At 44.2% G+C, this 72,089-nt stretch overlaps 1 protein-coding gene across 2 annotated transcripts; it reads left to right on the top strand.

Moving 5' to 3' along the window:
• The first annotated feature begins 20,584 nt into the window (after positions 1-20,584).
• Positions 20,585-47,245, top strand: LOC117345635 (small integral membrane protein 10-like protein 2A). Of its 2 annotated transcripts, none has more exons than XM_033914555.1 (3): positions 20,585-20,795; positions 28,619-29,095; positions 43,339-47,245. In XM_033914555.1, exons 2-3 carry the CDS (start codon positions 28,913-28,915, stop codon positions 43,357-43,359), a joined length of 204 nt encoding a protein of 67 aa, XP_033770446.1. In that variant the 5' UTR covers positions 20,585-20,795; positions 28,619-28,912; the 3' UTR covers positions 43,360-47,245. The 2 variants fall into 2 exon arrangements, with proteins under 2 accessions (XP_033770446.1, XP_033770445.1); XM_033914554.1 differs by lacking the exon at positions 20,585-20,795 and adding an exon at positions 20,832-20,994.
• The last annotated feature ends 24,844 nt before the right edge of the window (positions 47,246-72,089 follow it).

Below are 72,089 nucleotides of genomic sequence, written 5' to 3'. Positions count from 1 at the left end.
TATCTGGAGTAGTATGGTATGATCAACTAGATCAAAGGCTGCGGAAAGATCTAGTTGGATAATTAGGATCCTGTGACCTTTACTGAGGTGTTGTCGGGCTATGTCCAGTAGTGTTGCTAGTAGAGTTTCCGTGCTGTGGTAAGATCTAAATCCTGATTGGGATGAGTGAAGTATATTGTGGTCTGCTAGGTAGTTAGAGAGGTATTGAGCCACGAGTCCTTCAATCAGCTTGACATAGAGTGGGATTGAAGCGATCGGTCTGTAGTTGGTAGGTGTGTCTACAGGGCCTTTTTGGTCTTTCAATATGGGTGTGATTATGATCTCTCCTAGATCTTGTGGGAATTGGCCTTCGATGAGAGTGCTTTGTATCCACTGCATGAGGCTGGTTTTGAATTTAGGGGAGGCATTTGTGAGTAGATACGATGGGCAGTTGTTCAATTCGCATGAGGTGTGGCTGTATTTTTTATATAGTCGGTTCAGTTCAGGCCATTGTAGAGTTGGGAAGGTGGTCCATGTTCTATCTGCTGTTATGGCTTCTTCTGTTGTGGGGGTAGTTATTAACTCGTTGAGTATGGTAGTTGAGTTATTGAAGGTAGTTCTGATTTTGATGATCTTGAGTTTGAAGTGGTCAGCTAGTTGGGAAGCTGTTGGGGTTTTGTTGCCTTGAGTGGCAAGGTATGGGTTTGTGTCTGTAAGTTTTTTTACTAAGTTGAAGAGTGTTTTTGTGTCGGGGTTGTTTGTGCCAATTAGTTTAGTGTAGTAAGTTTTGCGCTTTTCCTTAAGTTTGTTGTTATATAGTTTGATTTGGGTTCTCCAAGCGGATTTGGTTTGGTCATTTCTCTTTTTTCTCCAAGATCTTTCAAGTTGTCTGCAATGCCTTTTTAGTAGGTGGAGTTCTGAGTCGAACCACTTGTCTGATGGTCTGCAGGTTCTGTGTTTGGTTTTTTCTGGGGCTAGCTCATTCAAGGTTGTTTCGCTTAGGGAGCGCCAGTGTTTTGAGAAGTCTGAAGGGTCTATGGGGTCAAGTGCTGGGTCCACTTTGTCCCAGAATGTGGCTGGTTCAATTTTCTGTCTAGATTTGAAGGTTGTTTTTGGGGGCATAGATTTTATGTTATTTTGAGGCCAGTTGATAGTGAAGGTGTATTTATGGTGGTCTGACCATAGAGAGGGATGCCATGTACCGTTGGTGATGTGAATATTTGGGGAGTGTAGGTTGTGAGGTGTGAATGCTGCTATGTCAAGTTGGTGGCCTTTATTGTGCGTGGGTTCCGGATTGAGGACCTGGAAGGATAGAGCATCGAGGTATGAGAGTATTTCGTTTGCTTGTTTGGATGTGTGGTCTTCGAGGTGGAGATTAATGTCTCCTAGGAGCAAGTTGTATGAGGAGGATAGAGAGTTCTGGAATAAGAATTCTTCAAGATCATGTTTTGAGGTGTTCCATTTTCCTGGAGTGATGTAGCATAGTAGACAGTTCAAGGTGCCTGTGAGTGTGTTGTCGGATAGTTGGCATGCCAGAAGGTCTAAGTGAGGGGTTGATTGTTTGTGTAGCACTTTTAGGTTGAGATTGTTTTTTACTAGAATCGCTAAGCCACCCCCTCGTTTGTTTTCTCGACATACCATTTCTACTTTGTAACCTGTGGGGCAGAATTCGGTTATGCATGGGTCCGTGTTGGATGTTAACCAGGTTTCAGCTAGGAAGAGACAGTTTAGTTGTTCTTTGATTATCCAGTCTTTGATTAGATTTGCTTTTGGGTTTATTGACCTTATATTCATGTAGGCACAGGTTAGCGAGGTGTATTTTGTGTTGGAGTTAAGGTTGCGATTGAGGTAGAGGAAGTTATTTGCTGGTGCTTGTTGTCTTTGCGAGGTAGTATTATGTTTTGGTGGAGGTCGTTTTCCCCAGACCGTGGGAATGTGGTCTAGGCTGATCAGTGGGCAGGATGTTAGGGTTCTGGTGGTGTGGATTTTTCTGGGTGGATGTGGTTGTCTGAAGGTTGATGTCAGAATTGGGATGGGTGATATGTGATATCCTGTGGTTTGCCAGTTTGAAGTAAGTAGAGAGAGTATTAGGAGGGCTAGTGTGATTTTGTATGCGTGATTTTCCATTTTGTTTGTGTGGTGGATGATTCTTTGGATCTTGTAACTCTTTGGTTAGAGTTGAGGCAATGGTGTTAGAGTTTATGAGAGGGATTTTTTTGAAGAAGGTGAGAGCTTCTGATCGCTCTCCTCTCTGGTGAAGGTAATCGCCTATGTGTTTAGACTCAACTTGTGGTGGCGTTTGGTGAGTCTGGTCCCTCGCAGATTGGGGAGAGGGGCGGTGTGGGCTGGACTCTAAAACTAATGACCGCGCTGCAGGGGGTGGAATTGGGTCCCTCACTGGTCGGGGAGAGGTGCGGAGCAGGGCTCCCACGCTTCCTCTCCTCTGCTGGGCTCTGAAATTAAGAGTTCTCGCTGCGGGGGTGAAATCGGGTCCCTTGCTGGTCGGGGGGAGGGGCGGAGCAGGGCTATCTTTTCTTTTAACTGTTAAAGGAAAGTTTTATAAACTATAAAGAGTTTTACCTCATGCAAAATTGTCATTTCTTTAATAAAACATTAACTATTTTTTCTGTGGCCCTCCAAGTACCTACAAATCCAAAATGTGGCCCCGCAAAGGGTTTGAGTTTGAGACCACTGCCGTAGACTGACATGCTGAATGCTCTGTGCTGCTCCTGACGCTCATAGGAACTCTATTCTATAGAATTTAGGCGCCCATTATATGGACTTTATAGAGTCAGGGCCTTTGAGTATAAAAATGTATAGCTTAAAACCATACTCAAACTAAAAATTTCAGATGTTTTCTGGCTCAATTATGGCTGTGAATTAGATGTTTTTAAAATGTTTTTCAGCAAACTGTTTGTTTGGACTTAGATGTCATATTGAAAAAGCCCTCCACTCCATGTGAACAGAGAAGTCTTGGAGTCAGCATGCCATATTTCTTCAGATTTCTGCTACATATCACCATTACAAAAGAATGATGTTAAGAGGTATTTAAGAGCTGATTGCCATTCTCAGAGGAACAAGGATGCTAGGGAGCAGTTAACAGGGTAAGAGTGAGAATACACAGAAGGATTTATGGAGAGAAAAAGGAAAGGGGATGAGAAGGAATATAAATAAATATGGTGGACAATGGAAAATGTACAAGACAGACCTGGAACAGAGAAAAGTATAGAAAGAAGTATCAGAAATCTTTCAGAAGCTTTGTGATTAAGAAAATTGGTGGTGGGCCAATACTTACTTGCAACTGGCATAGTCTGGCAGAAATTTGCTGACTTAAAAACTCACAAATGAAGTTGGAAACCTGCTTAGTTTTTATAGATGAATTTTCTTAATACTTCCTCTGGGATCACATGCCCCCTCCTGGCTGACAGTAAGATACTGCTTGGTGTACCCAAATCTCAGGGCCAGCAAAATTCCAAATCTCCTAGTTATGGTGATATTGACTTATTTAAACAGCAGCAAAATTTCAAAATAGTAAAAGTGGGCCAATTATGAATGGAATCTTTGTGTACAGACTGGTGCAGTGCTGAATGGAACTGTGGGTAGAAAAATACCATTAATAGGCAGCAGAGATTGAAATAGTGATATGCAGTCAGGGATTATTTTTTTTTTACAGCTCTGCTCCATTAAGTCTGACACTCCATGCTGACATAAACAAATTTAACAAGGGGCTCCTGTTTGCTACCTACCCTCCCTGCATATCCTTAGGTTGGGGTAAACTGCCTGTCAATCATATGAATACCACTAAGAAGAAAACATAATTATTTCCTTATTTAGGCAAGTGAGGTGGCTAGAAAGAACCAACAATATTTGGGACAGAAATAGAATTGGAAGGTTGCATTTCAAACCCACCTATCACTTTCTCAAAAGCAGAGACAAGAGAGAGAGTGATAATACAAAATCAAGGTGCAGATAAAGGAGCCCAGTCTGTTGACACTACAGATCAGGCTAGCCAGATTCCAGCATGCAAGGCACAACTCTACCAGAAGCCAGCTGATGGTGGTAAGATATGGTCCAGGAAATGTTTTGGGAACTAAGGGGCCAAAAGAAAAAGCTACCAGGGGCAGAACACAATGAAGTAACCAGAATGCTAGATCTGAAGAGGTATAAAAGGGTTAGCTTGTCCTCCTGGAGTAGTTTTATCAGGGCAGAAAATTTAATAGCCCTCCCCTTAAGCCACCTATGTTTCATCCTCCCCCCACACACACAATTTTCCCCAAATAGCCTTGATGTCTAGTGCAGTGGTTCCCAACCCTGTCCTGGAGGAACACCAGGCCAATTGGGTTTTCAGGTTAGCCCTAATGAATATGCATGAAGCAAATTTGCATGCCTATCACTTCCATCATATGCAAATCTCTCTCATGCATATTCATTAGGGCTAGCCTGAAAACCCGATTGGCCTGGTGTTCCTCCAGGACAGGGTTGGGAATCACTGGTCTAGTGAACCTCTCAATCTCCCCCCAACCTCCCTAAAAGTAGCCCTGGTGTCTAATGGCAACCCCAAGATCCACAATCTCCCACCTTCCTGATCCTGTTAACCCCACTGCCCATTCCCCTGCTCCCCATAATTAGCCAAAGTGTCTAGTGCAGATATGGGCAACTCCGGTCCTTGAGGGCCGTAATCCAGTCAGGTTTTCCCCAATGAATATGCATTGAAAGCAGTGCATGCAAATAGATCTCATGCATATTCATTGAGGAAATCCTGAAAACCCGATTGGATTCCAGCCTTCGAGGACCAGAGTTGCCCATGTCTGGTCTAGTGGCACCCCCAACCATCTGTGACCACCCCCCTCCCACAGCATATCTTGAAGAAGAGGCAGGAGCAATAGCCACTTGTTCTTGCCTCTGTGTAATCATCTTCAAAAATGACAGCACCCGATCATGCATGGTATGTGGGATAAACCATGCAGACTCAGTCTGCAAAAAAGGGAATTTTTCCCTTATTTGGTAATTTGGGTAGAGATTAACAAATAATTACACAACGTGTAATTAATTAAATTCAAATTTGTTGTCGGAGAATGTGGTGGAATCAGTTAATTTAGCAGGGGTTTAAAAAAGGTTTGGATAAGTCCATAGGCCATTATTGAGATGGCTTGGGGAAATCCACTGCTTATTTCTAGGATAAGCAGCATAAAATTTGTTTTACTACTTGGGATCTACCCCCTCCTTTACTAATGCATAGTGTAGGTTTTAGCGCCAGCAACAGTGATAACTGCTATGACACTCATAGGGATTCTATGAGCGTCGTAGCATTTACTGTCGCTGCCGGCACTAAAACCCATGCTACGTGTTAGTAAAGGAGAGGGCTAATTAGGTACTTGGGACCTGGGTTGACTACTGTTGGAAACAGGATACAGGGCTTGATGGATCTTTGATCTGTCCCAGTATGGCAATTCTTATGTTCTTAAGCAGAAAATTCCCTTATTTGGCAGACCTACCCCATGTATGAGGGTTAATTGAAAAGTTTCCAGCCAGAGCAAGATTAGCATTGCAGTTCTATAACTGTCCAGCAGATGGTGTTGACAAACATTATTGGCTAGTCTTGTTTACCTTCCCTTTTCTAATAATTTCTAGCATCTTGTTTGCTTTTTTGGCTGCCACCACACATTAGGTAAAAGGTTTCAGCATATTGTCTACAATGACACCCAGATCTTTTTCTTGGGCATTGATCCCCAAGGTGGACCCTGGGATCCGGTAACTATGATTTGGGTTATTCTTCCCAACGTGCATCACTTTTAATTTGTCCACATTAAGGACTCCTTTTATGAAGGTGTGCTAGCATTTTTATCGCATGCATTGGATTAGCATGCACTATAGCACATGCTAGCTGAAAATCTACCACCTGCTCAAAAGGAGACGGTAGCGACTAGCACGCGGGGCAATTTAGCGTGTGCTAAGCCTCTAGCGCACCTTCATAAAAAGGAGCCCTAAATTTAATCTGCAATTTCGACGCACATCGGATGCCCATTCTTCCAATTTCCTAAGGTCTGCCTGCAATTTTTAACAGCCTGCATGTGTTTTAACAACTTTGAACAGTTTGTGTCATCTGCAAATTTAATCACCTCACTTGTTGTTCCAGTTTCCAGATCATTTATAAATAAGTTAAATAGCACTGGTTCCAGAACAGATCCCTGTGGCACTCCATTATTTTCCCTTCTCCATTAAGAAAAATGGCCACTTAATCCTACCCTCTGCTTTCTGTCCAATAACCAATTCCTAATCCACAACTGAACACTGTCTCCTATCCCATGACACTTTCATTTTCTCAGGAGTTTCTAACAAGGAACTTTGTCAAAAGTTTTCTGAAAATCTAGATACACTACATCAAGCAGCTCACCTTTATCCACGTTTATTCACGCCTTCAAAGAAGTCAAGCAAATTGTTGGGGAAAGACCACCCTTGGCTGAGCCTATGCTCTGTCCCATTAAATCATGTTTGTTTAAGTGTTTCACAATTTTATTTTTTATAAATGTTTCCACTAGAGAGTAGCTAGCAGGCATCGCTATTGCTTCTTCTTACAAGTATGCCAGGGCAGACTGGGGGATTTGAAGGATCAGGTGTCTTCTAGACGGAGTGGGAGCTTCAGATGAACAAGTGAGTTAACTCAGAGGGTTGAGTATCAGGGAATTTATTTTGGGGGTGGGGATAAGTGGAGATCCCCCACATAGTAATGTTTGGGTGGTTTTTAACGTTCCCCTTCCTTTTGGTGTATGAGCCAATCAGAACTTGCACACTAACTGGAAGGGAGAGACATTTAAGCAAAGAGCTGCACATTACTGTCCTGGTGTGTATTGCTTTTTTTGACAGCACACACTTTTTAAAAATGGCACTAATTTGCATGCCATTGGTTACTGCATCGACAAAATAAACTTTTGCGTAAAAAGACGTACTCAGCCCTTGGTGCACAGCCCTAATGCATAGCTTTCTGGAGGTCAATGCAGAAAATATGCATAGATGGTAGTGTGCAGTTAGCATGATATCTGTGCACATGATGCAGAAAAGGGTTTGGTGCAGAAGCTAACTCTTCATAAAATCTTGCATTCGACATCAGTGCACAGCATAGCCTCCTCAGTCCTCCCTCCTCCTTCAAGAAGTTCAATCCCTCCTTCTCCTGAATGCCATAGAGGAGGTTCCTCTCGATCAGAAGGGGCAGGGATTCTCCCGTTATTTTCTAGTCCCCAAAAAAACAGGAGATCTCAGACCCATATTAGATCTTCGCGATCTCAACAAATGCTTGGTCAAAGAAAAATTCAAAATGCTTTCTTTGGCCACTCTTTACCCTCTTCTCAATCAAGGCGACTGGCTATGCTCTCTCGATCTCAAAGAGGCATACCCTCACATTCTGGTCAATCTGGCCTCCAGACAGTACCTCCGCTTCATGATCAATCACTGTCATTACCAGTACAAGGTGTTACCCTTCGGTCTTGCCTCCTCTCCCAGAGTGTTCACCAAATGTCTCATTGTGGTGGCCGCTTTTCTCCGCTCTCATCATCTTCAGGTCTTCCCTTACTTGGACGACTGGTTAATCAAAGCCACTTCCTCTCAGGCAGTGCTACTAGCTACCAACCAGACCATCCTTTTTCTCCAACTTCTGGGATTCGAGATCAATCTACCAAATCGCATCTCATCCCTACTCAGAGACTTCAGTTCATAGGAGCGGTTCTGGACACAGTCCTCATGAGATCGTTCCTGCCATCCAACCGTCTTCAGACTCTTCAATATCTATGTCAGCAGGTGCTTCCACAACGCTCCATCTCTGCCAAGCAAATGATGATATTCTTGGGTCACATGGCCTCGACAGTTCATGTCACCCCCTTCGCACGTCTTCACCTGCGCACTCCTCAATGGACCCTATCTACACAGTGGTCCCAAGCGATAGATTCTTGCTCATGACACATATTTGTGACATCATCTCTTCGTCAATCTCTACAATGGTGGTTGACATTTTACAATCTCTCCAGAGGTCTTCTGTTCCATCTCCCTCCTCATCAACTAGTCATCACCACCGACGCCTCCCCTTATGCCTGGGTGGCTCACTTGAACGAGTTTCAAACTCAGGGCCTTTGGACGGCTCAGGAAAAGAAACATCACATCAATTTCCTGGAACTCCGGGCGATGTTTTATGCCCTCAAGGCTTTCCAACATCTTCTCTTTCCTCAAGTTCTACTACTTTGCACAGACAATCAAGTTGCAATGTACTACATCAACAAACAGGGTGGGACAGGCTCTCGCCTCTTGTGTCAGGAAGCCCAAAAGATTTGGTCTTGGGCGATAGATCACCAATTATTCCTGAAAGCTGTCTACATTCAGGGAGAGCAGAATTCCTTAGCAGACAATCTCAGCAGAATTCTCCAGCCCCACAAATGGACTCTCGATCCTTTGACTCTCCAGTCCATTTTCGCTCAATGAGGCACTCCTCTGATAGACCTCTTTGCAGCTCCTCACAATCATCAGCTGCCCCACTTCTGCTCCAGACTCTACTCTCCTCACCGTCTGGCAGCGGATGCATTTCTCCTGGATTGGTCCAATCTGTTCCTGTATGCTTTCCCTCCTCTGCCTCTCATGTTACGAACCTTGTTCAAGCTCAAGAGGGAACAAGCCACCATGATTCTCATCGCTCCACAGTGGCCCAGGCAACATTGGTTCTCCCTTCTACTTCAACTCAGTTCCAGGGAGCCCATTATTCTTCCACTGTTTCCTTCTCTGCTTACCCAGCTTCAGCAGACCCTTCTGCATCCCAACCTCCAGTCTCTGCACCTAACAGCTTGGTATCTCTCAGGCTGACCTCAGCTTTTTCTCTTCTGTCTCAGCCCGTTCGTTCTATTCTGGATGCTTCCAGGAAACCGGCCACTCTTCAATGCTACCAACAGAAGTGGACCCGGTTCTCTTCCTGGTGTCTTCTTCATCATCATAATCCCACTTCGCTTGCAGTGGAGACCTTGTTAGATTACCTTCTTTCTTTGTCTGACTCTGGTCTCAAGTCTACTTCCATCAGAGTCCACCTCAGTGCTATTGCTGCTTTCCATGAGCCAGTTCATGGGAAACTTCTCTCAGCTCATCCTTTGGTTTCCAGATTCATGAGGGGTCTTTTCAATGTGAAACCACCTCTTAAGCCCCCTCCTGTAGTCTGGGATCTCAATGTGGTTCTTTCCACCTTAGTGAAGCCTCCGTTTGAACCTTTGTCTACAGCTCCTTTCAAGTTTCTCACTTGGAAAGTGGTCTTATCCCAGGACAAGCAGGCAGGTATTCTCACTAGTGGGTGATGTCATCCGACAGAGCCCCGATACGGACATCTTGCAAGCATGTCTTGCTTGAAGAAACTCAGAAGTTTCGAGATGCCCGCACCGCGCATGCGCCAGTGCCTTCCCGCCCGATGTACCGGGCGCGTCTCCTCAGTTCTTTTCTTTCCGCGGAGCTGAGAAGTTCTCTTCAATTCTGCGCTGACTGAAATTTCAGTATTTTGCCTTCTTTCCCCGCGTTTTATTGTTTTACTTACTTTCTTTGAACTTTTATTTCTATTTAAAAAAAAAAAAAAAAAAGTTACAATTATTTTGTCCGGCGGTTCGGCCGGGCCGGCCTCGTGGCTGCGACCTAGCTCCTTCGACCTAGCAACGTCACTTTTCCGGCCTATGTCCCGGCCTATCACCGGTTTTAAAAAGTGCAGCAAGTGCCAGCGTGCGATTTCGTTGACGGACCCACACCGGCGCTGTCTTCAGTGTCTTGGTCCAGAACACGTTCCGAAATCGTGCCGGCCTTGTTCCACGCTCACAGCGCGCTCTTTTAAACGGCGCTGCTTACTTTGGGAGTCCATGTTTAAGATGGAGTCTTCTAAGGAGCCATCTGCTTCGACTTCGACAGATGTTTCACCGGTCTGTTCGAAGCCTGCATCTGCGACTCATGCATCGAGCATCGTGAAGCCAGCATCATTCACACCGGCTTCTGCATCGAGTTCAGCATCGGTTCCTGCTCCCGTCTCCTCGGTTCAGGTACCGCCTTCCACTGTTCCTCCCGTGGTCATAAAAGTGCCCAAAGCTACCAAGCAGAAGCACTCGACCACGAAGGAACGCGATGACCGTGCAGGAGGACCCCCTTTCGGTGCGGATCCCTCCATATCGGCATCGCTTAAATCCCTGCTCGAAGCTCAATTTGTTGAGCTCATGCGGACGATGGGACCGAGGCTTATCGCTAATATTCAGGGCGATACTACGGTCCCGGTCCCGGAGAGCGGTCCGCCCCCTCCTCCTCCTCCTCGTCGTTCGATTTCCCTGCTCGACGAGGGGGAGCGGCGGAGGGCGGCGGAACCCACTAGGCGGGCTTCCCTTTCTGACATGCCGCCTTTAGAGCCCATTACACCTCCACGTCACCAGGGTACTACATCGGCCCCTGATAATCGGAGTCCTGGGCATACTGCATCGCAGGAGGAGTTCTTTCGCACTCCATACCAGACTTGGGTGGCACTGCGTGAGTCGGCATCGTTGCCTCCCATGCGCTCCACTGCATCGAGTCCAATCCATTCCTTCGAGGCTTCAAGGGATCGATCGATGCATCGAAGATCACGTTCCCCATCCCGGCATCGGGAGGGGCATCGATCTCGACATTCTTCTAGACACTCCTCGCGTCATTCGGAGGTGTCTCCACAGAAGAAAATGCAGCGTATGGGATACTCATCCTCAGATTTATCCCAGCCAGAGGGACCGGAGTATGAAGAACCATCTACCTCATACTCTCCATGCCGCTCTCAGCTCTCCCTGGAACCGGAGGCTTCCACGTCTTCTAGTCCGTCTCGCCGGCCGGCCTTGGCGGACCAACTTTCCTTTTCATCCTTTCTCAGACAGATGGCGGATGACTTGGATGTGACCTTAGATACTGGGTCGAAGTACTCTAAGGAGTATCTGGACACCATGCATTTACCTCATCCTCCGGCGGAGACACTTCGGCTTCCCCTGCATAAGTTACTTGACCAGACTCTCATGCGGTGTTTGGAGACACCGTATTCCATACCTGCGGTACCTAGCAAGTTGGATGCTCGATACCGCATCGTGCACCACAAGGGGTTTGAGGGAGCTCAACTCTCTCATCAGTCCCTCCTAGTCGAGTCTTCCCTTAAACGTTCGCACCCCTCCCAAGTCTACGCTTCCGTGCCTCCTGGCAGGGAGGGGAGAACGATGGATAAGTTTGGTAGACGTATCTATCAAAATTCAATGATGGCGACTCGAGTGCTCAATTACAATTTTTTCTTCTCGTCCTATTTGGATTTTTTCTTGCCGGTACTCCGCAAGTTCACACCTTTCATCGATGCTGAGGCTCGGTTTGAGTTTGAGGAGGTGGTGGCGACCCTGTCCCAGTTGCGCCTCCAATTGATGCAATCCTCCTATGATGCTTTCGAGCTCTCGGCTCGTGCTGCGGCCTGCTCGGTCGCCATGCGTCGACTGGCTTGGCTTCGCACCATTGATATGGATCCGAATCTCCAAGACAGACTTGCAAATGTGCCTTGTGCGGGAGCGGATCTGTTCGATGAGTCTGTCGAGACTGTTACTAAAAAACTGTCAGACCACGAAAAATCTTTCCAGTCTATCATGAGGCCTAAGCCTAAACCACAACAGTCTCGTCCTTCTAGACCGCCTATAATCTACCAAAGGCGTTATCAACCAAGGCAGGCCCCTCCTGCGAGACAGCCTGCAAAGCGACAGCCGCCTCAGAAGACTCAGCAAAAGCCTCAGATGCCGGCTGCTCCCAAGGCTACTCAGCCTTTTTGACTCTCCTCCAGGGAGCATAACCGATCTCGTTCTGCCTACCCCATTTTTTCCCATAGGGGGTCGTCTCCATCATTTTTGTCATCGATGGGAGGCGATCACCACGGACCTCTGGGTCCTCTCCATCGTAAGAGAGGGATACTCTCTTCATTTCCAACGGGTCCCCCCGGACCATCCTCCAAGAGAGTATCCTTCCAACTCCACACAGACCGCTCTTCTTCTCCAGGAAGCTCAGGCTTTGCTCCGGCTTCGGGCCGTCGAGCCGGTACCGGTGGATCAACAAAACCAGGGGTTTTACTCCCGGTACTTCCTGGTCCCGAAGAAGACGGGCGATCTGCGTCCCATTTTGGACCTTCGGGTCCTCAACAAGTTTTTGGTCAGGGAACGGTTCCGCATGCTGACCCTTGCCTCTCTTTATCCCCTCATCGAGCAGAACGATTGGTTATGCTCTCTGGATCTCAAGGAGGCCTACACTCACATCCCGATTCATCCGGCCTCCCGCAAGTTCCTCAGATTCCGGGTGGGACATCTGCATCTGCAGTATCGAGTGCTTCCCTTCGGCCTATCTTCGTCGCCCAGAGTCTTCACGAAGTGTCTGGTAGTGGTGGCCGCTGCACTCCGGAACATGGGTCTCCAGGTGTTCCCTTACCTCGACGACTGGCTCATCAAGGCCCCGTCCGCTCCCAAGGTCATTTCGGCGACCTTGACCACCATTTGTTTTCTGCAGAGCTTGGGCTTCGAGATCAACTTTCCAAAGTCTCATCTTCAGCCCACCCAGTCTCTCCCCTTCATAGGGGCTGTCCTGGATACCATTCAACTTCGAGCATTCCTTCCTCCTCCACGCTTACATGCTCTCCTTCTACTCTGCCAGTCAGTGTCTTCTCGCCAATCCATCTCAGCGAGACACATGATGGTCCTTTTAGGCCACATGGCATCTACAGTTCATGTGACGCCTTTTGCCAGACTACATCTCAGGATCCCTCAATGGACTCTGGCATCTCAGTGGACTCAGGTGTCCGACCCGTTATCTCGTCACATTGTGGTCACTCCTGCTCTACGGCAGTCTCTTCTCTGGTGGATGACCTCTTCGAATCTATCCAGAGGTTTGCTGTTTCATTCTCCTCCCCATCAGAAAGTTCTAACGACCGATTCATCGAACTATGCATGGGGGGCCCATCTGGATGGTCTTCGCACTCAGGGGTTCTGGACCAGTGCGGAACGACTCCATCAAATCAATCTTCTGGAGCTCAGGGCCATCTTCAATGCCCTCCAAGCTTTTCAACATCTGCTTCACGACATGGTGGTCCTTATTCGCACAGACAATCAGGTCGCCATGTATTATGTCAACAAACAAGGGGGCACGGGCTCGGCCCCTCTTTGTCAGGAAGCTCTTCGAGTCTGGGATTGGGCGGTTCGCCACAACACCTTCCTCAGAGCAGTCTACATTCAGGGGAAGGACAACGTCTTGGCAGACAAATTGAGTCGTCTACTTCAGCCTCACGAATGGACGCTCCACTCCGACCCCCTTCATCAGATCTTTGCTCAGTGGGGGACACCTCAGATCGACCTCTTTGCAGCCCCCCACAACTTCAAGCTGCCTCAATTTTGCTCCAGGATCTACACTCCTCATCGCCTGGAGGCAGATGCTTTTCTGCTGGATTGGAGCAAACGTTTCCTATATGCGTTTCCTCCTTTTCCTCTCATTCAAAAGACTCTAGTCAAATTGAAATTAGACCATGCCACCATGATTCTGATTGCTCCTCGGTGGCCCAGACAACCTTGGTTCTCCCTTCTACTTCAACTCAGCAGCAGGGAGCCAGTACTTCTTCCAGTGTTTCCTTCACTACTCACTCAACATCAAGGTTCACTACTTCATCCCAATCTGCAGTCCCTCCACCTGACAGCTTGGTTCCTTTCAACATAACTCCTCACCAGTTCTCTCAAGCAGTGAGGGAGGTCTTGGAGGCTTCCAGGAAGCCTGCTACTCGACAATGCTATTCCCAAAAATGGACTAGATTCTCTTCCTGGTGTATTTCCAATGCCACGGAACCTCAGCGAGCTTCCCTATCTTCTGTATTGGATTATCTTCTACACCTGTCCCAGTCTGGCCTCAAGTCTACCTCTATACGAGTCCACCTGAGTGCTATTGCGGCTTTCCATCAGCCTCTACAAGGGAAACCTTTGTCTGCTCATCCTGTGGTTTCCAAATTTATGAAAGGGCTTTTTCATGTCAACCCTCCTCTCAAACCTCCTCCTGTGGTTTGGGATCTCAATGTTGTCCTCTCTCATCTTATGAAGCCTCCGTTTGAACCTCTCAACACGGCTCCACTCAAGTATCTCACCTGGAAGGTGGTTTTTCTAGTGGCCCTCACGTCAGCTCGTCGAGTCAGTGAGCTTCAGGCCCTAGTGGCGGATCCACCGTTCACTGTATTCCATCATGACAAGGTGGTTCTCCGTACTCATCCAAAATTCTTACCTAAAGTGGTCTCTGAATTTCACATCAACCAATCCATCGTGCTTCCGGTGTTCTTTCCAAAGCCTCATTCTCATCCTGGGGAATCTGCTTTGCACACTCTGGACTGTAAACGTGCTCTAGCTTTCTACTTGGATCGCACAAAGCCACACAGAACTGCTCCTCAACTTTTCGTCTCCTTTGATCCAAACAAGTTGGGACGACCGGTATCGAAGCGCACCATCTCCAACTGGATGGCGGCTTGTATCTCTTCCTGCTATGCCCAGGCTGGATTATCCCTTCCCTGTAAGGTCACAGCCCATAAGGTCAGAGCAATGGCAGCCTCTGTAGCCTTCCTCAGATCGACACCGATTGAGGAGATTTGTAAGGCTGCCACTTGGTCCTCGGTTCATACATTCACCTCTCATTATTGTCTGGATACTTTCTCCAGACGGGATGGACAGTTTGGCCAAACAGTGTTACAAAATTTGTTCTCTTAAGTTGCCAACTCTCCCACCATCCCATTGGGGTTAGCTTGGAGGTCACCCACTAGTGAGAATACCTGCCTGCTTGTCCTGGGATAAAGCAATGTTACTTACCGTAACAGTTGTTATCCAGGGACAGCAGGCAGCTATTCTCACGTCCCACCCACCTCCCCTGGGTTGGCTTCTCAGGCTAGCTACCTGAACTGAGGAGACGCGCCCGGTACATCGGGCGGGAAGGCACTGGCGCATGCGCGGTGCGGGCATCTCGAAACTTCTGAGTTTCTTCAAGCAAGACATGCTTGCAAGATGTCCGTATCGGGGCTCTGTCGGATGACATCACCCACTAGTGAGAATAGCTGCCTGCTGTCCCTGGATAACAACTGTTACGGTAAGTAACATTGCTTTCCTTATTGCTCTTACCTCTGCCAGGAGGGTCAGTGAGTTGCATGCACTGGTTGCTGATCCACCTTTTACAGTCTTTCATCATGACAAGGTGGTTCTGTGTACACATCCAAAGTTTCTCCCTAAGGTTGTCTCTGAATTTCATCTCAACCAATCGATTGTCCTGCCTGTATTCTTCCCGAAACCTCATTCTCATCCTGAAGAACAGGCTTTACATACTTTGGACTGTAAACGGGCTTTAGCTTACTATTTAGAGCGTACTAAGCCCCACAGATCAACTCCCCAACTCTTTCTGTCCTTTGATCCGAATAAATTGGGACATCCCGTTTCTAAACATACGTTGTCAAATTGGCTTGCAGCGTGCATTTCATTCTGTTATGCTCAGTCCGGACTGACATGGAAGGTTCTGTCACGGTCCATAGGGTTCGAGCTATGGCAGCATCTGTAGCTTTCCTCCGTTCCACTCCTATTGAGGAAATCTGCAAGGCTGCTACTTGGTCCTCAGTTCATACTTTTACATCTCATTATTGTCTGGATGCTTTCTCCAGACGGGATGGACACTTCGGCCAGTCTGTTTTGCAACATTTATTTTCCTAATGGCCAACCTTCCCTCATCCCTCTTTTTGTTAGCTTGGAGGTCACCCATCAGTCAAGAATATGCTGCCTGCTTGTCCTGGGATAAAGCACAGTTACTTACCGTAACAGGTGTTATCCAGGGACAGCAGGCAGATATTCTTGCGTCCCACCCACCTCCCCGGGTTGGCTTCTTAGCTGGCTTATCCTAACTGGGGACCGCGTGCCTCCGTCGGGCGGGAAGGCACTCGCGCGTGCGCGGTGCGGCCTGCTAGAACTTTCCAAGTTCTTAGAGTGCAATCACTCTAAAATTGTCCGTACCGGGGCTCCGTCGGTGCCGTCACCCATCAGTCAAGAATATCTGCCTGCTGTCCCTGGATAACACCTGTTACGGTAAGTAACTGTGCTTTATCTGTGCATGTGTTGGGATTTTGCCAGGTACTTGTGACCTGGATTGTCCACTGTGGAAACAGGATTTTGGGATAGACCCAGAATGCACAGAATAGCATTCCAACACATGCACAGATGCGTAATGATATACTATTCTGCTCTTATATGCACACAGCACTAGCTACCCTTAGTTAAGAATCTTGAGCGCGTGGAGGGGCATAATAAAAAAAAGAAAAAATATCTAAGTCCCCTTTTGGCCTAACCCTAAGGCCTTAAACGTTGAAAGTAGAAGCAGGGAAAATGTCTATAATCAAAAAAAAAACGTCCAAAAGGAGGTTTTTTTAAAATAATGGCCTGCCTCTACGTTCAGCTGTTTAAACGCCCAGACAACCACACTACGTCTAAACTTATACCCCATAATGAACCAAAAAAACGCCTAAGCCCTAAACGTCCAACACAAGGGCTTTTAGGCGAAGGAGGAGCCAGTCCTTTACCTAAAAGCTGGATTCTGTAACCGGTGTCTGTCAAAAACAACACCGGTTACAGAATCCATCCCCCATCGGGGCAAGAGGGAGTCCAAGCCCTCTTGTCCCGCAGCACCCCTGAACCCCCAATGAAGATCGGGGCAAGAGGGAGTCCATGCCCTCTTGCCCCGCAGCACCCCCGAACCCCCAATGAAGATCGGGGCAGGAGGGAGCCCAAGCCCTCCTGCCCCATGATCTCTAATCCCCCCCCCCCCCCCGAGTCCGATGGGACCAGGAGGGAGCCCAAGCCCTCCTGGCCTCTCGCCCCCACCCCCTACAAGATCGGACAGGAGGGAGCCCAACCCCTCCTGCCCAGGCGGACCCCCTACCCTCCACCCCCCACTACAATACAGGCAGGAGGGATCCCAGGCCCTCGACCCAACTCCCCCCCAATGACCGCTCCCCCTGAGCCCCCGATCGCCCCCCCCCGCTGACCTGCGATCCTCCCTGCTGACCCCACGACCCCCCACCCCACCCCACCCCACCCCCCATACCTGTTAAATATTGGCTCGACAGATGTGTGTCAAGCCCGCCTGTCCAGCAGGCCAGCCGGCTCCGGAATGGGGCCGGATTGGCCCAGGCAGCTGAAACCCCGCCCACAGGTGAGGCCTAAGGCACCTGGGCCAACCAGAATAGGCCCGGGAGCCTTAGGTCCCTCCTGTGGGCATGGCCTTAGGCACATGGGCCCAACCCATTTAGAGGCAGGGGAAAGGCCCAAGCTGGTTTTAGATATGTCTAAAACCAGCTTTGATTATGGGTACTTGGACGATCAAGCTTTTTGATCGTCCAAGTAGCCATTTAGGCCACTTTTTAGACTTTTTTTTTTATTATGAACCCCATTATGTCCAGAGTGCTCTCACTGATCAGTGTATGTTTTGTGCGAGTCTTGTTTGTATACAATTTGTTTATTGCATTGTTGAGCAAAAAATTGGATGTTGGTTCTGTTAGAAGCTGTGCATTCAGCTATCAGCACATAGCTTTTAATGCAAGTTTCTGAACTGGCCCTTAACTGGCCAGATGTTGAAGCAGCAGCCTCATTTGACATTTAGGGCCAGATTCTAAAAAAGGTATCCTGATTGTAGGCAGCGGTAGGTGTCCTAACGCCATCTAACAGACCAATCAGGATGCATGGTTTTTTTAAAGATCAATGGAGCGAATGATGCCTACAATGTAGGCATTATTCACACGCGTATGGAGATGTCTAGGCAAGCCTATGGATACCTAAGTCTAGTGTAGGAATGGTTTATGTCAGAAGTGGCCTTATGCAACCATAAGCACACCTAGGCGCTTCTCATAGGAGCGAAATAGATGTCTTAAATGTAGGCCTGTAAAATGCTGGCCTATATTTAAGGCGTCTGTAAAAGAAAATAGACGCGATTCTGGAAACGGTACCTACCAGTGATTGACACGCAGTAGGCACCCATTTTGCAGGTGACATTTCCAAAATCAGGCCCTTAAGAGCCTGACTAAAAATGGCATTCCAATTGTGGGCAGCGGTAGGCATCCTACCACCGCCTAACGGACCAATCGGGACGCACTTTTTTTTTTTTAAATCAGTGGGGTGAAGGACACCTACAATGTAGTAGGTGTTGTTCACATGCATATAGAGATGTCTAGGCATGCCTATGGATGCCTAGGGCCGGTGTACTTTACGCCGGAAGTGGCCTTAGACATCCAGAGGCATGCCTAGGTGCTTGTCTTAGGCACGGGTCAGATGCCTTAGATGTAGGCCTGTAAAATGCTGATCTAAATTTAAGGAGTCTGTACAAAAAATTAGACACGATTCTGGAAATGGTGTCTACCGGTGATTGACACACGGTAGGCAGGGCTGGATTAAGATCTTTAGATGCCCCAAGCACTAACTAATTTTGGTGCTCCCTTACACTTGTAATTCAAAATATTAAAACAATAATAAACCATAAAATAAAATTTTATTTATCAAAAATTCAAAAATTAAACAAAACTTACAGTAAGAAGGAAAATAATATTTATTTCTACATGCTTCCATTTTATTTATAGCTTAATAATTTTCTCCTACTTTTTATTCTTGCAAAGTCAATGGTCAGATCTTCATAATCAATCTTACTTAACACATCTGCTTCTATACATAATAGAGATAAGGCATCCAGCCTGCCTTGTTGCAAAGTTGTTCTTAGGGGATTTTTAATATGCTCAGTTGAGCAGTTTGTGACCATTAATGTTAAAAATATACGAAATGCAATGTCTACATTTGGAAAGGCACACTCAATATTGTCTTCTAAAATTATTTTATAAAGTTCAGCGTGACTGAATCTTGTTTTTACATTTTCTATTGCACTGAACTTAATTAATAATTTAAATAAATTCAACTATAAAAAAATTTGTGGTGCCCCAAGCACATGCTTACTTTGCTTATAGGGTTAATCCAGCACTGACGGTAGGCGCCTGTTTCCAGATCCTTACTGTATTTAGATGATTATAAAGCTTTGAAATCAGATATTGGGGTGAGAGGATCTGCAGATCACAAGTACATTATGGGAACTGTATGCTCATTTGCTCAGGATAGTAGAAACCAGTGAGGAAAACCAACAACTAACCTAGAGCCAAAGCATTTCTTTTGTGGCTGTCAGTTGGAATCTATCTGGACTGAAGAAACTGGAAAGATTGTATAGGTCCCTTTGTTCTCATCTGTCAACATCTACTAGAGTTAAATCCTTGATGACAGACTCTGCTCACAAGTTGTGTTAAATCAACCCTTTTCTGGTTTTCTCTAAGCATCCATTTATGTTTTACATAAGAATTGCCGCTGCTGGGTCAGACCAGTGGTCCATCGTGCCCAGCAGTCTACTCCCACAGCGGCCCCTAGGTCAAAGACCAGTGCCCTAACTGAGACCAGCCCTACCTGCGTACGTAGGAACTTGTCTAACTTTGTCTTGAATCCCTGGAGGGTGTTTTCCCCTATAATAACCTCCGGAAGAGCGTTCCAGTTTACCACCACTCTCTGGGTGAAGAACTTCCTTACGTTTATACGGAATCTTTCCCCTTTTAACTTTAGAGAGTGCCCTCTTGTTCTCACTACCTTGGAGAGGGTGAACAACCTGTCTTTATGTACTAAGTCTATTCCCTTCATTATCTTGAATGTTTCGATCATGTCCCCTCTCAGTCTCCTCTTTTCAAGGGTGAAGAGGCCCAGTTTCTCTAATCTCTCGCTGTATGGCAACTGCTCCAGCCCCTTAACCATTTTAGTTGCTCTTCTCTGGACCCTTTCAAGTAGTACTGTGTCCTTCTTAATGTACTGCGACCAGTGCTGGATGCAGTATTACAGGTGAGGGCCACCATGGCTTGGTACAGCAGCATGATAACCTTCTATGATCTGTTTGTGATCCCCTTCTTAATCATGCCTCGTATATTTTTGAACTAGGGTCAGTGGGTAACATTCAAGCAGATAGGAAAATTCTAAAATGCCTTTTAGTTCCTTTCCTGGCTTTTTTTTTTTTTAAGTATGAGCCAAGGATCTGTCTTATATCCGTCAACACATTCTGTCATAATTGCATTATTTTGCAATCATAGTAGAAAAAAAAAAGAATGCACTTCCCTAAGGCCTGCCTTGCTATCCCTGGTGCTCTAGTCAGCGCAGGAACGATGCCCAGTCATAGCAACCATTTTGAAAACAGAGCTAGAATAGGCAGGAATTTCTATTTGGCCTCTATTTATTTATTCTCAGAACGGTTTATATGAACTTGCTCAGGTACCCAAGCATTTCCCCTGTCTGTCCCGTCGGACTCACAATCTATCTAGTAGTGTGTCTGGGGCAATGGGTCTTTCTCTCTACTATGCGCCAACATATGCAGCACAAGTAAATTTCTGAGCACCTTTCTGCATCGTGGGCGCACACACGCGTACGTCATTGCACCTGTGCTGTGATTAGAAACCTACTGCCTTGGTATATAAACTCAAGACTAGGTGGAAGGGGTAAAACGAGGATCTCGACTGCCCAAGAAGTCTCTCCCGCCTTGGATTTAGTGGCGCTTCATCTTCGTCACTGCGCCAGCCAGACCTAAAAAGACCGGTAACCGGTGCCTTTGACCCACCTAACCACCGCGGGCCCTGGTCGCGCGTGCCTCCTGCACGCACCGCGACAGTCACAAACTGAAAAACAAAGGTGTTTTTGGCGGCAGTTGGGAAGAACCTGACGTCATCGGTGAGTCACGCGGCTGGTTGCCTGGTGACGCGCGCTGCTGGGGGTGGGTCGTTTGCCTGGGGTTCCGCTTCCTGGGGCGAGGTTCAGAGGGGACGGTCTGAGGGAGATCCCGCAGGAGGGAATTTGCTCGACGAGGACCGCTGCTCGAGCTGTCGGGGAGAGCGGACGAGCTGCCAAATGAAGACCGGGAGCAGGAGGAGTAAGTCGGGAGAAAGGGGCCGGGCGGGGACGGTGTCGGGGGGGGGGCGACCGGACCGGACCGGACCGGCATGGACTCCTGAAGTGCAGTGCCCACAGGCCACCACCGTAGTAAAAATGTCAGATAGTCATAGACCGGACTCGCTGTATGCCAGAGAAGTACGTATGTGGTATTCTGAATAAAGGAGTCGGAGGCTAAGAGAGTACCTACGGTATTCTGAATAAAAGAGGAGGGTTGCTGTGTCAGTCCTGTTGACTATATGCAAAATAAAGGGTTAGAAAAATAAGCTTGTATCTTTTTAGTGGGGATTATACATTCCAAATCTTTAGCGAAGTTCAGACATCTACGGTGTAGAGTAGAAAAAATATGTGGTTCTTAGTGGCAGGGTAAGGTGGATGACAACCAAACTATCAAAAACACATAATGCAGTCACCTTTTTAAAAATTCATGTCATATCCAACACATGGTGACACAAATAATTTAACACGAATAGGACCATAAGAAAAAACAAACAACCACTAAACTACTATAGCTGCTACTGCAGTCATTTATAATATTACCTGTGGTTCACTTTTTCATTTACTAGTCCCACCAGAAATTTATATGAAGTTTATGTGAAGCCCAAAATTAGTAAAAAAAATTAAGGGCTCATAAAAAAGAAAGAAAGAAAAACATCCAAAAAGTGGCATAAAGGGAAGTTTGGATGTTTTTCTTGCTAAACCTTTCCAATTCGCTATTTTGAAACCTATTTTTTATTCGGATTTCTATGTTGTTCACAGTCCTTCTAAATCTCAAGGAGGCTTGGTATGGGCAGGTTTATGACTTGGATGTTTTATGACTTGCCATAATCAGACATTTAAGAACACATCCAGGGCACAATTTGGATACCTGGGGCTAGACCTGTTTTAACAATGACTATGCGCTTTAAAGGTGTGGGGGTGCGGTAGAGGGGACAGAGAGGGGGCCTTAGAATGGATGGGAGAGAAGGAGGGCAGATGCTGGATGGAAGAGGGGAAGAGAAAGAATGCATTTGTGGGAATGCAGTTGTCGGTGGCTGAAACATGCCTCAATTTGCCCACTGCACAGGCAGCATGAGCCTCAGGCAATGAACCTCTTCAGCTGGTGGGGCTTCAGTATCCACACCAGTAATGCTAGGACTCAGTATAGTTTGGGGGGGGGGGAGGGGAGACCTAAGAGGAAATGTGTGTAGCCTAAGGGCACCGTGACCCGAGGAAATTTGGGAGCCACTACCTAAGACCTTTATCTCTGAAGCAGCAACAATTAAAGTTGAATTTATTTGGCAGTGCTTTCTGTGAAATACTTCTGTTTTTTTTGTTATTTAAGTTTTCATAGTGTGCCAAGAGCACCAAATTAAACAGGCACACTGCATTATATTAAATTGTGAGAAAAAAAAGCAAACTTGCATAGTCAATGTTATATTTTTGGAAACACATTAAAAACCACTTTTTGCTAAACCTGGACTTCACATAAACTTCATATAGATTTCTTGGGGTCAAAAGAAGCCTTTTATTGTAAATAGCCTTGACCTTTAACCAAAGGTGGTTTATCAAGTCAATAAACCATAAGCCATTCACAATAGTATGATGACTGCAGTCACAGCTGTTTGTTTTTTTCCTAATGGCCCCGTTCATTTGTATTTGTGTCATCATCAGAGGTGATTTTTAGGATAGGTATTTTTAGTATATAAAATTAGAAAGACCTGTGTCAAAACAGCAGGCAGGAACAAATGGACAGATTGGATGGGCCAAAATGATCTTTTTCTGCAATATTTCATTTTTAGTGAACTGCCTTCCTCAAAAGCTCATGTTTCAATAAACTACCTAGTCTATAAGGTGCCGATTATCCGGTGCCAATACACTTCTTGTCTTGCCATCAGCACCCAAGGAAAGAAGTGTCAGGCTCAGAATGGTAGCCAAGAAATGTATAAAGTTAGTTCAGTAGAAGAGTATCATCTTTTTTTTTATTATTATTGTTTTTGGTTTATGCTAGTAGAAATGATAGGAGTGGAGAAAATATAAATTGATTCACTCTACTACAAGCTATCTAATATTGTATAGACCTTACCAACAGGCTACAATTGCAGAAGGAAAAAACCCAATTGAGTTGGAATATACCTTTACCCTTGGCAAGCTGGATGAATTGATCTTTTCTGGTTCATATACTATGTTACTAATAATCCCAAAGAAGTCTCCAAGAGCAGGGAAGTAATTGAACATGAAGCTAGTAAGACAGTTTCTGCTGCTAAGGAATTTCATTATGAGTTCTCAAGATCAGGTAGACTGTCCCAATAACTTGTAAGGCTCAGGTGTGGCACATCCATGGACAGGAATGACAGGTTATTAGGTTGGGTTGGGAAGGTCTTAGTAGTGATGATACATATTAGGAGCAATTACAGAGAACTAGGCAAAAAAATAAAACAATTACAACAAAATTAGTACCTAAGCTGAGGACTAGAATATCTCTCTGAGATGCTTTAGGAATTTTATATAGTTGCAAGGAGTTGGGGAAGATTCTGTTCATGGTTTACATCATGTGTTATATGAAGAGGATTATGTTGGCAAATTGGACTGTGTGCTGAATTCTGCATACAATGTATCTCACATCTATTGTATTTAGGTAGAAAGTAACAAATGTGTTGGGGGAGAAGATGAATTGGTTGAAGATGCTTACTTTCTTATAATCTGGTAATAAAGAGGAAGATCAGAAGCAGAAAACAATTTGTCCTATGACTACATTATTCCCTATTAAATTAGAATTCCAGTTATTGAAAGGATCTTGAGAGTTGGTTTTTTTTAAACAAGATATGAATATTTTCCCCATTTTAACCAGGTAACTCAGCTGCAGCCAGACAGAAGAGAGATTTGGAGGTGTTATTATGGTGTGGCAAAACTATATCACTGCTGACTAGCTAGAATTAGATGTCTAAGCTGGATTGCACAATTAAGTAAGATTAATTTCATTCAGAAATATTCAGCAGACTTACTAAGTATCAAATGTGTGTGATTTCAGTATGCCAGACACTGACTGAGGCATCTCTGTTGCAGGATTATCTAGAAATAGGAATATCTTGGACAGTGGCATAGTAAAGGGGGGGCGAAGGGGCAGTCCGCCCCAGATGCCATGTTGGTGGGGGCGCCGACATCCCGCCTCTTCCAATTCCTCCCCTCCACACTCATACTCCCCCTTCCCTTCCCCCATAGCTCTAGTTGAAGTTGTTGTTCGCGGCAGTCAACAATGTACTCTTCGCGACCCCATTGGCTCTCCCACTGATGTCACTTCCAGGTGCCGCACTTAGGAAATGACATTAGAGGGAGAGCCAACAGGATCATGAGGAGCATGTAGTTGACCGCCGCAAGCAACTACTTGAACTAGAGGTACAGGTGAAGGGGTAACATGTGCGGGGAAGGAGCGGGGGTGCACGTGGTGGGGGTGGAGATGAGAGTAGGAGAGGGGCACCACTGTTCGGGCACCTCTCACCCTCGCTACACTGCTGATCTTGGATTCTCTACATGGAGAATGTTCCAGCAGTTGGTAATGGAACTCACATAGGATGGGGGCCATACTGGATCTAATGCTTATATATTAGGAGAATGTTTCTGATGTTATTGTGGGTGATCATTTGGCATCCAATGATCACCAGATGATATAATTTAATATTAAAGGTTCTAGACTTTAAAAGAACTAACTTTGCCAAGATGGGCAAAACCTCAAGGAGTTGTTAACTGACTGGGAACATCTAGGGAAAGTAGAAAAGCAGTGGGCAAAACTGAAAGGAGCTATTTTAAGGGTGCCAAACCGGTTTATTTGGAAAGCAAATAAAAGTAAGAGGAAAAGAAGACTGTTTTGGTTCTCATAAATACTAGCTGAAAAGATAGAGGTTAGCCTTAAACTATAAAATATTGCAGTAAGAGACCATACATTTTTTTTAAGATGTTCTAGTGAAAGAAGTGAAAAATTGGCATAGTGAGGCCCAAGGGAGGAATATGTAGGAGCTAAGGATAAAACAGAATTGCTTCCCAATATTTCTGTTTTGTTTTCACATATGAAGGGCTGGGAGTAGGACTGCAGAAGCAACACAAATAGGAATGGAAGTATAATGGTGGATTTTGATTAATTTTTCAGACGACTGTATTCATGAGGAACCAGCAAAACTAAAAGTAGAGAAATCAATGAAGCCCGATGGTATACATCCAAGGGTATTGAAGAAATGTAGGGATGTCTGGCGGCTCCACTGTCTGACCTATTCAATACTTCTTTAGAGTTAGCAGTTGTCCCAGAGGATTGGAGAAGGGCAGTTGTGGTACCTTTCCACAGAAGCTGAGAAAAGTAGGCCAGTAAGTCTGACCTCTGTAGTAAACAAATTAATGGAGACACTTCTAAAAGAGTGATGTTTCAGGAATCCAATGGATTGCAGGATCCAAGGCAGCATGGTTTTATTAGAGGTAGGTCTTCTTAGACAAATCTTCTTAATTTCTTTGACTGGGTGACCAAATAGTTTGATCAAGGGAGACTTTTAGATGAAGGGTGTACTTAGATTTGAACAACACCTTTGAGACAGTTCTGCACAGGTGACTTATAAATAAACTGAGTGCCCTTAGTATGGGCCCTAAAATGACTGATTAAGTTATAAACTCATTGAGTGGAAGGCAACAAAGAGTTGTGGTAAGTGGAATTCACTCTAAGGAAAGGGACATTCTCAATGATGTGTCACAAAGATCATTTAGTTCTTGGTCTGATTTTTTTTTTTTTACATTTTTTGTAAGTGATATTGTGAAAGGGCTATATATTGTAAGACTGACTTACTTGCAGATGATACCAAAATCTGCAACAGGGTAAACACTCATGATGGTGTGGATTACATGAGGAGGGATCTAGCGAATGTTGAAGAAAGGTCTAGAACAGTGGTTCCCAACCCTGTCCTGGAGGACCCCCAGGCCAGTCGGGTTTTCAGGATAGCCCTAATGAATATGCCTGAGAGATCTGTATATATTGGAGGTGCCAGGCATACAAATCTGCTCCATGCATATTCATTAGGGCTATCCTGAAAACCCGTCTAGCCTGGGAACCACTGGTCTAGAATTTGACATCTAAAATGCAGGGTCATGCATTTGGGCTGCAAAAGCCCAAGGGAGTGGTACGGTATAAGGAGGAAGTACTTAGGAGTGATCATATTTGATGATCTTATGGTGGCCAAACAGGTAGAAAACCCCCAAAATTCAGAAGGATAATTGGGTGCTTGTCATCCTGTTTTGACTACTGCAAAGCAATCCTACTGGGCATTCCAAAATACATGATAAAACAGAAACAAATGGTACAAAACGCAGCAGCAAGATTTCTGCTGGGAAAATCGAGGCACATGAGTGCCGACCCACTACTGAAAGAACTACACTAGCTCCCAATTGAAAGCAGGGTGAAATTCAAGATCCTACTGCTGACGCACAAGATCATTCATTTCTCTGAACCACAATATCTAGCAGCCAGACTGCATCAGCACACAACACACGCACTATGCTCCAGCCAAAATCAGCTGGTGGAAATTCACTCCTTCAAAGACATCAAATACAAAAGCATCAGGAAAAGAATGTTCTCGGTGATGGCTCCAAGCTGGTGGAATGCCCTCCCGAAGGAACCAAAACTAGAAAAAGATACCAGAAAGTTCAAGAAAGCGATAAAGACATCCTCTTCATAGACTACTTTAGCCAATAAAACAACATAGAGGAGACAGTTGGCTAATAATAACAACTAAACTAAACTAAATCTTAGGTTTGTATACCGCACCATCTCCATGGTCATAGAGCTCGGCACGGTTTACAGGGAATTGTGAAGAAAGAGGAACTACAAGGAAAGGGGTTAGATGAAGATCAGAGGAAAGAGGAATGTTAAAGAGCTAGGATGTCAGATGAGGGGGGAGTGATTAAGTTTTTGAGAAAAGCCAGGTTTTAAGATGTTTGCGGAAGGGTTGGAGAGCACTCAGGTTCCGAAGAGGGGAGGTAAGGTTATTCCAGAGCTCGGTGAATCTGAAGAGGAGGGAAGTTCCCAGTTTTCCTGGGTGGGAAATGCCTTTTAATGAGGGGAAGGATAGTTTTGATTTTTGAGTAGGTCTGGTGGTACTAAGATTCGAGGAATTCCAGGACAGTGGGATTAATGGAGGAAGGATGCCGTGGAGGATCTTGAAAGTTAGGCAGATGCATTTGAAGTGGACTCTGGAAATTATCGGAAGCCAGTGTAGCTTGGAGAGGAGTGGTGAGACGTGATCGAATTTACTTTTTGCAAAGATAAGCTTGGTCGCGGCATTTTCAATCCGCTGGAGTCTGTGGAGGTTTTTCTTCGTTAGGCAGATGAAGATGGAATTGCAATAGTCCAGTCTGGAGAGGATGATGGATTGGACGAGAACGGCAAAATGTTTTTGATGGAAACAGGATCTTACTGTCCTCAGCATATGAAGGCTGAAGTAGCATTTTTTTACCAGGGAGTTGAGGTGGTCGTTGAAGGACAGTGTAGAGTCAATGATGACGCCCAGGACCTTGCTGGAGAATTCGAGCTGCAGGGTGGAGCTGGAGGACAATGGGATTGAGGTGGGTAGCTGAGCTAATTTTGGGCCAAGCCAAAGAAGTTTTGTCTTGGATTCATTCAATTTCATTTGGACGGTGTGGGCCCAAGATTGCAGGTTCGAGATACAGGAGAATATGTTCTCTGAGAGGTCATTGAGGTTCGAGTCTGTCTCCAGAAGGACAAGGATGTTGTCAGCATAGGTGTAAATTGTTTCAAGGGAGGATAGCTGGATATGTGTCAAGTGCTCAGAGCAGTGTAACTACACCGATTGTGAAAACTTCACATATTTGCAATCATCACACCTCCAGCATGTTATACACAAGAAAACCTTCAAATCTTCTATAGCACAACATTGTACTTATCTTCTCCAAGTTGCAACTGCTGGAGAGAAACTGTTCTTTAAATCCACCCATTGCAGTGATTCAGGAACAAAAATATTTTACAAGTGATATTTTCTTATTCAAAAAGGCATGAAATAAAAAACATTCAGCATTCCATGAGAATCTCAATAATGAAAAATAATTCCATACAGTGTGCTCCTTGTGCTTTCCCCACTACATACCCTCCCTCTAGTACTGTCATACCATTATTTCTGCTAGGCTGGCTCTTAGTGGTTCAGATGTATATTTCATTTGTTGTAAATTCTGCTGTGAAACGTAATGACTGTACTGTATAATTTTCCTAATGGTTGCTATGTAAGCAACAGATAGTGATAGCAGCCAGAAGCAGATTACATAGTTCCATGTGTTCTACCAACTAGTGAAACAGAAGCGTGGCCATATCTATTGATATGGGCCAGTAATACTCTGGTTAAAGCCCATTCTTAGAAATCCATTGATGGTGAAATCTAGTGGTTTGCTATATTATCCTACATAGATTTATTTTAATATTTTTTTCTTAAATGGGATGTTTGGATTCCACTCCATTTAAACTGTCCTCTTCTCTCCTCCCCTTCTCCCTTATTTTCTCTTCAGTGTTGCTTTTACTATATAGTTGCATGAAAGGTTTATCTTTTTTTTATTTTTAACATCTCTTGTTGGTCTGCTTGCAGAAAAGGTAAACAGCTGGTGAACCCTAGCAGATGAAGTACTACTACAACACAGCACAATTTCTGCAGGATTACACAGCCACTGGTCTTCTTGAATGAGGTCCCGAGATGCATTAGATACTGGACATATGCACACAGCAACTTATGACTGACTTATTTCCTCAGGCTGCTGCCCTGCTGGAGACATGTGTAAAAGCTACAAAGAAATAACTCAAATAACTGGCAGGGACAGCTGTGAGCCACCCAGGAAGGTAGAGGCACCATCTCAGCCTAACGCTTTGCAGTAAAGCAGTGTGTATGGCGGTCCTGTCAGAGCTGCTTTGCAGGTTCTCAGACTCTGCTGTTGTCAGATCGTATGGAATTTTTTCAAAAGGACTGAGCAGAACTCTACTCATCTTCTTTGATTTAGCCTGGAAACTGCGGATCAACTTTCCTTACCTCTACGTCATTGCATCAATGATCTTGAATGTGAGGCTTCAGGTAAATTAAGTTGTTTTATTGTGTTACATCATTTTTATAAAATGTTTGCTTGCATATTAGATTAGGGAGAGGAGGAATTAGTGGATGCTGTGGATGGGCAGACTGGATGAGCCATTTGACCTTTATCTGCCTTCATCCTATGTTTCTATTATACAGAATGTGTGTGTGTGTGTGGGGGGGTGTCTATAGACTGTACCTAATGAGTAAATATGTGTATGAGTGGAGAGCATTATGGTAGTATTATAATTTAAATATATGGTAGCATGGCTGTATAATCCTAGTTATGATATTATCATACTTCTTATAGGTAATTTTGAGATAATATGAATAAAACTTTGGCAAATAATTTTCTATTTTCCAAACAGGCAGCAGCAAAATAGACAGTCAGGATATTCAAAATAAATAATGCAGATTCCAGCAGATTCCCTTGATCCTTGCTATATCAATATATGATTAATTTGCTGTTTCTTTTCACAATTTAAGGCAGTATAAATTCTCAAATGGGAAAGAGATCTAGGAGGAGTAATCTCAAATGACATCAGAGTAGCATGTCGATGTAACTAAGAAAGTTCTTGACTACTGTCAATATTGGGGTATTGTGTTCAGTTTTGGAGACCGTATCTGGCGAAGGACGTAAGAAGACTTGAAGTGGCCCAGAGGAGGGCGATGAAAATGATAGGAGGCTTGCGCCAGAAGACGTATGAGGAGAGACTGGAAGCCCTGACTATGTATACCCTAGAGGAAAGGAGAGACAGGGGAGATATAATTCAGACGTTCAAATACTTGAACGGTATTAATGTAGAACAAAATCTTTTCCAGAGAAAGGAAAATGGTAAAACCAGAGGACATAATTTGAGATTGAGGGGTGGTAGATTCAAAGGCAATGTTAGGAAATTCTACTTTACGGAGAGGGTGGTGGATGCCTGGAATGCGCTCCCGAGAGAGGTGATGAAGAGTAGTTTCAAGTTTATTAGGATTTTATATACCGCCTATCAAGGTTATCTAAGCAGTTTTTACAATCAGGTACTCAAGCATTTTCCCTATCTGTCCCGGTGGGCTCACAATCTATGGGGTGGGGTGGGCTATGGAGGACTGAGACAGTCTGCTAGTAGAAATGGCAAAAACCCAAATCTAAAAACACAGAACACAGCAATAAAGGGCTGCTAGTGGTGGTGGTGGGGCTGATAGAAGATATGAAAGAATGAGATAGGTACAGTTGTGGAGAGTGATGGTACAGCAGATTTGAGAGGTTGGGGAGAGGGGATTCTAGTGCTTGCAACCAATTTATGATTTGTTCTAAAAGACACATTTTCTTTAAATTTTAAAAAGCCATTCTACTGTGTCAAGAGCTAAAATAACTGAATTATCAGGGAGAGTGCCAGCAACTTTAATGATTCCTATTCACTGTGTATGATCTACAGCAGGGGTCTCCAAAGTCCCTCCTCGAGGGCCGAATCCAGTCAGGTTTTTGGGATTTCCCCAATGAATATGCATTGAAAGCAGTGCAGGCAAATAGATCTCATGCATATTCATTGGGGAAATCCCAAAAACCTGACTGGATTCGGCCCTCGAGGAGGGACTTTGGAGACCCCTGATCTACAGAGTTGTGGTTTGGGATAAAATCCATCCGAGCTCTGTGAAAAAGTAGATGAAGGGCCTTCTATGAAGATTTTAACAAAAATCTTAAGGTTTTCATCTAGCAGTAATACTATTCTGTATGAACAACAAATATCCTCTGACCTGTCTTCTGTGTATGAGTTATTGTTACTTATATGATACATGAATAGAGAAATGTTTTCACCTCTAGAATTCTTTGGAAAAGACTTCAAACAATGGCTTCCAGTGCAACGTGTCTGGTAGTCCTGAATTCTAGGGTTATGCAACTGAACCCAGAAGTTGCTTGCAGAATGCTATCAATCATCTTTCACCTCCTTCCCAGACAGTTTCTTCTGCCACCCCACACCCACCCCACAATTTTTTTTCTGCAGGTAAATTGCTCAGAAGTGGCTCTGCAGGTTTATTATTTTTGGAGGGGTCATCCACAGAGGGATTGATGGCCTCAGCAGTAAACACAAAGGTGGCTCAATTTTTTTCCAGCCAAAGATATGAGCTCGGAAGCGTGGGGTTGAATGCATTAGTCCACTCGTGGCTGGAAAATGGGCTCTTGTATGTGTTTCCCCTGTGGCCTATGCTAATTTGAGTCATTTGCAGGATTGCATGTCATTCAGCATTGGTAGTCCTAGTGGTGTCTGATTGCCCCCTCCCCCCCCAGACCAGAGGGATAAAGTGGATCTTCTCTCAGGGACCAGTCCCTGTAGAGAATCTGGAGCTCTTTGGACTTACAGCATGACTTTTGAATGGGCTGCCCTGATGAGTAAAGATTACTCAGACATGGACTTTGCTACTCTGCTTAGAGCTAAGAGGCCATCAACAGTGGCAGCCTATGCTAGGGTTTGGAAGTCCTTTCAGCACTGGTGTGTTATGGATGATGTAGAGCCTTTATGAATTCCAATTTCAGTAGTCCTGGACTTTTTGCAAGAGGAATTTCAGAAAGGTCTATCAGTCGGATTGTGGAAAGTACAGATAGCAGACTTTTCCTGTTTCCAAGCTCATGGAGAAAGAGGGTATCTGATCTCTTACCCAGATTTTGCCCAGTTCTTTAGAGGGGCTCTTTGGCCGAGCCCTCCGGTACATCTCCCATTCTCATCCTAGAATCGTAACACTGTATTGCAAGATCTCAGTAGAGCTCTGTATGAGCCCTTAAGGGGGACTTCCCTTTCTAGATCTTACAGTCAAGAAGGTGTTTCTGGTGGCAATTATGTCGGTGAGACGAATCTTTGAATTATAACTTCTGTCCTTTAGGGAGCCATTCCTTAAGATTCTGGAAGCAGGGCTTTTCCTTATGCACGATTCTATCCTTTTTGCCTTCCACATCAATCAGGAAGTCTGTTTGCCCACTTTACACCCTACAGGGTCTAAAAAAAAGGATAAAGTGTTGCATTTGCTGGATATCAAGAGAGTGCTTCTCTGGTACCTTGAAGTTATCAATGATTTTCATGTATCGGATCACCTTTTTGTTCTGACCAGTCATACTAAAAAAGAGAGGTTGGCATCTAAGGCCTCAATTTCCAGATTATTTAAAATGTCCATTATTACCTCTGTGTATGTTGGCTGTGGTAAGCAGCCACTGATTGTGTTGAAAGTGCACTCCACTAGAGGAGTTGCCAAATGGGCGGAGACTCGGGCAGTTTCGCACAAGGAAATCTGTAAAGCAGCTACTTGGTCTACTCTTCATACCTTTACCAGGCTCTTTAGACGTAGCAGCCAGGAAAGATGCCATTTCAGGTCCTCCATTTTGAAGGCAGGCTCAATGGGCCCACCCTAGGCTCAGGGGACTGCTTTGGTACATTCCCAGCATTCAGGACTAATAGACACATTGCACTAGAAAGAAAAGTTAGGTTCTTATCACGATGATTTTCTTTCTTATGGTCCTGAAGCCCCACTCTGTAAGTGGGCTTCACTTGCCTTCTGCCTTGGGATCAGTCTGGCTTTGGAGACTTCTCTGTCTCAAATAAGCTGAAAAGAAAAATGACACACAAGAAAGTAAAGTCTGGTCTAAGTTTCTGCTTGATAGCAGGACATGCAAGTAGCTCTGAACTCTATATAATATTAGTGCGGGCTGCACATAGTTTTGGTATCTGTTTTGATTAATTACTTGAATGTTATAATGTTCATTGATATGTTTGTTACAGAACAGAATGGTAGTGTCATGTCTGTCATTACAGTGCTCCTTGATTGCTTTTGTACAAACTTGAGGGGGCAGGAGCAGCTGCCTGGGAAGAAGGCGGAGTTCTAAGATGATTGTTTCTGCCATTAAACCCCAGAGTGAAACAAAGGAGCACCTGGGCGTCTTGGTCCAGTTTTTGCTCCAGAATTTATAAGTAAGATGTAGAAAGCATGCTTAAATTACAGTGGTTACATTGACTTCTCAGGGGTCATGGCGGTGGTAGTACCCAGGATCCCCCCTCTAAAATCGCAGTGGCATGTGCTAGATAAGGGGGTACAGTCAAAAGAGGACTGAGACTAAGTGGATTCTGTAGCTATGCTTTTACTTTCCAGTCTGGATCCTTAGTAATAGAAGATTTCTGTATCGCACCTGGGAGGACTAGATCTAATCTAATCTAAGGCTTGGCTTTATATATCGAGTCATCATTCTAAGAAAGCTCGACTTGGTTTACAATAATTAACTTAACAAATAAAAACCATAAAAAAATAAGACTAAATTTTGGGAAATTAATTTTTAAAGTGTTTAGCAAATAAAGTAGTTTTTAAAGATTTGCAAAAAAATTGAAGTGAGCCGGAACTCCTTAAAAGAAATGGAAGATCATTCCAAAGTTGAGAAAACTTAAAGTTCAGAGATTGACTAAAAATATTGACTCATTTAATCCCTTTTTTGGAAAGAAGAGATAATTTAAATTGTTGGTTACCTCTTGCCAAAAGAAAGTCTGTAAGCATTCCAAGATAAAAGAAGGAGAGGAGTAAAGATACTATATAGGATTTTAAAAACAATACAAGCACATTTAAATTGAACTCTAAAATAAACCGGGAGCCAGTGGAGACTCTGGAGCAACGGAGTCACGTGATCAAATATATGTTTCCCAAAGATCAATTTTGCAGCATTATTTTGAATCAGTTGCAATCTATAAAGACAAGTGGCAGCCCTGGATCTCGGAGAGGACCAAACTATGTGCAGGCTGTTTAAGCACACAGTGCTTTTGGAGATTATTACTGAATTAAAGCTAGGGCTTCCATGGACCTCTACTGCCCTGTGTTCGCTTATGAGCAGCACTAAGTTTCAAACCAAATGTTTTCCCTCCCATCTGAACATTATTAAGATGCTGACTGACCCATTGGGAGGTCCCAGAAGGAGTGACTGAGGCCATGATGAAACTTTACCCAACGGACGCTAATTTTTTATCAGCTATTTATTTCGCCAAAGGTGGATTCCTTGGTGGCACAGGTTACCAAGCATACCTCCCTCCCCAGTAAAGGGAGAATGGTGTTGAAAGATGAACAGGACCGCAGGCTAGATTTCATCCTAAGACAATTTGAGGACACAGCATTGGGGTTGAATGCAGCAGCCGTGGTGTTGTATGTCGCACATATTTGCCACTCGATGTTATGTTGTGCTCTGGAAGCCGATGCCAACATGGATCCCCAGTTTATTATGTCAGGAGTGGATTATGTGGCAGATGTTCTGTATGATTTGTTCAGAGTCCTGAGGTGTGGGCGAGGATCACATCAGATCGCTAGGTACTGGAAATTATTCAAGAGGAGTACAAGCTCAAGTTCTCTCCTTCCCTCCCTCCTCCCAGTGATTCGACATCTCTCTCCTTCCTTTCCCCCCTTCCCATAGTCTGATATCTCTCCTTATCCCAGGACAAGCAGGCATGATATTCTCACATGTGGGTGACGTCATCTACGGAGCCCCAGCGCGGACAGCTTTTCAAGCAAACTTGCTAGAAGTTTCAAGTTTGCACACTGCACCACGCATGTGTCTGCTTCCTCGCCCACTAGAGGGCGCGTTCCACCTCGTGGTCCTCAGTTCATTTTTTTCCGCGGAGCCAGTAAGCCCTGTGGATTGTGAGCTCCTAAATCTTTTTTGTCGCTGCTTCCTGACACCGCGTCTGATTATTCGGTCGCTGTGCTTATCGATTTTTTGTGTCGTTTTTATTCTATTCTTTTCTTTTCAAAAAAAAAAAAAAAAATTTTTTTCTTCTCGTTGGGCTCCGGGGGCTCCCGGAAGCCGTGGCCGAGGGACGTCGATCGTTCCCGGCCAGTTTCGTCGTTGATGTCCCGTCCTGTAACGGGTTTCAAAAAGTGCAGCCGGTGCGAGAGGCTGCTCTCTATTACAGACCCCCACCGGTGGTGCATCGTTTGTCTGGGCCCGGAACACCCCACCACCTCGTGCGATCGCTGTTCCACCTTTCAGCCCAGGGCTCTCCGTCGCAGGAGGGCCAGAATGGCAGAGCTGTTTGCGGCGGACCCCGTGGTGAAGGCCTCGACGTCGGCCTCGGCTTCGGCCCCGGCCTCGACCTCGGCCTCGACGACCTCGGGGCCCTCGGCCTCTCCTCGCCCTTCGGCTTCCAAGTCGACCTCGGGAAAGAAGACTGCCTCGGGTAAGTCCTCCTTTCCATCCCCTACAGGGTCTGCAAAGAAGCCGTCCTCTGCTTCGACCAAGGCGGGTGGGTCGTCCTCGGCCACGCCTCGGGCCCCGCCCGTGCAAGCCCCGAGGGAACACTCGAGACCGAGGTCGCCCTCCAGGGAGCATGCCCCGGATTCGGACCTCCCGACTTTCGTCGGGATCCCGGCTTTCCAGGAGCTCCTCAGAGCGCTCATATCATCGGAGCTGTCGGGGGCCCTGGAACAGCTGCAACGGGCTTCGACCCCGGCGGCTGTTGCCTCGGGTGCCGGGGCTCCCTCGACCTCGGAGACCGGGGCTCCTCTGACCTCGGTCTCGGCGGTCGAGGCTCCGACCGCCTCGGCCTCGGCTTCTGTCTTACCATCGATCTCGGGGGATCAGCCGGAGCGTAGCGTGCGGCCCCGGGACAAGATGCGTCGGGTCCGCCGCATTTCCTCGTCGTCGTCCTCGAGGTCCTCCCGGGGGTCTTTGCCCTCGACTCGGACTCGGTCGAGGCGCCGGCCGAGGAAGCCGAAGCGCTCACGGGGCTCGCCTCGAGGGCGCGGTCGGTCTTCCCCGATCGGGGGCGAGGCGTTGCGGGTGTCGGAGTTGCGCATTGACAATCCGAAGCTTCTCCGCTCCCCGGCGCGTGGGGTGTCCCGTTCTTCCTCGCCGAGGAAACGGGAGGGGGCTCTCGTCCCCCGGACCCCGGGGTCCTCGCCCCGGGCCTCGTCGAGGCGGACACATTCTCCTACCCCCTCGAGGCCTGTGGAGAAGACATCATGGGGCTCGGGGTCAGGGAGAGATCCTTTGTATTATTCGCACGAGGCCTCTCCTGTTTCCTCGGCGAGAAAGTCGAGATCTCCTTCCCCGCCTGCTAGACCGTCTTCATTCTCGGTTTTTGTGCAGGACATGGCTAAGGCTCTCGGGTTGGACCTCTCGGTGGGATCCCAATATTCTAAGGAGTTCCTTGAGGAGCAGGACCTTCCAACTCCGCCTAGGGAGGCTCCTCGGCTCCCATACAATGCGGTCCTCCTGCAGACTTGGTTAAAAAATTTGTCAAACCCTCTTACAGTCACGTCAGTCCCGTCCAAGATGGAGGGCAAATACAGGACGGTGCCGGCTAAAGGGTTCGACAAGGCGCAGCTCTCCCACCAGTCTTTGCTGGTGGAATCTGCCCTTAAGAAGTCGCAGCCTTCCCGGGTTTCTGCGGCGGTTCCACCTGGTAGGGAGGGCCGGACCCTGGACAAGTTTGGCCGTCGCCTTTATTCCAATTCCCTGATGGCCACCAGGGTGTTAAATTATGCCTTCACTTTTTCCTCCTATCTTCGGGGTATGGTGAAGGACCTCCCTCAGTTTCGTGACTCCCTACCGGACTCCCAGAAGGCAGGTTTTGATACATTCATGTCCAACCTGTCTCAACTGCGGTTGTACCTGTTTCACGCCTTGTACGACGCATTTGAGCTGGTTTCGAGGGTGTCGGCCTTCGCGGTGGCCATGCGCCGTCTGGCCTGGCTTCGCACCCTCGACATGGACCCAAACCTGCAGGACCGCCTTGCAGATTTGCCTTGTGTGGGGTCCGAATTGTTTGACGAGTCGTTAGAGGCGGCGACCAAGAGGTTGTCTGAGCAGGAGCGCTCGTTGGCCTCCTTGGTCCGGCCCAAGCCTAGACCCCCGCCGCAGAAACCCTTCCGCCCTCCCCCAAGGCGGTACCCCCAAAAATCTACTCCCGCCTTTTCCAGACCGCCGCCTAGACGCCAGGCTCAGAGGGGCAGAGGGGGACAAACGCAAGCCCCAGCGCAGGGCCCTTCCAAGCCCGCACCTTCTTTTTGACGGGCTGAGCGGATGGGGCTGGTTCCCCTCCGCGACCGCTCAGGACTCCCTGCCTATAGGGGGGCGCCTTCGGTCCTTTTACCCTGCCTGGACCGAAATTACATCAGACGCCTGGGTGCTCCGGACCGTCTCCGAGGGCTACTCTCTCAATTTCTTCTCTGTGCCACCGGATATGCCTCCGGGTCCTTCCACTTGCAATCGGAGCCAGCTTCCCGTCCTGCTGGCCGAGGCCCGGGCCCTGTTGAAGCTTCGGGCAGTCGAACCCGTTCCCGCAGATCAGCGGGGGACCGGGTTTTACTCCCGCTACTTTCTGGTCCCGAAAAAGACCGGGGACCTACGCCCTATCCTAGACCTCAGAAAGCTCAACAAATTCCTGGTCCGGGAGAAGTTTCGAATGCTGTCTCTCCCGGTTCTATACCCTCTCTTGGAGGAAGGGGACTGGATGTGCTCCCTCGACCTGAAGGAGGCATATACTCATGTGCCGGTGCATCCTGCCTTCCGGAAGTTTTTGAGGTTCCAGGTGGGGGACTTGCACCTTCAGTACAGGGTCCTGCCCTTTGGCCTAGCTTCGTCCCCTCGAGTCTTCACGAAATGCATGGTCGTGGTCGCGGCGGCCCTGAGGACTCGGGGCCTTCAGGTTTTCCCCTACCTGGACGATTGGCTGATCAAAAGCACGACCAGGGAGGGGGTTATCTCAGCGACCCGACAGTCTATCACCTTCCTTCAACAACTGGGATTCGAGGTGAATTTTCCCAAGTCGCAGTTGCAGCCGGCCCAGTCCCTTCAATTTATAGGCGCAGTGCTGGACACTGTGCGCCGGCGGGCGTACCTCCCGCGCCCTCGCTTGACGGCCTTGGTTGGGCTGGGACGGTTGGTCTCGCAGCTGCAGGTGGTATCGGCCCAGCGCATGATGATGCTTCTGGGCCACATGGCATCGACGGTCCACGTCACCCCGTTTGCCAGACTGCACCTGAGAATCTCTCAGTGGACCCTGGCCTCCCAGTGGCGTCAGGATTGCGATCCGGTGTCCCGTCTCATTTCGGTCACTCCTTCTTTGAAACGATCGCTCCGTTGGTGGACCGACTGTTCCATTCTTTCCGGGTGGTTGCTGTTTCTGGCCCCTCCCTTTCGCAAGGTCCTGACCACGGACTCTTCGGAGTATGCGTGGGGGGCCCATCTAGACGGGCTACGGACCCAGGGTCTGTGGTCGTCGGAGGACCGTCGATGTCACATCAATGTGCTGGAACTTCGAGCCATTTACATGGCGGTTCGTGCGTTCGACCACCTCCTTCGCGACCAGGTAGTCCTAGTTCGCACGGACAACCAGGTAGCGATGTACTATGTCAACAAGCAAGGTGGGACGGGCTCTTGGCCCCTCTGCAGGGAGGCACTTCGCCTTTGGGAGTGGGCAATCTCCCGAAACATCTTCCTACAGGCGGTCTATATACAGGGAGATCAAAACTGCTTGGCAGACAAGCTCAGTCGGCTTCTTCAGCCGCACGAGTGGTCTCTCCACTCCAGAGTCCTGCGCGAGGTCTTCGACCGTTGGGGGACTCCGCAAGTGGACCTGTTTGCCTCCTCGGAGACTCGCAAACTACCTCTATATTGTTCAAGGATGTACTCCCCGGACCGTCTGGAGGCGGATGCCTTCCTTCTGGACTGGGGGGGGAGGTTCCTGTATGCGTTTCCTCCTTTTCCCTTGATCATGAGAACGTTGGTGCGTCTCAAGTCATCCGCGGCCACGATGATTCTCATTGCGCCTCGGTGGCCTCGTCAGCATTGGTTTTCCCTGCTTCTTCAACTCAGTGTCAGGGAACCTCTGCTTCTACCTGTGTTTCCCTCTCTGCTATCTCAGAGTCGGGGTTCGCTGTTGCATCCCAATCTTCAGTCCTTGCACCTGACTGCTTGGTTCCTTTCCCCTTAACTTCGATCCAGGTTTCTCAGCCGGTGAGGGATGTTTTGGAAGCCTCGCGCAAGGTTTCGACCAGGCTTTGTTATTCCCAGAAGTGGACCAGATTTTCATCTTGGTGTTCCTCGCGTCATCTGAATCCTGATTCGGTCCCGTTGTCTTCGGTTTTAGACTACTTGTTACATTTGTCTAATTCGGGCCTGAAGACGACATCTGTCAGGGTACATCTCAGTGCCATTTCAGCTTTTCACCGGCACTTGGATGGTCGTGCTCTTTCGCTTCACCCTCTGGTGCAACGGTTCATGAAGGGGCTAATCAATGTTTGTCCCCCTCTGAAGCCTCCTCCTGTTGTTTGGGATTTGAATGTTGTCTTGGCTCAACTGATGAAACCTCCCTTTGAGCCTATGGACATGTCTCTTCTCAAATTCCTTACTTGGAAGGTGGTTTTTCTGATTGCTCTCACATCGGCTCGGAGAGTTAGTGAGTTGCAAGCTTTGGTTGCGGATCCACCTTTCACGGTCTTTCATCATGACAAGGTGGTTTTGCGCACGAATCCGAAATTTTTGCCAAAGATTGTATCGGATTTCCACTTGAACCAGTCTATTGTCCTTCTTGTGTTTTTTCCTAAGCCCCACTCCCATCCTGGCGAGACGGCGCTCCATTCTCTTGACTGTAAGAGGGCGTTGGCATTTTATCTCCAACGTACTAAGTCTCATCGGAAGGTTCCTCAATTGTTTTTGTCCTTTGATCCTAATCGTCTGGGACATCCGGTTTCCAAGCGCACCTTGTCCAACTGGGTGGCTGCTTGCATTTCTTTTTGCTACGCTCAGGCTGGTCTCCCGCTCTCGGGGCGTGTCACGGGGCATAAGGTCAGAGCGATGGCAGCTTCGGTTGCTTTCCTCCGATCTACTCCTATGGAGGACATTTGTAAAGCTGCCACTTGGTCTTCGGTTCATACGTTCACCTCCCATTATTGCCTGGACACTTTGTCCAGAAGCGATGGCCGGTTTGGCCAGTCGGTGTTGCGTAATCTGTTTTCATAAATTGCCATCCTCCCACCTGCCCTTTTTTGGTTGGCTTGGAGGTCACCCACATGTGAGAATATCATGCCTGCTTGTCCTGGGATAAAGCACAGTTACTTACCGTAACAGGTGTTATCCAGGGACAGCAGGCATATATTCTCACAACCCACCCGCCTCCCCGGGGATGGCTTCTTTGCTAGTGATGGAACTGAGGACCACGAGGTGGAACGCGCCCTCTAGTGGGCGAGGAAGCAGACACATGCGTGGTGCAGTGTGCAAACTTGAAACTTCTAGCAAGTTTGCTTGAAAAGCTGTCCGCGCTGGGGCTCCGTAGATGACGTCACCCACATGTGAGAATATATGCCTGCTGTCCCTGGATAACACCTGTTACGGTAAGTAACTGTGCTTTCCTGCAGTCTGGCATCTTTCTCTCTCCCCCCTTCCCTTCCATTCCCTGGTCTGGCATCTCTCTTCCCTCCAACACCTCTCATCCCTCCTTTCCCCCTCTTCCCGCCCTTCCCCCAACTCATAACAAATGTTATCTCCCCTCTCTAGGCCCTGACCCTTTAATTTCTCTCCTAACTCCATCCCATGGGCCTACCAAGGTAACTGGTGGTAACTTGGTAGGCCCATGGTAGTCAGGGAGGGCTGGCAAAATGGAGATATGTGATAACAGAATGAGGGTGGGAGACTTACCACACACCCCCTGACAATGGTGTGCGTATCCCCATGTTGAGAACCTCTGGCCTATGTCAATCAGCAAGGAGACATCAAGAGTGCTCCACTACATGTGCAAGCTCAAATGTTGTTTCAGTGAGTGGAGATCTATTTGTTGGCCCTCTCGATGGCACATGTACAAGTAGACAATTTGGAAGTGGATTGTATCAGCCGGCAGACTCTAGATCCCGCAGAGTGGGCATTATCTCAGGAGGCATTCGACAGCATTGTGGGTCATTAGGGATGCCTGCCATTCAATCTGATTGTGTCAGCAGCCAACAGGAAAGCAGCTTGGTTTTTTAGCTGAAGATATGAGCCAGGATGCACTGATTTGGACGCCCTGGTGCAGCCGTGGCCATGGGCAGAGCTTCTGTATGTGTTCCCTCTGTGGTTCATAATAGGCAGACTCCTGTGGAGAATAATGTCACACTAGGGGCTGGTAGTTCTTGTCACACCAGACTGCCAAGGTGTCCGTGGTATGCAGATCTGGTACGTCTACAGAGGGACCAAGTCTCATCTGGGGTTGCTATCATAGGGCCCAATTGCCCTGGAGGATCCAGTGTTTCTTTAGTTTTACAGCATGGCTTATGAGCACGTAAAGGCTATTTTAGAAGTGGTTATTGCCACTCTCCGAAGGTCCAAGAAGCAGACAACATTGGCCAACTAAGCAAAGGCTCAGAAGTGCTACCAGGGCTGGTGTGCACAGAAGAGTGAGGATCTGATCACAGCTCCGATTCCTTTGGTTCTAGCATTCCTCCAAGAGGAATTTGAAAAAGGCCTGGCAGTTGGTTCTCTCATTCGTGCTTCAGGACACAAACTAATAGAAGACCATTGGCCTCTCTCCCAGTGTGTCCAAATTCTTGAAGGAAGCATTAGGTCTGCATCCTCCTATATGTCAGCCTTTTTTTACATGGAGTCTTAATCTTGTTCTACGGGTTCTCTTTAGAGCTTCGTATGAGCCTTTGGAGAAGGTGTCAGTGATGGACCTGACAGTTAAAACAGCTTTTTTAGTGGCGGTTACTTCAGCACGACGGGTGTCTGAGCTGCAGAGAACTATTGCTCAGATTTTCAGAGTCTGGGGTATCACTGTGAACAGTTCCCTTTTACTTTCTGAAAGTAGTCTCAAATTTTCATGTCAACTGAGAAGTGCGGTTGCCATGCCTTCATTCAAGAACAGTGACAAAGTTCTGAAGGTGCTGTATGTTCACAGTGTTGCTTCATTATCTGGAGGTGATGAATGAGTTTTGACTATTGGACCATCTCTTTTTGCTGGTGGTACTAGCTACTGAGGTCTTCCGGCTTCAAAAGCAACCATTTCTAAGTGGATTCGTATGGCGATTTCTTTAGCTTTTGTCAGAAGCGGAAAGTGACCTCCAGTATTCTTAAAGGTACATTTTACTAGGAGCATAGTGTTCAAAGTCTAGAGCAGTTTCCCCTGAAGAAATTTGTAGAATGGCCATATGGTCCTCCCTCTATACTTTCACAAAGTTTTTTATAGGGTGGATATAGTGGCCAAATTTGATGCTGCATTTAGATCTTTAGTACTGTCAGCAAACTTATATGCCTCACCCTAGACTCAGGGGATTGGTTTGGTATGTCCCACATGTTCAAGAATGATGTGCCTATTGCACTAGAAGGGATGATTAGGTACTTACCTTGATAATCTTCTTTCTAGCAAATAGGCACATCATTTTTGAAGCCTGCCCTGACAGATGTACATTAGTCTGCTTTCTCTCGGACATATCTGTATTGCTGGATATATTGTTGCTTTTCCTCTATCCAGCATGAACAAGGATATGGGAGACCACTTCTTTTCTTGAAGAGATCATAGGGTATTTCTCAGAACTCCAAGACTGTTAGTGCAGGTTGCACCCATCTCGTTACAAGTTATAAATGGTTCACAATTATTTTGTGTTAAATGTTGTACTATGAACAGACTTGTTTCTTGGGGAGGGTACCCATACCCCTCCGCTGTTATGTTTTCTTCTCTAGGGCTGACCATATACTTTGGTACAAACTGAAGAATTACAGAATAGCTCAGAGTGAGGGGAGGTGGAGCAGAAAAATGTAAATGAGGCTGTCTACACCAGATTTCGTGATCAGAGATACACAACTACAGGTTCAAGAATAATGTGCCTGTACAGCGCTGCTTATGTCTGATAGCACTATAAAAATTAATGCACATAAGTCTGGAAGATGTGGATGCACACATAATCCACATGAAGAAAAAATGAACATTTTCCCAGACCATCTTTTGTATGTATGCATTGAATTTTTACTTTAACTATCTTTTTATCTGTTTATTTTTGTATCAGGCCATCTCTTTCACTTGTAAATACATAAGTTTATTACCTTCCTGATCTGGAGAGGAAATCAATTGAGCCATATTCAGTTCTGATAATTGCATTTTGTGCTTCTTTTCTTGGATGATTGTACCTTGGTATGCCAATTTGTGTACGCGTATGCTTGTAAGATTATTTTGATACTCTTATTAGGTATAAAACCAAGAACATAGTGTTTATTGAAGTAAACGTTCCATTAATTTTTTGTGTGTGCATTTGTTTGTATTTTTAAATTTCAGGTTCATATTGAAATCCACTGATGTCTGGCTAATAACTACTGTGCAGAGCTCATGTGATGAAAAGCACGGTCCCAACTGGTATTTAGATTTAAGAGTGTGATGGATGGAAGAACTTGCACTGGAGTATCTCAATTGACAACACAGAAAAATGAATGGAAAAGTCGAAGGAATAGCCAACTCCATAGAAGTGTTACTTACACAAATTGGCAGAATGCTTCAACACAAAATGAAAACTTACAATATCAGGATTTATATTTCTCACGGAAAAAAGCTGGATGTGATTTTAGTAAGAGTTTACAAAAAGACTTCTTTACACTGAAACTCAGGAATCGGACTTTAAGGGAAAACACAATATTGCCCCATATTTGCAAGAAAAGTTCTATTTGTTTGAAGCTACATTGTTGCATATGTAGCTAGTTAGAGTGATGTCAATGAACTGTTTTCTTCTGTAGTAAAACATTGTCAAGAGTCTCTTTATGTCCATTACAGAGATCCTTTAAAAGCTTGAGGAAATTTGTGTCACGCCGACAACCTTGCATGTTTTTCAAATTTTTGACTTACCAACCTGCCATATAGTGTAAACATCGTAGAAGAAAGTTTTGCCAATGAATTGTATTTTGCCCTTTTTGATTAATTGCATTTGGAAGAATTGCAGCTCTCTGACTGGTATACCATTCTTTCTGCAGCTCTCAGTGAATATCCTGTCACGTGTGTGAATTGTAAGAGAGTATATTAGACTGTCCAAATGTCATGTCTTCAGAGCAAACAGTGGGTATAAGAAAATGTTTCCATTGTAAAATATGCTAAGAGCAAACTCCTCAGCACAGTGGTTACACTAGCAAGTCTCTGGCATGCAATAGTGAAAGAAAAAGCACTGTGATTACAATAAACAGGATTTTCATGGCAATCTGGTGATTTGCCATATTAGTATACAGACAAGTTCCCTTCAGTTGTGGTGCTTTGAATTGATTAAAATATTATATTTCTAGACATTTAATATAGTGAACCAGGCTGTTTGAGTGACTATGGTTTTGGGGAAGGAAGGCGATTTTAATTTTTTTGATAGAGCTTTTAAAATGTTTCAAAATTTTATATATATATATATATATATTTTAGAACTCAGCTGGGGATTAGTACAACATTCAGTAGACTCTCTTAATGTCACAGTATTAACTGCCTTCCAGATTCCTTTAAAGCTTAAATCTATAATATACCTTCAAACAACAGACTTTGTTTCATAAACACAGGTGATGAATTGTTTCTGTGCCTTTATGTTGAAATTGACTGTTGGAACTTTAAACAAACCGTGCCTGGTCTTTGCTATTTTGGCTTACTGAGATATTATTGGTAGACTGTGCAGATGTTTAATTGCTCTGCACTTATTATAACTCAGATCAGTAAACATTTTAAAATGTAATAGTGTTCTATAATTTTAGGTCCCATGGAAATAATCTAAATTATTGATTGAAAAATATTTAATGTTAAACAAGAGCTATTGTACGTGAGAATTAAATTAATTGGTCTTTTAACAAGCATGAACAGCCACAGCCTGTTTATCCTGACCAACATTGAGGAAGCTAAGCAGGAAAGTGATATTGAAGACAAAGAGAGCAATGATAGACTATAAGGGGTTTATGGCACTGACTGAGAAAGCAGTAGGCGGTGGTTTTGATTATCAAGTGGTCTATTGAGGGTATTTAGTGGTTAGTTTCACAGGTGCTCAATCTCATATTTATTATTTTAAGAAGGAATAAATTCTCATTAGAAGCTATACCAGGTGATCAGGATATTTCCATATTGTTTTGGATGTTTTTGTTAGACAAATAGAGTAAGCCTTGCTTTAAAATATATAAAATGCCACAGTCATGCAATGTTCCTTTTAATGTATTTAACCATTTTTACACTTCAGTTTAATTTTATGAGATATCACCACCACTCAGTGGATTAATAGCCAGAGCTCTGCTTTCACAACTGGAAAACAAAACGAAGATATGGATTAGGAAAGGTTTAAAAGGAACTTGCACTCTATAAACATAACCAAATAAATTTTACTATGGTATGGTGGTATGTGGTAGCATGAGAATTAAGACAAATTTTAATATTTTTATAAGCAGTTTTAAAGTTTGAATACATTGTACAAAGCCAAATAAATTATGTGTGTGCCTATGTTTCAAGACAAAGGGCTGGATCACCCAAACTTATTTCCCTTTCCCCCTAGACCCGGAATGGTGAGGAGACTGGAAATCAGCCCTGATAATGTGCATTTTCTAAATGCTTGAATATACCACAGATCAGAACTTTTGAATAATAAATATGATAGATGGAACAAATAATACTATCTTTAGTGTGGCTACCATTGCACAGGATTAGCAAACTAAGAACTGCACTGACACTCCAGGGTCTGCTTTTGGCTTCTTTTAGGTACAAAGATGAGAATTACAGAATACCATAAGAAGTTGATGGAGCTGCATTAAAACCTCGTAATTATTTTTTGACCCACCAGTTTTTCCCTGTTCCTGAGAGCTTATGGCTCAATCAGAACTAACCTCAGTTTGAACTATAGCATCATTTGCCTGCCTTTATAACTAGTCAGAATGTTCCCCTTCTTTCACAGACTCTTCCACTGCTTAGCTGACGGAATGCAGCTTGCTCAAGAACTTGGTACATGCATTCTAAATCTAACCAGTAAGTGTCTCTGTTCAGTGATTGAGGTTCCGTTTCACCCAAGGAATTATAACATTGCCTGTGCAGCTTCCACAGCAAAAGCCTGTGAGCTGAACCACATACACCAATGCATGACACTTGCTAGTGAGCCACTGGACTTAGCCCATCCATCATGATTGCACATGGCATCTTACTTTTTTTTAATTGTGAAACCAGTAGGCGAAATGGTTCCGAGATCTGACAAAATCTAGTGAATTTTAAAGGACTTAACTGGATGGTTTGGGGAAGGATAAAGAACAGGAAAAACTGCTAAAATCAGAATGTTTTCTGTTATAAGTAACTTGTAATAAAGCCTTTTATAGACCTCTGAACTGGTCTTACTAAGAAGTAATGATGGTATTTTATTTCTTAGGCTGTTGATTTGAAAACCAAATCCTGCTTTAAAAATTTTGAGGTTGCTATTTGTGGCCTGAGATTGTCAAAAACATCTCTTGGATTGCTCAGTTGTGGTAGATTGTATTTATCTAATAGGCAGCCAGCCTGGTTAGCTTTTACACTGCTCAGCCTTTCACATAGGATGTTTGAGTGTTTTCTAGCCTGAATAGGCATTTATTGTGTATATTTTACTGTGACATATATTTTACATAATAAAGTTTACTTAAATTAAAAATTGTTAATTGAAGACATGGCACTTTATTAGTTATTTTAATATTTCAGAAAATGTCTTATAGAGGAGACATTGGTCCAGTTAGTTAACATCAAATATGACTTCCCTTTACAAAGCTGCAGTAGCAATTCCCGCACTGCAAATGCGACACGGTCCATTCAGTTGCTATGGGCTGCATCGTGTTCGCTGTGCAGTACTCTACTGCAACTTTGTAAAAGGGGCCCATAGTGTACATGCTTTATGATTGCAGTGTCTGAAGTACTCCTTATAGATGTTTAAAGAACAAAGTACAGTATTTAACAACCTGCTGTAATTTTATTTCTCTTAAGAATTTGTTAGTATTGCTCAGGAGCAGTAAGTAGTAATGCTGATGATTCATATACTGCTCCTAACAGCCTGCCTAGAGAGTTTTATTCTTATTTTTGTGCTATTTGGGAAATTTCATTATGAGAATATACACAGGAGAGTTTACTTGCATGAGTTTGTCTTTTTAAATATATTTTAAGGTTTCAAGGTTTATTAAATATTTGATGGATCGCTATATCGTTATACAAAGCGATGTACATTAAAATACAATCAGATAAGATAATAAAAACATACAGTTCATTAAAATACTAATAATAACATACAATAAAAACGATAGATTTTAGACAGGACCAACGTCAATTGGGAGGAAAGGGAGGTTAAAGTTACATATCGTAAAAAAAGAAATACATTTAAGGAAAGAACATCAGGGAGGTATTAAAATACTTGAAACGAAAAATTAAAAAAATGGGAGAATTTGTATTTTATTATTTATGTATTAAAAAATTTTTTTAAAAAGATAAGTTTTAAGAGATTTCTTAAAAGAAGGAACATCTTTTTCATTTTTTATATATTCGGGCAAAGAGTTCCACCATTGGGGGCCAACGACCGAAAACATTTCCAATCTACGGGTGCCTATAATTTTCAAAGAAGGAATTACTAATAGGTTTTGGGAAGATGATCTGAGAGAGCGTGCAGAACAATAGGGGATTAGCATCTTAGAAATGCATTGTGGTTCTTTGAAGATCAAGTTTTTATAGATAAGTAGTAAAACTTTAAACTGTATGCGTTGGCAAATAGGAAGCCAGTGTGCATCTTTAAAGAGTGGGGTGACGTGATCGAATTTCTTGGCATCATAAATTAGTTTTATGGCCGAGTTTTGAACTATTTGCATTTGTCGTTTTTGCTTTTGGGTAACATTGAGCAACAAAGAGTTGCAATAATCCAGTTTTGATATAACCAAAGAGTGAATTAAAATATTGCGAGATATGAGTTCGAGAAATTTAGAAAGAGATCGAATTAAACGCAGTTTGTAGAAGCAGGTTTTAACTAGATTATTAATGTGATCTTTAAATTCCAGACTATCGTCGATTATTACGCCTAATATTCTTGTTTTGGGGACGATTTCAATGGGTTTATTGTTAAGTAGGAAAGAAGAATTTAGTCCTATATCTTTTTTCCAGTTAAAAATCATTGCTTTTGTTTTATTTATATTTAATGATAATTTATTATTGTTAAGCCAATTATGAACTTGTTTAAGTTTTACATTTAAAGAATTGATGTCTTCGTAATTTTCAGGATTAAATGGGTGAATTAACTGTATATCATCTGCGTATGAAAAAGCAGTGAATCCTATAGACTGACATAAATTCAGTAATGGTGCAAGGTAAATATTGAATAACAGGGGAGAAAGGATTGAGCCTTGAGGGATGCCAAAGGTTGTTGTATATTCTTCAGATTCTTCGTTGTTGAATTTGACATGAGAGGTTCGATTGGTAAGATAAGAAGAAAACCAATTAAGGACTTGATCACGAAAGCCTATTGATTCTAATCTCCTGAGAAGTAAATCATGATCTATAGTATCAAATGCTGCAGAGATGTCCAGAGAAAATAAGACTACAGATCTGTGATGATCCAGAAAATAGTGAATGTTATTTGTTAAGCCGATAAGGGAATGTTCTGTGTTATGGTGTTTGCGGAAACCTATCTGATTGGGGTGTAATACATTAGTGGATTCTATGAAATCCGAAATCTGATTGAATATAAATTTTTCTGTCAATTTTGCTAAAAAAGCGATATTAGCGATTGGGCGATAGTTTAATGGATCATTTATACTAATTTTGTGATCTTTAAGTAGAGGGATAATGGTAGCGGTTTTCCAAATCGTGGGTACTGTAGCAGATTGTAAGCTTTTTAGAATGATGGAGTGAATGAATGGACCTAAAAGATGAAAAAATTTTTTTAGGTAAAATGGATGTAGAATTTCCGATCCAGAGCTCTTTAAGTTTATTTGTGACATGAGCAATTTAATATCATTAAGTGAAGGGAGTTTGAAATTTGAGCATTTAGCTGAAAAAAGATGATCTTCAGAATCATCTATAGAGTAATTATTACTTATATTGGAATTAAACGTATTTCGAATTTTAGCCTATTTTGGTGTTTTTTCCAAACCTTAGAAAGTTTAATGCGCCCTACAGCATTTAACCAGTTTTCAAATAAATTTTAAAAAGACAACAACCAGAAGAAATACTAATAAAAATCTCTTAATTTACTCTCTAATAATTATTACAATTCTCCCAAGATATATGCTTAGTTATAGGATATGACTGATGTAGTGACCATTGCAGACCTAAGATCTTTTATATTTGTAATTGGGAATTATTGTGATATTAAATGAGCATTGTATGCATGTCTCCAACTATATAAATATCACATTGCTCTTATTTCATCATTTTGAACAAGCAGAACTTGAATGCCTGTTATGTCTGCTGGAGGAAGTCTAGAAAAAGGTCAGCCCTTACTTATCAACAGGGTTGGTATGAGAGCAATTTGTAAAGCTAAATTGGAAGTTTACCAAAATCCACAGACCTCAAAACCTGGGCCAAAATACACTGAAATTGGAAAACCAAGCAATAATCTATTCACAGAAAGCCAAATATGTAATAGCCATTCATGGGCATCATAAAACTTCCTAGAGAGGGATGCAAAAAATTAGTGTAGTACCTTGTGATTTACATTGCCAGATTTAAAAGTTTTTGAAATATGTTCCTTTTTTTTTTGAAGAGATTCCCATTACTGTGGTTTTCAGGATCATTGTTTTTTTGCTTGTGGCATTTCTTTTTAAACCAAGCTCATATTCATTAGGTTTGTAGGGTTTATGCTATCTATTAGGATATATAACTAATAATATCCAGCGTCAAAATGTTCACCGTTAAGATAAAAAAATTTAAATATGTATTTGTTATTATTTGATTAATGTGGGGAGGACCCTCAGCCATTTTGACTTCTTATAATATTTATGCGAACAAGGCCTAATAGCCTACTCACATACTTATTGGAGACCAGAGAAATTTATTTTTTTCAATTCAAGTAAAAAATGCCTCAAATAAGTGCAGATGAGAAAAAATATCTCAACTAGATAATATGCAGATGAAAATAAACTTTAAAAAATTCACTTAAGAACATAAGAATAGCCTTACTGAGTCAGACCAGTGGTCCATCTAGTCCAGTAACCCGTGCTTACGGTGGCCAATCCAGGTCACTAATATCTGGTAAAAACCCAAAGAGTAGCAGCATTCCATGCTACCGATCCAGGGCAAGCAGCGGCTTCCCCCATGTCTGTCTCAATAACAGACTATGGACTTTTCCTCCAAGATAATTGTCCAATCCCTTCTTAAAACCAGCTATGCTATCCGCACTTACCACAACCTCTGGCAATGCATTCCAGAGCTTAACTATTCTTCTGAGTGAAAAAATATTTCCTCCTATTGGTTTTAAAAGTATTTTCCTGTAACTTCGAGTATCCCCTAGTCTTTGTAATTTTTGACAGAGTGAAAAATCGATCTACTTGTACCCGTTCTACTCCACTCAGGATTTTGTAGACTTCAATCATATCTCCCTTCAGCTGTCTCTTTTCCAAGCTGAAGAGCCCTAACCTTTTTAGTCTTTCTTCATATAAGAGGAGTTCCATCCCCTTTATCATCTTGGTCGCTCTTGTTTGAACCTTTTCTAGTGTCGCTATATCTTTCTTGAGATGAGACCAGAATTGAACACAATACTCCAAATGAGGTTGCACCAAGGTGCGATACAGAGGCATTATAGCATTCTTAGTCTTGTTAACCATCCCTTTTAAAAAATAATAATAATTCTAGCATCTTGTTTGCTTTATTGGCCACCGCTGCACATTGGGTGGAAGGTTTCATCGTATTGTCTACGACACCCATATCTTTTTCTTGGGCACTAATACCCAAGGTGGTCCCTAGCATCTGTTAACTGTGATTTGGATTATTCTTCTGGTATTATTTATCAGGAGTAAACTTTCAATTCACTATGTCTGGACATTCAAGTTATATCCAAGTTTGCTAGTGACTCCCCTATTCCACCCAACTTCGTGGGTTTTGTCTAAAAGGTTACTTCGGGGCTCAGTTGATTGTCATCAAAATTGAAAACATAGATTCTTTTCTTAAGCTCTCCCTCCAAGCTCAAAACTTCAAAATGACATCTATTGGGAGCCACCTGTGGACCTTCTTTTTTTCTGTGATTTCTAAGCATTTTAAATTATAAAATTTTTCAAAAAAGCAATTTTCCACTATTATTTTTTTCCAAATACGGAATTTAGATCTGTATTCTGCAATGTTTTGGGGTTGTGTGTTTGTTATTTTTTTTTTTGCAATTTGTTGTTAAATTGAGTTGATTTAGGGCTCCTTTTATTATGCCACAGTAAAGACCGGCGCATTTATTCACTGGCCCGCTGTAGAAACATCCACCATGGCTTTGTAAAATCAGCGCTAGTCATGTAAATTGACCATAACTTTTTAAGTATCTGCTATAATTTCTTTTTATTTTATTAAGCACTTTGAGGGAAGAAAGCAAAACATTGGATATTCTTTGTTTTTGGATATGAATGCACGAGAGATTTTTGTCCTTTCAACAATGTAGATGATAAACTTTTCCTGCAATAAATGCTACTTCCATCTGGTTTTGGTTGCTAGATTTTGGAACTGAACACCTAGAAATGCACCGTTAATGTTATCATAGTTGGTTTTAAAAACCAAATTGTAAACGTGTATTTTGTAAAACAGCCCAGTTTAAATACAGTAGACTCTTAATTAACCGGCGCCCATGGGGATTGATAGATGCTGGATAAATGTAGTTTCTGATTGCTTGAGAGTTACCGTTAAAAAATAGAACATAAGAATTGCTGCTGCTGGGTCAGACCAGTGGTCCATCGGTTCATAAACAACGGCGCGAAAGACAAAAGCGCGCCCGGACAATTAAGCGCAGCGCGGAGGCGCGCGCTGCTCTAAATGACTGTTTTTAGGGCTCTGACGGGGGGGCGTGGGGGGGAACCTCCCCACTTTACTTAATAGACATCGCGCCGGCGTTATGGGGGGTTTGGGGGGTTGTAACCCTCCACATTTTACTGTAAACTTAACTTTTTCCCTAAAAACAGGGAAAAAGTGAAGTTTTCAGTAAAATGTGGGGGGTTACAACCCCCCAAACCCCCACAATGCCCCCACAACGTGGCGCAATGTATATTAAGTAAAGTGGGGGGTTCCCCCCACGCCCCCCCCGTCGGAGCCCTAAAAACAGTAATTTAGAGCGGTGCGCGCCTCCGCGCTGCGTTCAATTGTCTGGGCGTGCCTATGTCCCGGCGCGCTTTTGACCTGACACCGGTCCATCATGCCCAGCAGTCCGCCCACGCAGCGGCTCTCTGGTCAAAGACCAGCACCCTAACTGAGGCCTAACTAATATTATACCCCATACTATAAACTGTTCAGACAAAACTACTGGACATGTGGTAGGCAAAGCTTGAATGTATTCAGGTGTGGTGTGCCAAGTTTACTCTTAAATTTCCACCAGAAATTGATTTTATTTTCATTTATATTTAAAGTATTACAGTGTTTCTTAGATTTTTTTTTTTTTCCTGGTTGCTTTGAAAGCTCTGGTTACCATAATTGCATTCCGGTTAACAGAGAGTCTACTGTATGTAACTTTTTTTAACAAAATAATTTTGAATCAAATAGGTATTTTATGCAGTACAGCAACCCTTTAAAATACTGTGGCAATTTGGCTACTACAGTAGCTTAATATGCTTTTATGTTCTGGTATTATTAGGATTAAGGCTGTATTTGCTATAATTCTATTATAGGTTTCTTTGTGTGAAAGGCATCCCAACCAGGGCAGGATTAATTCGGCAAGAGCCCCTAGGCACACAAGTACACTGGGCCCCCTGCCCTGCCCCACCCCCCCATGCACTCATGCGGAAACAGGAAGCTGCATCAGAGGGAAGCTTTGGGCAAGCTGCACCGCTTACACAATTACAGTTCCCGTTCCCTTTCTTACCCGCATTGCTTGCTTGTCTTACTTTCCGTTGATCGGGGGGGGGGGGGGGCACGATGCTGATCGATGCTGGAGGGGTCCATCGCCGTTTGGAAAAAACAATGTTGATGCCTTCCTTCATCGGGCCCCCCTGACCTTTTTGGACCCTAGGCACGTGCCTACTTGGCCTATTGGTTAATTCTGCCTTGATCCCAACTCATGCCTTTCCAAATTCATGGTGGAAAGTTCAGGGTTGATGGGAGTTGCTTTGTGAGAAGACAGCACTTTTATCCCAGATGAGAATATATCTTTCAATATAGCAGAAGGAATTGTTTCATTTTTTATGTGCTGTCTTCAGTAGCAGCTATTCTTTTTATATGAAGCAGCTAGTGTACTAACTTACAGAAATCACCATAAGAATGGCCTCATACTGCAAAGTAATTTACAAAATATGTAACAGACTTTCATACAAAAAAACTGGTGAAAAATCTCTACCTTTTTTTCCACAATACTTAGTTATACCTTAGGGAAGTATAGTTAAAATTTTGCAGGAAATTGCCCATTTGTGCTATTTGGGAAATTTCAGCTTCTGGAGAATCAACACAGATCAGATTTGTATGATATGTGAGCTGATTAGTGAGTTTTGCAAGGGACAAAATAATGTGAATACAAATTCACAAACTTGATAATGCATGCGATGTGACTTTTTTTTTTTTTTTTGGCGGATGTAATCCATATTCGCAAACACCATGGCCACAGGACAGAAATTGTGTTGAGATAGACAGAGCAAAAATTGTTATTGTTTAATTTCCTGTGTCATTTGCAGGATGTTTCAATTCCTTTTTTTCTAACTTTTCATTTTGGGGTGGGGCAATGCTAATAGTGTGTACTATTAATAAAAGATGAAATGTGATTACATTTGGGAGATTTTACTGTTATTTCTGTGTATGTGCATGACCCAGGATACATTGTTTTAGTTATGATGCCTGTTCAGTTACATAGCCGCATTCAGAGAAATTTAACAGATGTGTCTCTCTGGTGCAACAGTATTCAGAGTAATTGAGGTTAAAAGAGTGCCCAGAGGTTGAAACTGAAGAGCAGGAAGAAAGAAAAAGAACTGGCTTAAAGCAGGGAAAAGCGGAAGTATGTAATAATCTCAGATGGGCTTAGTAAGAAGAATGCAGTGAGTGAGTTGTGAAATCATTGGAAGCAAGACTATTCTGTCATTTTTAAGTTGCTGGAAGGGATAAAACTTCCAGCTGTGGGATAAGAATGGCTCTAGCACTTTACATATGATGGTGATTGTAAAAATGCATCTATTGTAGAGATGTTCAAAACTACTTTACATATGTTTAATTGTTATCTGTGAATGATTCTGAATCCAGTGAGAGAACTTTAATGTACAAAACACTGCATTCGTGTTAATAATGTGAAAGCGGACTTTGTACCCTCCTACTTTACCTCTTAATTGGGGCTTCCAAGATAAGTCCCGATGACTCCCTTAGCCAGTTAGCATTTTTTTAAAGATATCCACAATCAATCTACATGAATACAACTGCATACATTAGAGATTTAGTATATGCAAATGTATTTTATGTACATTAATTGTGGGTATCCTGAACACCCAGTTGGCAGTAGTCACCAGGAAAACTTTGGGAAACCATGGATGAATTATGTTTCTGCTCATGTTTACCAGAAGAGGGTGCTATATCCTGGCTGGTCTTACTTCAGCAGTTAGCCTAAGTTTGTTCACCTCAAACAAGCTCAATTAATTTTCTTTAATATGCAGCATCTCATTTGTTCTGGTGTAATATTACTTAATGCAGTTAGTATAACATATCAAAGTCTTGCTATAAGTGAATATTTTTTTAATTATTGTTCATAATTTGACTTTAATTACCAGTGAACAGATTTATTAAGGTGTTTAAAATGAAATAAATATAAATGTTGTGGAAACAAATCACTTTTGGTTTTTATTACCAGTAACCAAGTAACCAACCTATTTTGTTAATTGCATTGACAGTCTGCATTTACTTGCTGAGCCAAATTAAAATAGAGCTGCTTGCTTAAGGGGTCATTTTACAAAGCTGTGGTAAAAATTGGACTTAGTGTAACCTTGCATGGGTGGTTGATCGCTGGAATAGTCTTCCACTTCAGGTTATTGAAGCCAGCAACGTGCCTGATTTTAAGGCCAAATGGGATAGACACGTGGGATCTATTCACAGAGAAAGGTAGGGGAGGGTCATTGGGGTGGACAGACTAGATGGGCCGTGGCCCTTATCTGCCATCTATTTCTATGTTTCTATGTTTCCTACATGCTAAGCCCTTTTTATTGTGGCCATAAAATCCTGGTTTTCTATGTATTCCATTAAATGGCAGTGAGCTAATGTTTGAAAAATCAAACAACACTGCAATTCCAATAACAAAAAAAAAAGGTGTGTCGTAGGCGGCCCGTCACTGGCCATATTGAATTATCATTAAAGTGGAGAAAAAGCCTGAAAAACAGCTATCGGCAGCACTTTACCAACAGTAAATCAGGCTGCCTATTCTTTACCACAGGCAAAAAAAACTCCACAATGAATGTCACTTATCATGTCCAAGTGAAAATGGCAGCCGCCGATGTGCACTGGCAAAAAAACTTATCTGATGTCACTAGAATGCCAGAACTGTAAATAGTCTCATCTTTTCAGCTTCCATCCTCTGGTTCTCTCAAAAATCCCAACAATAAGGAACAACAGTTATTCCTTCTTTCCTCTGATTCTCATCTAGCCCTTTCCTTGTAGTTCCTTTCTCATTACAACTCCTGTAAACCGTGCCGAGCTCCACAACCTTGGAGATGGTGCGGTATATAAACCTAAGGTTTAATTTAGTTTGTTTTGCCGTGTAACAGCCGTTTTACACTGTGAAACGAGGTTCCTTATAGGCCTGTTTTGTAGACTAACCAGTTAGGGTGTGATAATGTATCATAGGAATACTTACTCTCTGCCCCTGACACATATCCTAAAACAAATTCCCCAAAATTTTCTACGCACTTTGCCCAGAGCAATGCAAAAAACTAACGAGTAATGCAGTTTAGTAAAAGGATTCCTAAGAGTTTTCTTTACATCTATGGAAACATGACTCTTAAATTAATGAAAGGCTAGCTTTGAAAGGGGTCTCATGACTCACTGAGCTAGTTGCTTTCTACATGCCATTGGTTCTAATCTCTTGAACACTACAGTATTCAGTTTTATGTTTTTTCCCTTTTGAAAGATAACTTAGAAGTGTATAATAGACTTTTTAATTATATACCAGGTAGTTATTTCCATTTGCTCCCATCTGCCATATGGCTTCTTTAACCATTAACACTTAACTGTATAGGTTTAGGGATCATAGCAGAGATTCGGTTTTCATGTTTTGGATTGACTGCATATTTCCAAGATGCCACTTCAGAGACAGAATATAGGCATAATGGGCCTCTGGTCTGATTCATTATAGCAAGTTTTATGTTCTAAAGAAATGCTCTGCGATATCTTTCCTTGCCACGATTTGAGAAAGCTATTGGGGTCATTTCCATAGAAAAAATTATTCTGCTTAACTGCCTGTTGAAACATATGAATTACCTTTGAGCTGGTCAGTGAAAATGTAGACTTGTTTTCTGAGCATAATGATGCTCTAGCTTTTCTATACAGTATGTGCACATAGGGGGAGAGTGTGGCACACCCTGAGGATATGAGTTCAAACCAATGCTGCTGCTTGTGACTCTGGGCAAGTCACTTAATCTCTCCATTGCCCCAGATGCATTAGATAGATTGTGAGCCCACTGGGACAGACAGGGAAAAATACTTGAGTACCTGAATAAATTCATGTAAACCATTCTGAGCTCCCCTGGGAGAACGGTATAGAAAATTGAGCAAATAAATAGTGTGAAAAGTTTCAGCCTCTGATAACCAGAGCTGGTATTGTGATGTCATAATGCCTCATTCCACCAGTGCCTAAGAACCAACCTCATCAGTTATGTCACAATGGCTTGATTGTCCTTTACTTGGATCACTTTACTATATTTTGATTTCTAGAGTGGCGCAGTGGTTAAAGTTACAGCCTTAGCACCCTGAGGTCGTGGGTTCAAATCCACGCTGCTCCTTGTGACCCTGGGAAAATCACTTAATCCCCCATTGCCCCAGGTACATTAGATAGATTGTGAGCCCACCGGGACAGACGTAAAAATGCTTGAGTACCTGAATAAATTCATGTAAACCGTTCTGAGCTCCCTTGGGAGAACGGTATAGAAAAATGAATAAATATACATTTTAACCCTTCTGAGGAACCAATGCTTCTTAAGAACCAAGGTTTGACTCCAGGAGTTTGTACTGTAGTTTGTTTTCTTGCCTGCTTAATTGATTACATGCCCTTATTTGGAGCCTGCTGTGAGGAGTTGTCTTTTTTTGGCTCAGTGGTTCCCAACGGGGTACTACCGCCCACCAGTGAGCGGTGAGAAGGGGGACATTTTGTGTTCAAGTCACATTGAGGGGGCATTGAGGACCAGCTGCCGTCCCCTTGAGCAATTGGCAAATCCAATGGCCACTGATTGCAGAACTGCCCCAAAGCTTCTCCTCCGACGCAAGCCGCCCAGGTGGAAACAGGAAGTGCATAAGAGGAGAAGCTTTAGGGAAGTCGTGCAGGACTTGGTGCAAACATTGCTGCGTCTAGACACCTCAGAAAGAGAAAGCCTATGAAGAGCACCCGTGAAGGTGAGGGGAAGGAAGGAAGGTGGCCCGATGAGGGAAAGAGGTTAAGTGGCACTGAAGGGAAGTGGAGGGAGAGGGGGGAAGGGTAACAGATGCTGAAGGGAAGTGAGGAGGGGAGAGAGAGAGGGAAGTATGTACAATATAGTTTACCCAAGGGGGGGGCACTATTGAATCATTCACTGAAATAATTCAAAAAAGGTTGGGAACCTATGATTTTAGCTCATACCTTTTCAGTACCAGTTCAAGTATCGTAGTTTCTATTTTGCTGGTTGACAGTAAACGATCTAGGCAGACTGCCCTGTAGTGTTGTTCCTTCCTTCCCTTACAAATCTTTGGAACCTTTTCTCCAGCAATGCAGGGGATTAGGTCTGCATTTAAAACCCCCCATCCTTCACGTGGAAACTCAGAGAGGGTGGTAATTTGAGGGTTGTGCTGGGAAGGGACAGTCGTGGTACATTTGGAGGTCCAGGTTAAGGGTGGCTGAATAGTACATACATTCAGACCTGCTGGTTAGTAATCTTCCACTGGTGGTTTTAAAATGCTGCTTTCTCATACAAATCTTAGCAATTTGTTGTTGATGGTTTTCACACACTATGTGTTGAAATCTTTCAATGGTGTTTGCTGCTATTGTCTGGCCTTACTGAAACAAAGAAGTTAGCGTTGCCTTTAAAGTTTAAAAAAAAAATATCTGAGAGATTTTTTTTTATCTGAGGGCATCTTGTGGTTTTTTTATTTCATATTTAACACAAAGATTTTCATGACAAACATTTCCAACATAGAAGCATGATGGCAGATAAAGGCCAAATGGCACATCCAGTCTGCCCATCCACTATCTCTTCCTCTCCATAAGAGATCCCACGTGCTTTCTTGAATTCAGTCTTTGTCTCCACCACCTCCACCGGGAGACTATTCCACGTATCTACCACCCTTTCTGTAAAAAATAGTATTTCCTTAGATTACTCCTGAGCCTATCACCTCTTAACTTCATCCTATACCCTCTCATTTTGGAGCTTCCTTTCAAATGAAAGAGACTCATCTCATGCACATTTATGCCATGTAGGTATTTAAATGTCTCTTATCAAATCATAAAATTCTCTAATACCAGTGTATTCATCCGAGAAGTCCAATTGCACACTTTAAAATGTGGATTAAAGAATTGTAATATATTACTTAGCCCTTGGCTTCTACCGCCCAGTACATGTTGCCTTACTTGTTGTATTAGTTAGTAGGTGTTACCCTGTGTTGTACTGTTCAAAACTGACCTCAACCCATAGGCTTAGCCAGGCAATTATGCAAAGTGAGTGAACATTGTGTATGTGTATATAAATATATAATAATGATCTTAAAAAAAAAAAAAAAGAACCAGAATGTCATGGATTTTGATATTAAGAATTTGAGCACCACTTCCAATGGGTTTTTCCCCTGCCCCTTTTGTAGTCCCTCACCATTGCAGCAACCATCCTAGGTCAGGAACCCTTCAGAATCAAGCTAATGTGGACCTTAAATCTTGCTTCTAAATTCACTGGGACCTAATGGCTCAGATTTTATTTCCCCCGGTTTTATAATGTCACAAGCACAGATTCTCCAAATGCAGTCCACGCAGATCCACAAAGTGGGCCCTTACTAACTCAGTGTAAGACATCTTGCATAGTCTTTGCTTTCCCCATGAGATTCCTATTTCTCATTTATTTGAGAAACTCAACATTTGAAAGGAACATATCAGGAATTCAGAGCCATGAGGGGTAATGATAAAAGTGTGACAGAGTGACATCTTTGTTAAGTTTCATTGGCTTCCTGTGCAAACAAGGTCCATTTTTAAGCTATGTGTATTTGGTTTTCTTACTTTTTATATGCAGACTCCCGCCTATATGCAGAACTTGATTCTATCATCAAATTGCAATAGATTTGAGAACATCAAGATGTTTATTAGAACATAAATCTGTGTTAAGAGCTTATTTTCAATATGTAGCTGTAAATGGTGACATCATGTGCGGTGGCGGTGAAAAGGGTGAACAGAATGCTAGGAATGATAAAGAAGGGGATCACGAATAGATCAGAGAAGGTTATCATGCCACTGTACCGGGCTATGGTGCAACCTCACCTGGAGTACTGTGTCCAGCACTGGTCACCGTACATGAAGAAGGACACGGTACTACTCGAAAAGGTCCAGAGAAGAGCAACTAAGATAGTTAAGGGACTGGAGGAGTTGCCGTACAGCGAAAGATTAGAGAAACTGGGCCTTTTCTCCCTCGAACAGAGGAGATTGAGAGGGGACATGATCAAAACATTCAAGGTACTGAAGGGAATAGACTTGGTGGAAAAGGACAGGTTGTTCACCCTCTCCAAGGTAGGGAGAACAGAGAAGGCACGTCTCTAAAATTGAAAGGGGATAGATTCCGTACAAACGTAAGGAAGTTCTTCACCCAGAGAGTGGTAGAAAACTGGAACGCTCTTCCGGAGGCTGTTATAGGGGAAAACACCCACCAGGGATTCAAGACAAAGTTCCTGCTGAACAAGAATGTGCACTGTTAGGGCTAGTCTCAGTTAGGGTGCTGGTCTTTGACCAGAGGGCCGCCGCATGAGTGGACTGCTGGACATGATAGACCGCTGGTCTGACCCAGCAGCGGCAATTCTTATGTTCTTATCATGTTCCAATAAGAATTAGGAAGACTTGTAATTATGGGACAGGGCTCATTTTCAAAAGAGAAAAATGTCCAAAAAGTGGCATAAAGGGGTGGATGGACGTTTTTCTTGCCAAACCCTTCCAATTCACTATTTTCAAAACAGATATCTATGTTGTTGCTCACTAGTTTATCTAAATCTTAAGAGGCGTGGTTTGGGCGGGACTAGAATGGACTTCTGAGTTGGACATTTTTCTGTTATAATCAAACATTTAGGACTATGTCCAGTGCACAATTTGGATGTTTGGAGTTAGACATGTTTTAATTATTAAGTACCCAAAACGTACCCTAACTAACTAGATCAGGGGTGCCCAAATGGTTGATTGCAAAGGCAACACGAGTTGATCGCGTTGCCTTTGCGATCTTGTTCTTCCTGCCTCTCTGAGCTAGGCCTGGCATGTACAAGTGCTGGACCCACAAGCCTTCATCTCCAACGTCAATTCTGGGCCAGCCAATCGCTGCCTAGCTGGCTTGGAACTTCCTCTCCAATGTTAGAATTGACGTCGGAGGTGAAGGCTTGTGGCCCCGGCGCTTGTACATGCTAGGCCTGGCTCAGGGAAGCAGGGAGAAATTGGCATGGTGGCTTAGGGGGAGACAAAGAGAGAGAAAGAATCGGGGAAGTGGAGAAATCGACACAATGGCTTGGGGGGGACAGGGGGAGAGAGAAAGAAAGATAGGCAGTCAGGGGGAGAGAGAAAGACAGAAATAAAGAGGGAGGCAGGGGGAGAGAGAAAGAAATATTGGATTTACAGAAGAAGGAACCAGAGACTCGGGAAATCACCAGACAAAAAGGTAGGAAAAATGAGTTTATTTTCAATTTAGTGATCAAAATGTGTCCATTTTGAGAATTTATATCTGCTGTCTATATTTTGCACTATGGCCCCCTTTTACTAAACCGCGATAGTGTTTTTTAGCACAGGGAGCCTAAGAGCGTCGGGAGCTGCGAGGGGCATTCAGCGCAGCTCCCTGCGCTAAAAACTGCGATCGACGTTTAGTAAAAGGGGAGGGGGTATGTTTATCTATTTTTGTATAATTGTTACTGTGGTGACATTTCATATTTTAAAGTCATCTGCCTTGACCTCTGAAAAAAAACCCTGAATACAAATGATAACATTTTCTCTGCGTACAGTGTGCTTTGTGGGATTTTTTTTTATTTTATTGTTGGTAGATCATTTTGACTTGGTCATTTTAAAAGTAGCTCGCATGCCAAAAAAGTGTGAGCACCCTGGACTAGATGATCACTGGAAGGGTGTAAATATGACCCCTCTACACTTTACCAGTGATTACTGAACCCTCCTGTCCTCCCAAAGATGTGAATGAAACAGTACCATATTTTCTCTCATATACCGCGCATCCCTGTAAAACGCGCACACGGGTATAGCGCGTGGGAAACTGTAATTTATGTAAATAAATTTTTATATACCGTGCACACCCGTATACCGCGCATGCTGCCCCGACTCTCCTGTCGCCGCCCCGACTCTCCTCTGGCCGCCCCGACTCTCCTTTCGCCCGCCCCGACTCTCCTTTCGCCCGCCCCGACTCTCCTCTGGCCGCCCCGACTCTCCTTTCGCCCGCCCCGACTCTCCTTTCGCCCGCCCCAACTCTCCTCTGGCCGCCCCGACTCTCCTTTCGTCCGCCCCGACTCTCCTCTCCCCCTTGAAGTCCTGTCCCCCCTTGAAGTCCTGTCCCCACCCTGAAAGCCTGATGCCCCCCCGACGTCCGATTCACCTCCCGCAGGACCGCTCGCACCCACACCCCGAAGGACCGCTCGCACTCGCACCCCCACCCCGAAGGACTGCTCGCACCCCCACAGCCTCCCCACCCCACCCCCATCATGGAGAAGCTGCCTACCGTTGTCCTGCAGCTTCCTCTTCCGGCCGTCCTGCCCCTTCTCTGAGCCCTGCGTCTGCGCTGCTTCCTCTTCCGGCGGTCCCGCCCTTTCTCTGATGTCAGAGAAAGGGCGGGACCACCGGAAGAGGAAGCAGTGCAGACGCAGGGCTCAGAGAAGGGGCGGGACCGCCGGAAGAGGAAGCAGCAGGACAACGGTAGGCAGCTTCTCCATGATGGGGGGGTGGGGAGGCTGTGGGGGTGCGAGCGGTCCTTCGGGGTGGGGGTGCGAGCGGGCCTGCGGGGTGAATCGGACATCTGGGGGGGGGAACTATGTAAAAAAAAAATGTGTACAACGCGCTCACGAATATAACGCGCATGGTTATACTCGGTTTGTAAAATCGTGTATAACGCGCGCGTTATATGCGTGAAAATACGGTACATAGCTGCCTGTATGAGAGCTTCAGATGTTATGGCCTGTCATAGTAGAGCAGCAAGCAGGTTCCTGGAGTAGCTTAGTGGGCAGTACAGTCAACCATAGAGATGGGGGCCCAGGCCCATATCCAACTCTTAACTACTATGCTTATGATGGAATATGTGAGCCTCCCAAATGCCACTGTACTTGCATATATGTGATACCTGCAGGTACAAGGGCTATTAGTGCGGTGTACAGTTGGATCTGGTGGGTTTTAGAAGGTTCACTATACACTATAAAGGGGTCTTGGTAAGATGTGTACCTGGGCTTTTTTATGTGAAGTTCACTATAGTGCTTTCTAAGGTGACCATTGCTCTGCTGGGATGTCTGTGTGACCATAAGAATTGCCACTGCTGAGCAGAGCTGTGGAGTCGGAGTCAGAGTCTGAGGAAATTTCGGGTACCTGGAGTCGGAGTCGGAGTTGTCAAACAATGCACCGACTCCGACTCCAACTAAATTTAGATTGGAATTTTTAAAAAAAAGCAAGTTTAAATGTCCCAATTCACAAAAAGTTATAATTAATGACTTCTCTACTGTAAGAATAAAGACCAATGCATGCAGTGCCTCACGTAACCGCAAAACGAACACATGCTTCACTATATGGCACGCAACGCACAATTCGGAGCACCAATACTTATAAATGTATTCTCCCTTGTTCTTGTTTACAACTTATTTCCAACATTCAACAAGGTTTTCAATACATCGTTGGTAGAAATCACCTGCTGTAGACTCGAAAAATTCATCCAACCAAGCTGTCCCACCATACGCACAACATCTTTTTATGCGGATGAAGATCTTATTTCACGCGGAGTCGGAGTCAGAAGTACAAAAAACTGAGGAGTCGGAGTCGGAACATTTATCTACCGACTCCACAGCCCTGCTGCTGAGTCAGACCAGTGGTCCATCATGCCCAGCAGTCTGCTCACGCGGTGGCCCTCTGGTCTAAGACTAGCCCTAACTGAGACTAGCCCTACCAGCGCACGTTCTTGTTCAGCAGAAACTTGTCTAACTTGTCTACTAAAAATGCTGGCCCCCCTCCTACATTCCGATGGCATGTTTTCTGCATTTTTCTTTTGAACTTTTTTTTTTATGGTTAAAAACTATAGACACACACATGAATGATAAAACAAGGTAGATGCTTTGCAGTTTTGAAAATGAGCATTTATGAAACTGTTTTTTTGTGCTTGTTCCACAAAATGTCCATATCGAAAACGGCCCTCCACATTTCATAAACTCCGTAAAGCTTTTTTTAAAAATTCTCAACCTATTTATTAACGGTCAGTTGATTGGCTTATGTTTCATTTGTAATTTCTGGAAATACCCAATCTATCTTTTTGTAAATGGCATTGAACTCACTGGGGCATGTGCAGGGTATACGATTAAACTGTAATTGTAATGAGCAGAAAATTTCTTTCCAATTAAGTCATGACATGTCAGATCTCAAGAAACTAGTGACTAATAAAGTTGGGAAAATACATTTAAAAAAAAAAATCTAGTCCCACACAGCTCTGAAGGAAATATATGCCAAATAAAAGGGGCAAGATTACTTTATAACTTGTTATGCTATATTTTAAAAAAATGATTTTACTAGATCTATAATTATATCACAGCTACTACGGTAAACTATTTCCAAAGGAGTATTTGCCACACTTTTCCAGGACTACAGCCAAGTGACTTTCCTTACATAAGTAATGCAATAAACTGGAGCTGTATTTCTCCCTTCTCTGATTGAGCAGCAGTCGCATTTTAAATCTTTGTGTTCTTTCAAAACTGAAACCATTAGGTTTTCTCGCATTTCCGGTTCTTGCATAGGAGCACCATGCCATAGTGAAATCACTGGCCAAGCATCCATAATGAGTAGCACCTGCTTAAGATAGTTAAACATATTTAATGCGTGAAAATACTATAACCAAATTGCATAATCGGGTCTATTAATACCATTGGTATTTTAGTAGTTAGGTTACAGTGCCCTAGGCCTAGCTGGTTTCACAACTGACCTAAAGCTTCAAGAAACTGAAAATTCACCTGTAAAATCCTACCTTATAAATAAGTGAAGTAATGTGTGTCGTCTATCCTGTCCTAAAAGGTTTTGTACTTTCTGAGAAAATGTCATAAATCGCAGTGTAACATTCATGTGTGTTATTGTGACCTTTGTATAAGATAAAAGCATCCAAGTGAAACTAAAATCTGTTTATGCTTCAACTATGTGGCTTGGTTTAAGAGTGTTGCATTCGAAAATCTCCAAAGGTGAGTCACAGGAAAAACAAGCGAAAGCTGGGCATTAAAGGACAGGATGCTTCAGCATAAGGGAGCAGCCCTTTTTACTTCAGGAATGACACATTATTATCGTAAGTTGTCATTAAAGTAAGGCTGTGTGATTAACTGGCATAATATTTCCATAGCAAATTTGGAAAGAAACCATAATGTTCTGTCCATTTAAAACCTTTCAGAAAGCAAATAACTGTAATATGTGTGGGTAGGGGGCTGTGCTCAGATTCTAGTTGGCCAAGTGTTTTTTTTTTTTCAGATTATGCGCTAATGTTTGCATTAGCGCATACTATCTGTTAAAAGTTAATACAAGAGTAATTGCTGTCTCCTGTTCAGGAGATGCTAAATGCTCCCTCGTTAACTTAGCATTAGACATTTATGGCTTTTACATGCCTATGACACACCCCCTCCAAAAATATTTTTTTTTTAAATAGCCAACTTTTGAGTTAGCATGGCAAAATATTGCAAAGTACAGGGTGTCCCAAAAGTCACTACACACTTTTAATAAATTCTTAAAAATTACACAGGAAACTGAGTTTATTCATATTCTTAGCATTATCGTTGCAGTTATACTTCCTAGGCTTGCCATCATATTCCAATCCCTTGAAGACTAGTTGTATACCTCCATTTTGATAACTTTCAGCCACCTTTGGACGCAAGCAGCAATTTTGCAACGCTGCTCTAGTGTCAATTGGCGAGCCATGGTTAAGGGATGATTCGCTTCTAAAAACTGCAAAGCCTAACTATTCTTTGCTGATGTCCTCAAGTCTCTCCAAATGATACCTCAAACGAAATAGAAAAAAAAAAAGTGTGCAGTGACTTTTGGGATACCCTGTACTTTAATTAGAAGTTAACCAAGTTTTTGATTCAGTTACAGTGCCAAAACTGGCCTAAAATCTTTTTTCTTCCCAGTTACTCCTGCCCATTCTGGGTTTGCTCTCAAAATGGCTGCCAAGACTAGGGCATCACTCCTTCCCTGACTACACCATTAGGCCCCCATGGATTGTAAGTCAGTCCTATAAAGAAGGGGAGTGAGGGGCAATCCACCCCGGGTGCAAGTATTAAGGGGATGCAGTCAGCACACCGGCATCTCCCACCCTTCTCTGCTGCCATTGCTGCTTTCCCAAACTAGCAGCAGCAACAGTAAACATATGCAGCCATCGTGGGGCCTTTGAACACCCCCTACCCCCCCACCCCCATGACTAACGTCCAACATCATTTTCTTCTTCTGGAGTAGAGTCGGCAGCCACGGGATGATGCATAAAGGTCCCATAATGGCTGCATTTAAGTTTACTACTACTGCTGTTGCTAGTTCGGGAAAGCAGAGACAGTGGTGGAGAGATGCGGCAGATACTAGGTGGAATTGTGGTGAAAGAGGAGAGAAGGGACCAGGATACTGCATAGGAGGGTGGTGGAGAGAGAGGAAAGTGAGGTGGAGGGAGAGAGAAAGAAGGGGGAAGGATACTGAGTGGAAGTGGTGTGGAGGGAGAAAGAGGGGGGGTAGATACTGGATGGAAGTGGAATAAAGGGAGAGAGAAGGGGCAGATTCTGATGGAAGTGGGATGGAGGAAGAGAAGGGGGTAGGATACTGGATGGAATTAGGGTGGGGAGAGAATGGGGCATGATACTGGAAGGAATTAGAGTGGAGAGAGAAAAGGAGGCTGGATACTGGGTGGAATGGGGTTGAGGGAGGGAGAGGGCAGATGCTGATGGAAGTGGGATGAATGGAGAGATGCTGATGGAAGTGGGATGGAGGGATAGAAGGGGGCAGGATACTGGAATGAATTAGAGTGGGGAGAGAAAAGGGGCAGGATACTAGGAGGAATTGGGGTGGGAAGAGAGAGAAGGGGGCCGGATACTGGAAGGAACTGGGATGGAGAGAGAGAAGGGGACAGGATACTGGACAGAATTGGGGTGAAGGGAGAGAGAAGGGGGCAGGGTACTGGATGGAATTGGGGTGGAGGGAGAAAAAAGGAGCAGATGCTGAGAAGATGGCAGGCAGTGAATGTTAGTGAGGAAGAGGGAGAGGAGGAAGCGGTTTTTCATGTTTAAACCCTAGTTATATTGAATGGGAGTTTTTTTATGCCTATGATATGACCGAAAGCAGTTGAAGTGGAAACATTTAATAGTGCTGCTACTTTAATATGAGGTTTTTTTTGTCCCCCTTTTGGTTCAGTATCAAGTTTTTTAAATCTAAACTAAACCTTAAGTTTATATACCGCATCATCTCCACAAAAGTGGAGCTCGACACGGTTTACAGGAATTAATATAGAAAGGAACTCCAATGGAAAGGAGAAGGGCTTAGTAAAAAGAAAGAAAGAGGGGACTTAGTATAATGGAGAGGGAGGGAGTAGTTACATTTTAGCGAAAAGCCAAGTTTTTAAATGTTTTCGGAAGCTTTGGAGGGAGGTTGAACTCCGAAGAGGGGCAGTGAAGCTGTTGTGATCACCTGTTTCCCAGCGTCCCTTCTACTTCTACACCTTGCGCCAGTCTTCACAATCCATTTAGAATTAAGTCCAGAATTGCATTTCCTCTTGTATTTTCCTTGACAAGTTGTTCCAGGAGGACCACGACATAACAACTTATTTATTAATGATTTTTCTCTCAATACTTGTACACTCCCACATTTCACTGGCTGTGCCCATTGTTATTGCATAGATTGACAGAATAATCTTAAACAGTGATAAAGTTTTATATCCTACATTAACCTCTTGTGCTAGCATTTTATTTAATATGACTAATCTTTTGTCTGAAAGTATCAAATGGAAACAAAATGTAAAGGTTCTCCTGTGAGTAAAAGTACCACAGTGCTATCTGCAATGCCTTGAGAGGGGGAACGGAGGGCTTGCTTATTACTAAATTGAACCTCTTTTTTAAACATTAAGGCAAAACTAGGGGTCCCTTTTAGAAAGCCGCCGTAACAATTCTCCCACAGCAAATGCGCAAAGTCCATAGGAACTGGTTTTCGGTGCTTTTGCTATAGGAGAATCGCTACCGCAGCTTTGTAAAAGGTGCCCTAAATGAGGAGTGACAACCCTTTGGAATGTTTTGTCCAGTTTTAGTCATGTTTAGTAATTCAATTATTAACTTCAATAATCACAGCTCTAAAAAATAAAATATAATAAATATTATTGTGAAAAACTCAGACCCTGAACCCGTAAACTAGTGATAACACCAAACTGAGGTTCAATGGGGGACCATCATCGTTTTCACCGTCCCCTGTTTATCACAGATAATTATTAGATATCTCTCTATATTTGTGAATAGTAATTCAATTAAGAATATTTTTTAAATTAGATCCTTAAGTCAGACCCAAAATATCCCATCTTATTATAAGCAAATAGCATAAAAGTAAGACCTTTAGAATATATACATGACTGTACTGTAACTTGCTTGTAATTTGTTTGTTTGATTAATTTAATTAAGCTCTTTTTTTTTTTTTTTGAATGCATACACCGGAAATGTTATTGGCATGAAAATTGCACACATATTTGATTTTTTTTTAAAAATAGGATTCCTATGTGCCTTTAGAAAATAGGCTTACAGGTCCAGCCCTAGTAGCGTGCAAAAGTTAGGTCTCAGCCAGCCCAGGGGGAGGAAGTGACCTGGTGTGCAGGGGTTCGCTTACACCTTGCCACAGGAACTCGGCGGGGTGGGGGGGGGCAAGAGCTGTCGCTGGTGGCTGAAAATGAAAAGGGGCTACGGCAAAGGCAGGTGAGTGGGCCATGGGAAGAAAGATACAATGACAGCTGGGGAGTGGAGGAGAAAAAATGAGAAATCGTGAGGGGAAAAGACTTTAGGGCTAGATAGAATTAGGGGACTTGGAATTTAGAGGGAGAGGGAAAGGAGGAGCCTGGAGCCTGAGAAAGGAAAAGATAGGAAGGGTTTTAATTTCAGGCCTTAGGCTGGGGAAATTCTACACAAAACACGAAAAATAAACTTTGCAGAATTTTAAAATATTACGTGTAGAACTTTTAAACTTTCTTGCCCCAGAATTCCCCCAGGAACACAATCATCTTGTATACAGAACTAAGCATTCCTTAGTTGATTTGCTGTATTCCTTCTCACCACCACCACCACACACTGTAATACAGTAGTTTCAGACACTGAGAGGCCAACTACATTTTATGTGCTTCTGTGCTCATTTTCTCACACTACAAACAAGATCAGATGAGATCAAAGGGTGGAGGTTTATCTACATTCAAGAGGTATTTATATACCATCTCAAAGTTATCTAAGCGGTTTACAGTCGGGTACTCAAGCAGTTTCCCTATCTGTCCTGGTGGGCTTACAATCTATCTAACATACCTGGGGCAGTGGAGGATTGAGTGATTGGCCCAGGATCACAAGGAGCAGCATGGGATTTGAACAAACAACCTCAGGGTGTGGAGGCTGTTGCTCTAACCACTAGGCCACTCCTTCCTCAGAGCTTATCTACTTGTGTTGGCAATTGAACTGCTTATGCCAGACTGGCTAAAATTGCTGAGATTCCTACATCCTCTCATATTTTTTTTTAAATGAAGGATTGGTTTCTACTACCAAGCCACTGGAGGTTGAAAGTGTATGAACTTGTGTATGGAGTAGTTATTAACAGAAAATGGTGAAGGACCTACTGTAGCCTCGTTAATTCCAGTAAGTACATTACAGGCATTATATTTTTCCTAATACGTGTCTTGCAGGCATTGAGCAGTTCATATAATCACATATGAAGGAGATAGTACAGTGACAAATAAGATGAAGTGAGACTAAAGAATAAGGATTAGTGATGTCACGCCAATTGAAGTGATTAGTAGCTCTAATATATATTGTAACGTGGCATACTATGCCATAAGAACATAAGCAATGCCTCCGCTGGGTCAGACCTGAGGTCCATCGTGACTAGCAGTCCACTCACGCGGCAGCCCAACAGGTCAAGGACCTGTGCAGTAATCCTCTATCTATACCCCTCTATCCCCTTTTCTAGCAGGAAATTGTCCAGTCCTTTCTTGAACCCCAGTACCGTCTTCTGCCCTATTACGCTCTCTGGAAGCGCATTCCAGGTGTCTACCACACGTTGGGTAAAGAAGAACTTCCTAGCATTCGTTTTGAATCTGTCCCCTTTCAACTTTTCTGAATGCCCTCTTGTTCTTTTATTATTTGAAAGTTTGAAGAATCTGTCCCTCTCTACTCTCTCTATGCCCTTCATGATCTTGTAAGTCTCTATCATATCCCCTCTAAGTCTCCTCTTCTCCAGGGAAAAGAGACCCAGTTTCTCCAATCTCTCAGCATATGAAAGGTTTTCCATCCCCTTTATCAGACGCGTCGCTTTCCTCTGAACCCTCTCGAGTAACGCCATGTCCTTCTTAAGGTACGGCGACCAATATTGGACGCAGTACTCCAGATGCGGAGGCACCATCGCCCGATACAATAGCAGGATAACTTCTTTCGTTCTGGTTGTAATACCCTTCTTGATTATGCCTAGCATTCTGTTTGCCTTCTTAGCGGCCGCTGTGCACTGTGCCGTCGGCTTCATTGTCATGTCCATCATTACCCCCAAGTACCTTTCTTGGGTACTCTCATTTAATAACATCCCTCCCATCGTATAGTTGTACCTCGAGTTCCTGTTTCCCACATGTAATACTTTACATTTCTCAACGTTGAACTTCATCTGCCATCTCGTTGCCCATTCCCCTAGTTTGTTCAAGTCCCTTTGCAATTCTTTGCAGTCTTCTTTAGTCTGAGCTCCACTAAATAGTTTGGTGTTGTCTGCAAATTTTATTATTTCACACTTCATCCCTGATTCTAGATCATTTATGAAGATATTAAATAGCAGCAGCCCCAGCACCGAGCCCTGCGGGACCCCACTCGTGACCCTCCTCCAGTTCGAGTAGTGGCCCTTCACTCCTACCCTCTGTTTCCTACCCGCCAACCAGTTTCTGATCCATCTATGCACGTCTCCTTCCACCCCATGGTTCTTCAGTTTCCGGAGTAGGCGTTCATGGGGCACCTTGTCAAAGGCTTTTTGAAAATCTAGATATATGATGTCTATGGGGTCTCCTTTGTCCATCCGTTTGTTAATTTCTTCAAAGAAGTGCAATAAGTTCGTTAAGCACGATCTCCCCTTGCAGAAACCATGTTGGCTGGTTATCAGAAGTTCGTTTCTTTCAAAATGTTCATCGATGTTTTCTTTTATCAGTGCTTCCGCCATTTTCCCTGGAACCGAGGTCAGACTCACCGGTCTGTAGTTTCCCGGGTCACCTTGATCCCTTTTTAAAGATGGGTGTAACGTTGGCTATCTTCCAGTCCTCCAGGATCATGCCTGTTTTCAGGGAGAGATTGCAAATTTGCTGCAGTAGTTCCGCTATCTCCTCCTTTAATTCCTTCAGAACCCTTGGATGGATTCCATCCGCCCTGGGTGCAGCCTTATGGTGGGTGCACAGCCGGCCTGGTCCCTATTGCGCTCCCTCCCTCCTTACTGCCGCACTTCTTACTTAAGGTGACCGACCGACCTGTTGTCCCGACCCACCACTTCGGGACGCCGAAATGTCCCGTTTTCAGGGACAGCATCCCGAAGCTGTGCAAGGGGACAAGGGATCGGCGATCGCTTCCCCTCCCGCGCTAAAGCCTGCCTCCCTCCTTCCCTCCCTACAGCGCCAAAATGGTCAGGGGGGACTGCCAGGTCCGGAATCACCCTCCCTATTCTCAGGGCCGGCATTAGGGGATGGCAAGGGGGCCCCGCGATCCAGGCAGCTCTCTTAGCTGCCATCAGCCCTGCCTACAGCTGCGCCGGTAAAGCAAAACTGGACGGTAAAAGCAAAGAGAAACGCCGCAGGACTTTTCCACTTGCCTGCATCGCTCGAAGTTCTGCCGCTCTCGATCCCGCCCCCCTCTGAAGTGACTTCCTGATTTTGAGGGGTGGGATCGAGAGCGGCAGAACTACGAGCGATGCAGGCAAGTGGAAAAATCCCGCGGCGTTTCTCTTTGCTTTTACCGTCCAGTTTTGCTTTACCGGCGCAGCCGAAGGCAGGGCTGATGGCAGCTAAGAATCGCCTCCAGTCTTGCAGCAGCACTGGAACACTCTGAGGGACTTCTATACCATTCAGGCCTATTAAGTTGGG

This window comes from Geotrypetes seraphini, chromosome 11 (assembly GCF_902459505.1).
Source record: "Geotrypetes seraphini chromosome 11, aGeoSer1.1, whole genome shotgun sequence".
In the NCBI taxonomy this organism is placed as follows: Eukaryota; Metazoa; Chordata; class Amphibia; order Gymnophiona; family Dermophiidae; genus Geotrypetes; species Geotrypetes seraphini.
This window is presented reverse-complemented; position numbering and strand designations above follow the sequence as displayed.

What these genes read in the sequence shown, in the direction of transcription:
- LOC117345635 (XM_033914555.1), top strand. Translation starts at nt 28,913, where the DNA reads ATGGCGGTCCTGTCAGAGCTGCTTTGCAGGTTCTCAGACTCTGCTGTT. An exon ending in TCTTGAATGTGAGGCTTCAG is followed by an intron (nt 29,096 to 43,338) that starts GTAAATTAAGTT and finishes TTTAAATTTCAG; the next exon opens with GTTCATATTGAAATCCACTG.